Genomic DNA, 71644 nt, shown 5'->3' on the forward strand with positions numbered 1-71644 from the left:
TGAACCCCTTGAGGGGTGGGATCATGTTTACAATTTCATTATTGTCCTCTTCCAAGTTCTTAGTATAGGGCCGTGCTTTCAGTAAGCACTGAATAAATACCATGCATTGATTGGCTGTTTGATTTAAAAGACAATTCCCACACCCATTGTCAGACTCCATTTCTCAGTCTGTCTTTTGGGATCACCCTTAAATTTGGTAAGAAATAGGGAGCCGTGGAGGTGGTGCTGAATGGAATGTGAATGTCTGGAGTCACTGAGGCAGCATGTGTCCGTCCAGAAAGGCATCTCGAGGAGTGTTCTCCTCAAGAAAATTCAGTTGATCAGTCAGTCAGCCAGTGAGTCAGTCAGTCAGTCAGTCACTCTGTCGGTCAGGCTGTGTCTGTCAGGCTGACATTCAGTTAGGTAGGCAATCAGTCAGTCTCTCTGTCAGTTCGTCACTGTTTCAGTCAATAGGTCTCTCTGTCAGTCACTCTGACAGGCTGGCATTCAGTTAGTCAGCCAGCCAGTCTCTCCGTCAGTCAGTCAGTCTCTGTGTCAGTCAGTCACTCAGGCTGTCTGTCAGCCTCTCTGTCAGTCCATCACTCTGTCAGCGAATCATCCAGCCACCCCCAACTCTTGAGTGCCCGGGGAATTCCCCTCATAAAGCTGATTTTTCGGTTGTTCTGTGACAGAATGCAGAAGCTCAGGAGCTCGTGGAAGGCAGAGATCGGCTCGAGGACACCCTTCCAAACTGTGGACACACTGTTCGCCCCAAAGAAGATCCCGGAAACTGGGGACAGTCAGTGCTCCGCCCAGGCTGACGCCTCGAGTGGGAAAAAAACCAAGAAATGCCGCCGGGCGGCCAGTGATGGGGCCAAGTACCTGGACTCCAAAGTGACATCTGAGGGCAACCTCGGGGACCCGCAAAGAGCTAAAGCTCAAAAGGACACTGCGCTGCCTGACAGACAGGGAAGTCGCAACAAGGACAAAGCCACCAAGAAGACCCAGCGCGGATGGCTGAAGTTCCTAGCGAACCTCTTCGGGAAGAGAAATGCCGAAGAGTCTAAAGAAAAGCCGAACAAGAAGACACAGGAGAAAAGATCCCCTTCTCAACCGGCACCCTCCTGTCCATCCCAGGAGACGGCAGCGGAGCCTTCGGGGACTGCTGCAGTGGGGAAAACTCACAGCAAAAAATCCAGCTTCAGGAAAGCGTTTTCCCTTAGGAAGCACGGCCTTGAGGGAAGTCGGGGGGTGGCAGGCCCGGATTCCGGCAGCCCCGACTCCAGCCCGTCCCGGCAGCCCCAACTCAGGCCTAGTTTTCTCCCGCTGTGTATCAGTCACGAAGCAGTGGCTTCTCAAGGGCCTGGTGAGCAGACCGCCCCCTCCCCCGGCCCCCAAGCCCTCTTCTCTCCAGCTAAGCATCTTCCCAGGGCCACAGTTGCTGCCAGAGTTATTCCAGGGGTATGAGCCAGGGGAGCACCCAGATGCAGCATGAGGAAGCAGCATGGTTTAGTGGAAAAAGCCCGGGCTTGGGAGTCCGAGGTCATGGGTTCTAATCCCGGCTCTGCCACTTGTCAGCTGTGTGACTTTGGGCAAGTTACTTGACTTCTCTGTGCCTCAGTTCCCTTATCTGTAAAATGGGGATTAAAACTGTGAGCTCCACGTGGGACAACCTCATTACCTTGTATCTATCCCAGTGCTTAGAACAGGGCTTGGCACATCATAAGCGCTTAACAAATACCGGCATTATTATGCATTTTGGTGTGAATTTTGCATCTCATTTGCACCTCGTTGGTCAATGCTTTCAGAGTTCAGGAAGTTTATTCCTAGGGAATTTTAAAGTTAAAATTTCTTTATGAGGTTCCTACAGGTGGCCGTTTATTGAATTCTTAGGCTTTTTTTCTTTATCCCACTCCCACCTATCCAGGATCATTGACCCAAATTCTCCAGGTTTGGAAAAGTCAAGGGAGAGGCCACCAGGAACAACAGGGAGGGATGAGGGAATACGTGAAAAAAGGCAGTTCCTATTTTGGGGCCACAATCCAAAGTACACAGGGGAAAGAGGAACTCTCTCTGGGGCCCCCCTGAATGTCAGCAGACCAACTCAGTACCCCAAAACTATCCGCTCCCTTCCAGTTGACATCTGACTGGGACTGTCGACAGAGACTAAACAGAGGCTTGCCTTCTTATACTGACTCTTTCCCCCTTTTATTTAACTAATTTATACATAAAGAAGACAAAAGTAAAACACTAAAATTTTCCTTTTTAGGAAACAGAGGAAACGGGCACAAAGCTCATAGCAAAAGTCACACCCATGAAGGGAATATACCACCTGGAAAAACAACAGAATCTGGTGAGGATAAGCCTGGGGAGCCACACTTCAGTAGATCAATCAATCAGTCAATCAATCCCATTTACTGAGTACTTACTCTATGTTGAGTACTGTACTAAGTACTTGATAGAGTACAGTATAATAGAGTTTGTCTGCTGCGTGACTTTGGGCAAGTCACTTCACTTCTCTGGGCCTCATTTCCTCAGCAGTAAAATGGGGTTTGAGACTGTGAGCCCCATGTGGGACAGGAACTGTCCAATCTGATTTACTTGTATCCACCCCAGCATTTAGTACAGTGCCTGGAACATAGTAAGCACTTAACAAATATCATCATAATAATAATGATAATTATATCATATAGCAGAGTTGGTATACATTCCCTGCCCACAGTGAGCTTACAATCTAGATGGGGAGACAGAAATTAATATAAGTAAATTAGTTACGATATGTGCTGTACCATGGAGGTGATCCGGGGTTGTGGGTTAGTGGTACGAGATGGATAAAAGAATAGGGAAGCGAGTGAGTTGAGTTCCGTAGAGAGGGTGGTGTTGAGGGTGTCAACAAAAACAACAATTTCTCCCATTTTATTATTTTAGTAGACATCATCATCCAGAGGATAGCTGCTCTTCTCCAAGAGGCAGGAGACAAATGTGATGAAAAGGTAAGAGAAGACTTCAAGAGGGGTGGTCAGAGTTCACCTAAATCCAGGTGTCTGTGTCCAGATTTTTTTTTTTATGGAATGTATTGAGCACTTATTAATGGTACTTGTTAAGTGCTTACTATGTGCCAAGCACTGTTCTAAGCACTGGGGGAGATACAAGTTAACCATGTTGGACACAGTCCCTGTCCCACGTGGGGCTCACACTCTTAATCCCCATTTTACAGATGAGGTAACTGAGGCCCGGAGAAGTGAAGTGACTTGCCCGAGCAGCAGCAGATATGTGGCAGAGCCGGGATTATAACCCATGTCCTTCCGACTCCCAGGCCTGTGCTCTATAATAATAAGATAGTATTTGTTAAGCGCTTACTATGTGCCAAGCACTGTTCTAAGCGCTGGGGGAGACACAAGGTGATCAGGTTGTCCCACGTGGGGCTCACAGTCTTCATCCCCATTTGACAGATGAGGGAACTGAGACACAGAGAAGTTAAGTGACCTGTCCAAGGTCACACAGCTGACAAGCGGCAGAGCCGGGATTAGAACTCATGACCTCTGACTCCCAAGCCCGGGATCTTTCCACTGAGCCACGCTGCTACTCTCTATACACTAGGCCAGGTTGCTTCTCTAACTTACTGTGTGTGTGTGTGTGTGTGTGTGTGTGTGTGTGTGTGTGCGTGTGTAGAGTAGACAGTCAGTATTTACTGAGCACTTACTGGGTGCAGAGCCCTGTACTAAGCACGTGAGAGAGTACAATACAGCAATAAACAGACACATTCCCTGTACCCTAATAGCACTTGGGAGAGTCCAATAATACAGGGTTGGTAGTCACAGTCCCTGCCCACAACAAGCTTACAGTCTAGAGTTTATAGCCTAGAGATGAGTTAAAAGTCTGGCGACGAGCTTTACAATCTAGAGATGAGTTTATGTCTAGAGAGGAGTTTCCCGGCTGGAGATAAACTCACGGTCTGGATGAAGATTAAGACCTGCTGTGGAGATGAGTAAGGTGGACTGCTTGGTGGATCCGAGAGTCACACGCAGAGTCACCGGCCCTGGAGAGCAGGTTTACTCATTAGCCCCCTACCCGTCTCTCAGGGACTACCAACTATTCATTCAATCTTATTTATTGAGTGCTTACTATGTGCAGAGCACTGTACTAAGCCCTTGGAAAGTACAATTTGGCTACAATCCTCCCTACCACCCAGCATATCCTAGGAAGGGGACACCCCATGACCACTTTTTGAGAGCAGCGAGCTGCATTCTGGACATCTCTGTCCGATGACGTTAGGAGGTTGATTTCTTTTTTCTGGGTGAGATGGAACCCACAGAGATGTTCCATTAAAGCATAAGTTCCTGGTGGACAGGGAAGGTGTGTTTGGCTTCACTTGTCCTTTTCTCAAGTGCTCAGTACAGCGTGTTACACTCATTAGGTTCTCAGTAAATATAATTATTTCTACTAGTACTACTACAACTATTATCTCTTTCTTCGTATGCCGTCGAGTCATTTCCGATTCATAGCGACTCTACGAACGTAATAATAATAATAATGTTGGTATCTGTTAAGCGCTTACTATGTGCAGAGCACTGTTCTAAGCGCTGGGGTAGACACAGGGGAATCAGGTTGCCCCACGTGAGGCTCACAGTCTTAATCCCCATTTTCCAGATGAGGTACCTGAGGCACAGAGAAGTTAAGTGACTTGCCCACAGTCACACAGCTGACAAGTGGCAGAGCCGGGATTCGAACCCATGACCTCTGACTCCAAAGCCCCTGCTCTTTCCACTGAGCCACGCTGCTTCTCCGGAACGTCCTCTCTTCTGAGTCGTTCTAGTGCTTATTATTACTACTGATAATAATTGTGCTATTTGTTAAGAGCTTACTGTGCGCCAAGCAGTGAGTTAGATAACAAATAATTAGATGGGACAAAATTCCTGTCCCACCTAAGGCTCATAGTCTACGGGGAGGGAGACCATTTTAAAGATGTGGAAACTGAGGGAAGTTAAACGACTAGCCCAAGATCACATGGCAGGATATTAACTCTGCCGTGAGTCTCCTTATGCCCCTTATGTCTGTGAACCGGAAGTGGGACAGGGACAGTGTTTGATCTGATTATCTGTATCTATCCCGGTGCTCAGTACAGAGCTTGGCACTGTAGCAGACGCTTCACAAATACCACAGTTACCATTATTAAAGCAGGGCTCCCTCTGCAGTAGGAGATCTTGGGAGTGGAGAAAGGATGCAGGAGAAATCCAACTGGTTTGAAGTGTTCATCACTGCTCTTATTCCCCTTTCTAGATTAAAGAAGACGTTCACTTGGCAGCCTTCTTTAACGACCTCTCGTATTCCTCCTTCAAAAACCTGGCGGACGCTTTCGTCAACCAAGAATCCAAATCCCAGAAGGCCGAGACCAATCAGGAAAAGAAACGCTACCACTTTGCCGTTCAGTTGACGAACAAAGTTGCGGGCATCTGTAGCCATGCCGTCAACCGGATCATGGGCTTCGGGGACCGCTACCTCCAGGACACATTTGCCCACTTTTTTTCCAGCGAGGAAGAGCTGGTGAGGAAGGGAAAGGCTATGTCTGGTTTCATTCATTCATTCAATCCTTCAATCAATCTCATTTGGGTTCTGCATTACTCTCCACGCGGTGGCTCTTTAGCCCTTGCTGCCGGCCATTTTGCAGACTTGGTGATACAGACTGACTGACGGCCAAGCTCTTTCAGCTATGTTTCCAAATCCGCCTGCAATGACTAGTTCCTTTGGGATGTGGGTCAGGATTCCTCCTTAGAAGAGAAGTCTAACTTCCAGACTAGGCACTCCCTGGTTTTTGGAGCTAGGCCTGAGGCTGGGTCTCCAAGCCATCCAGGTGGATCCCTCCGATGAGGCTCAGCCTCTGCTATCTGATCCTAATTGTGATATTTGTTAAGCGCTTACTATGTGCCAGGCACTGTACTAAGTACTGGGATATATACAAGCAAATGGGGTTGGACGCAGTCCCCGTCCCACGTGGGGCTTTCAGTCTTAACCCCCATTTTTCAGATGAGGTAACTGAGGCACAGAGAAGTAAAGTGACTTGCCTAAGGTCACAAAACAGACTACTGGCAGAGCAAGCATTAGAACCCAGGTCCTTCTGACTCCCAGACCTGTGTTCTAACCACTAGGCCATGCTGCTTTCTCTCTGCTCTCTTTCTCTGGCTCGGTCCACACCGTGCCTTGGGGTCTTCACTGTTCTCCTGACTTCGTGCCACTCTCCTAATCTGCCCCGCTTCTGGTCAGGGACTCTACCCATGGCCCATTATTGGGGCTAATAATAATGATGGTATTTGTTAAGCACTTGCTAAGTACCAGGTGCTGGGGTGGATAAAAGCAAATCGAGTGGGACGCAGTCCCTGTCCCATACGGGGCTTACAGTCTCAATCCCCAATTTACAGATGAGGTAACTAAGACATAGCAAAGTGAAGTGACTTGCCCAAGGTCACTCAGCAGATGTGGCAGAGCCAGGATTAGAACTCAGGTCCTTTTAATAATAATAATTAAGGATTATGGTATTTGTTAAGCACTTAACTATGTGCCAGGCACTGTACTAAGCGCTGGGGTGAATACAAGCAGATCGGGTTGAATACAGTCCCTGTCCCATGTGGGGCTCACAGTCTCAATCCCCATTTCACAGATGAGGTAATTGAGGCCCAGAGAAGTGAAGTGACTTGCCCAAAGTCACACAGCTGACAAGTGGTGGAGCCGGGATTAGAACCCATGACCTCTGACTCCCAAGTCTGGGCTCTTTCCACTGAGCCACAATGCTTCTGCGTGGTTCTAGCTCTATCCTAGGCCTTGCAGTGATCTCTCTGTCCTCCTGAGCTGTTCACAGGGATCCTGGGAAACCCAAGGTCCAACAGATGTAATAATAATAATAATAATAATGGTGGTATTTGTTAAGCGCTTACTATGCGCAAAGCACTGTTCTAAGCGCTGGGAGGGTGTACAAGGTAATCAGGTTGTCCCACGTGGGGCTCACAGTTTTCATCCCCATTTTATTGATGAGGTAACTGAGGCACAGAGAAGTGAAATGACTTGCCCAAGGTCACATAGCTGGTAAGCGGCAGAGCCGGGATTAGAACCCCTGACCTCTGACTCCCAAGCCCCGGCTTTTTCCACTGAGCCACATTACTCCTCTGGCCGGCCCCTCTGTAGGGAATGCTAAGAAGCAGCGTGGCTTAGTGGGAAAAGCACGGGCTTGGGAATCAGAGGATGTGGGTTCTAATCCCGGCTCCTCCACTTGACACTGTGCGACCTTGGGCAAGCAGCTTAACTTCCCTGTGACTCAGTTAACTCATCTGTAAAATGGGGATTAAGACTGTGAGCTCCACGTGGGACAACCTGATTAACCTGTATCCACCCCAGCACTTAGAATGGTGCTTGGCACATAGTAAATGCTTAACAAATACCATAATAAAATACCATAATAAAAAACCTAATATTTCTGAATTTAAAGCAAGTGTTCATTTTTTCTTCCAGGATCAGGAATGTCCTAATTGCCAAAGTCCAGATTGAAGCCTGCTCTTCCAGCTACCGTTCTCACATCTGTAGTCACCGGGCACTTCAGCCCACCAGACGAGTCACGTCGAGCACCTGAACGTGACCACAATTAAGATCAGGTGGCAGAGGCCAAGCCCCATCGGAGGCCCCCCACCTGGATGGATTAGAGACCCAGCCTGGGGCCCAGACCCAAACACCAGAGAGTGTCTAGCCTGGATGTTAGACTTCTCTTCTGAGGATGAATCCCGACACACATCCCAAAGGAACTGGTCATTTCAGGCGGATTTGGACAAACAGCTGAAAGAGCTTGGCCGTCAGGTGGAACACGTCACCAAGTCTGCAAAATGACCCCCAGCAGCGGCTAAGGAGATGCCTTGCGGAGAGCAATCCAGAAGCCATGGTGCAGACTACTGCACCATGGATCTCTTAATCAATCAGTCAATGAGGGGATACTTAGAGAGAACTTATTAAGTGCACAACACTTGTACTAAGGGCTTGGGAGAGTGCAGTTGAGTTGATAGACCCAATTCCTGCTCTCAAAGAGCTTACAATCTAGTGGGGAAGACAGATGTTAAATTATAACATAGGACGAACAGAATATAAAGGTAAGATGTAAATGCTGTTGGGCTGGGGGTAGGGTAACTACCAAAGTGATTAAGAGGTACAGACGCAAGTGCCCAGGCGATGCCGAAGGGAGGAAGAATAGGGTAAGGAGCTGAAGATTAGTGAGGGAAGGTTTCCTGGAGGAGATATGATTTTAGCAGGGCTTTGAGAGGGGGAGAAAGGTGGTTGTCGGATATGAAAGGGGAGGAGTTCCAGGCCAGAGGGAGGATGTAAGGAAGGAGTTGACGATGAGAGAGATGAGATTGAGGTACAGTAAGTAGGTTGGTGTTAGAGGACCAAAGTATGTGGACTGGGTTGTAGAGGTAGAGGAGCCAGGTTAAGTAAGAGGGAGAGAGCTGAGTTCTCTAAAGCTGATGCTAAGCAGTTTGTATTTGATGTGGAGATGGATGGACCATCATTGGAGGATTTTGAGGAGTGGGGAGATGGGTGCAGAAAGATCTTTTTGCAAAAAATGATCTGGGCAGCAGAGTGAAGTTCAGACTGGAGAGGGAGGTCAGCGAAGAAGCTGATGCAACAGTTGAGTCAGAACAGGTCAAATGCTTGGACTAGTGTGATAGGGGAACCTCCTTGGAGCCACTGGGAGGACATTCAAACATATCTATCCAGTTTCTGTAAATATATTTACTTAAACAGATAATATAGTTATCTAGGACTTTTTGAGCGGGAGCGTTAGGTAGTTGGCTCCGTTGACCATGAATCACAGTTAGGTGCTTTGTGTCTCTGTTTACTTATCTACTCTCAGAAGGCCTCTCTGGAGTCTAGGGCATTAGTGATTAAAATCTTCAATGAAAATCAAGCATTTTCCATTTTGGGGAAGTGTTAGGAGAATATTCTTTTAGGAAGGTAGAAAGGACTGACAGAGTCAGCAGGAAGCTGCAGCAGAAGATAGTTTAATCCTGTGAATAAAGTTGTTTACCATTTTATAAAACGTGGAGTGACTGCCTAGTTTGCTTTCAGTGAAAACACTTAACAGCAAGGGTAGAACCAGAAAGCATTCATTCAATAGTATTTATTGAGCGCTTACTATGTGCAGAGCACTGTGCCAAGCGCTTGGAATGGACAATTCGGCAACAGAGACAATCCCTGCCCATTGATGGGCTTACAGTCTAATTGCAGTGTTGCCTAGTGGAAAGAGCACTGCCCTGGGAGTCAGAGGACCTGGGTTCTTATCCTAGCTCCACCATTTGCCTGTCCTGTGACACTGGGCAAGTCACTTTACTTCTCTGTGCCTCCATTACTTCGTCTCTAAAGTGGGGATTAAGACTGTGAGCCCCATGTGGGATAGGGACTGTAACCAACCTGATGAGCTAGTATCTACTCCAGAAATTTGAACATTGCTCGGCATATAGTAAACACTTAATAAATATCATTTTTAAAAATTCCAAAAGTTGCTTGGAGTGTGGAATATGGCTCCCCTAGGCTCAGATATGACCAGGATGTCAAGTCCAGAACTGACCAGAAGATGCAAATCTGTGGACTGGGAACCAGTTCTGGTTTTGAAAGGCTCAAAGGTTCATTCCACTCTGAGCTCAGGGAACAACCCCGGGGTCAAGAGAGCTTTTGTCTAATTTTCTGACGAAAGAGGTAGGCAGCCTGGGAGACTTCACTGGGAAATAGTAATAATTATGGTATTTGTTAAGTGCTTACTATGTGCCTTGCACTGTACTAAAGCAGTGGGGTGGATTCAAGCAAATCAATTGGACAGTCCCTGCTCCACATGAGGCTCACTGTCTTAATCCCCATTTTATTGATGAAGGAACTGAGTTCCAGAGAAGTAAAGTGACTTGCCCAAGGTCACACAACAGACAAGCGGCAAAATCAGGATTAGAACCCATGATCTTCTGACTCCCAGGCCGATGTTTTATCTGCTATGCCATCCTGTTTCCCCCAAGAAAACTTAGCAAGTAAATTCAGACATGTGCCAAGTTAGGAGATAACACACGTTTGAAACATTTATTGGTGATCAATAGCATCACTGATGCTCATGTTACATAGGTGCTGTATAAGTCCTTAGTGTTTGAACAATAACCACTAGCACTAGACAATTATTAGTAAGCACATTTTTAATAGTTTAATAGTTTAATAGTTTCTATACCAGCTATAGAAACAAAGGAATGCTGGTACCAATAGGAAAATCGGTGACCAGGAGATGCTGGAAGGATTTCTGAGAGAAGCTTGGTGGATCCATGCTTCCACTGTGGATACGGCCTTAGGATACTTCTCTGCTTATGACCTAAGGCTTGGTAGGGCCCAAGAAGGGTAGATTCTGTTCTCACTCAGTGCTCAGTGCTTAGAACAGTGCTTGGCACATAGTAAGCACTTAACAAATACCATTATTATTCTTATTATTCTTATTACTCAGTAACAGAGAAGCATTGCTGCAATAGTGCAGATCTCACTTCTAAGTGGTTCTTCCTGCCATCAGAAAGTGCTCCGGAAAGAGTCACTAGCAAATGTGTCAGGAGTTCCTGTCCTAGGCCCCCTCTAGACAGGTCGCTGAGCGAAGCAATGAAGCTCCCTATGGTGTATCGAGTCCCAAGTCCGGAGATCCTGTATCTGGGACCGTGAGCCGGCTCTGCTGCTTCATGCCTTTGACCACCCGCTACTGCTTCTCCTCAGGTCTCCAGAGCTGGTTTTAGGGACAGGCAAGCTGGGAGGGTTGCCCAGGAGGTCCAATTTTAAGGGGTCCTGCGCCTCTTCGTGTTGTCTACAATGGTGTATGAGGACCAGGGGGTTGAAGGTGGGGGTGGGAAATCCCTGATGTCAGTAGCTTCTGACCTCTGCTGGTGGGGAGGGAAGCCAGTCCTCAGGCCCCTCTTTCTCCCTTCCTTACCTCAAACTGAGGCCAGAAGCAGCCCCCTCACCCCCCTACCCAAATGGTTCCAGCTCCGACCTGGCCTAGGAGGCTTGCCCGAGTTCACCAAATGTCCCAAACTGGCTCCACCTCCCCAACCAAATCCTTTGTGTTCTGAGGTTCCAGAGGATCAAGCTGATGTCTTTCTCGAAAAGAGCTGTCATCTACCAGCAGTATGTCAAATTAACATCTTAGCTACTAGGCCTAGTGGAAGAGCATGGGCGTGGTAGTCAGAGGATCTAGGTTCTAATCCCAGCTCTGCCTACCTGCGGTGTGACCTTGGGCAAATCACTTCCTTTCTTTGAGCTTCGGTTTCCTCACCTGTAAAATGGGGATTCAGTACCTGTTCTCCCTCTCCCTCCTCTAATGCTAACCTTTTCACTTACCTTGATCTCATCTGCCTCGTCGCTGACCCCTCGCCCAAGTCCTCCCTCTGGTATGGAATGCCCTTCCTCTTCAAATCCAACAGACAATTACTCTCCTCCACTTCAAAGCCTTATTAAAGGCACATCTCCTCCAAGAGGCCTTCCCTGACTTCCCCTGACAGCCCCTCTTTCCTCTTCTCCCACTCCCTTTTGCATCATCCTGACTTGCTCCCTTTATTTATCTCTCTACCCAGCCCTTCAGCATGTATGTGCATATCTGTAATTTATTTATATTATGTCTTTTTGTCTCTCTAGACTGCATGCTCTTTGCGGGCAGGGAATATGTCTTTTTATTGTTGTATTGTACTTTCCCAAGAGCTTAGTACAGTTATCTGGACACAGTAAGCGCTCAATAAGTACGAATGAATGGTTACTTTGTCCCACCTGATTATCTTATATCTACCCCAGCACCCTTTTTTAATATTTGTTAAGCACTTACTATGTGCCAGGCACTGTACTAAGCACTGGGGTAGATACAAGAACCGGCATGGCTTAGTGGAAGGAACCCAGGTTTGGGAGTCAGAGGTCATGGGTTCTAATCCCAGTTCTGCCACTTGTCAGCTATGTGACTTTGGGCAAGTCACTTAACTTCTCTGCGCCTCAGTTTCCTCATCTGTAAAATGGGGATTAAGACTGTGAGCCTCACGCGGGACAACCTGATTACCTGGTATCTACTCCGGTGCTTAGAACAGTGCTTGGCGCATAGTGAGTGCTTAACAAATGCCATCATTATTATTATTATTATTACAAGCTAATCAAGTTGGACACAGTCCACATCCCACATGGGGTTCAAAGTCTTAATTCCCATTTTACAGATGAGGTAACTGTGGCACAGAGTAGTTAAAGGACTTACCCAATGTCACTCAGCAGATAAGTGGTGGAGACAGGATTAGAGAGTTTACTGCTATGCTTGGCACAAAGTAAGAGCCGAACTAATACCACAGTTATTAGGTGAGAGGAGCTGATGCCACTGACTGTTGGTTTAAGGAGTCAAGAAATTCTTAGGCCGAAAACACACAGAGTGAACAGTGATTAGGACCAAAGCAATCTAATGGGCGATTTCTTCCATTCAATCTTATTTATTAAAAATTATTGTGTTCAAAGCACTGTACTAAGTGCTTGGGAGAGTGCGATATAACAATAAGCAGACACATTCGCTGCCCACAATGAGCTAATCAGCGCTGCTCCCTAATTTGAAGGCTGACGGTCATCAACTTCAAGACTTTCAAGATGGAAGCTTTCTGTTTTCCCTTGCCTTACATTTCTTATTACCCCATATGATGTCATCAGTTTTTAGGATGATTGGTGATTTAAATTATAACTAGACAAGAGGACTATAAAATTCAGTATATTGCAGTTTCACTCAACTAACTCAATGAAGGTGAGCTGAAGATAACCAGTGCAAATATCATTCCCCTCAGAGATCTTTAAAGTGTACTTGAATACTGTAGGATGACTCATTTGAAATAGGCCTCATTTAAAGACTTCTTTACAGTGTGGCTTTAACCTTTGGACCCAAGGACTAACTTTCTCAGCCCCTCCGCATTTGGAAGACACCCAAAGCTCAACCAATCAATGATATTTATTGAATGCTTACTGTGTGCAGAGCACTGTACTAAGCACTTGGGAAAGTACCGTGCAACAGAATTGTTAGTCACGTTCCCTGCCCACAAGGAGCTTACAGTTTCTCCCCCAGCTGGATGGACCACATTGTCTGCTCCCCCAACCCCGCCCCTGCATCCCCTAAACCCTTGCCTACCGAGCACAGCCGCTACCAGTGACCAGGCTGAATATAGCCCTGTTAGTGCTGGGGAGAGACTGGAGTCCATGGAGGTAAGTGAGGAGGGAGAATTTTGCCCTGGGGAACCCCCAGGGGAGGTCTGCATGCTTTAAATTGTTTTTGCCCTCCAACTTTCTCTATCTTCCTCTTCTCTACCTTTCTCTTCTCTCCCTCCATACCCTGCGTTCATTCTAGAATTTGCACATGCAAATGAGGACCCCATGGGACTCTCTGTCCTCAACCCTTGCAGTCAGTAGTTTTCCTTCATCTGACTTGCTCTAACGTTACGTTAGGTGATTTGCTAAGCAAATGCTCCTGGCGTGCAGGGGCTGGTCTCTGGGGTTCTGGGGCTAGTGGATGTCTGCAGAGAGATTGCAGGAGAATTCAGAGAGATTCCCAAGGATCTCACAGAGACTCCTGAAGACTCTAGAGAGACTCCCAGAGACCCCAGAGGGACTCCCAGTGACTCCAGAGAGTCTTCCGGAGACCCCAGAGGGGCTCCCATAGACACCAGACTCAGAAAATCCCAGAGAGACTCAGAAAATCCTAGAGCGACTCCCAGACACCCCAGAGAGACTCCCAGAGCCTGCAGAGAGACTCCAGGAGATTCCAGAGATTGTCTCTTGAAATCCCCAGAGAGTCTTCTGGAGATCCCAGAGAGATTTTCAAGGGAGGGTGGGGCTTGATGGGTTGGCTGGGTGGGACCTTGCTTTGCCAGTGTAGCATCGGGGGCACTCAGCAAGGAGTGGAAGTGGGAGATAAGGGAAGGGATGGTTGAACCTGTAGGGCTTGGTTGAAGGGGTAATGTCTGCCCCAGTCTCTCTGGCCAGAGCAGGGATATGCTGGGTGTCTAGGAAGTTTTCCTTTCGCCCATCCCAGCCACCATGCTACAAGCTGGGATATGTGGGAGTGTGAGTCTGCTAGGGAAAAGACAACTTATTGGTTTGGTCCTTTTTCTTCCCAGCCTCCTCCTCCACCTCAATAGTGCAGAAAACAAGGAGGTATCACCACGAAGGGGAACAAGGCAGTGCAAGAACTGGGCTTACTCAGTCCTGAAGGGCCCCTGAGCGTTGAGAGTGTCTGGGAGTGGCCAAGCCTGGTGCGGTGGCAGAGGTGCCTGGTAGCGCCTGGCTGAAGGGGTCAGAGAACTCCTTCCGCTCCTGCCCCCCTTTTCCTTTTTCCCACCAATCTCGCCGGTGCTGCTCCCAGGGAATGGCCACGCTGGCCGGCCTTTCTAGTCCCTCTAAAAAGATTTCCTTAGGAAGTTAAAAAAAGCCAATCTCTTGGTTACAAAGCCAAGGAACTGGTGTCATCCGAGATCCCTGGCTTGCCTGGCAAACAGTTAACCATCCTGCAACTGAGATGCAGCCCCATCTGCCCCAGAGGTTTGCTTGAGGCCTCAGGGTAACTAAAGTGTCAACTCGCAGAAGTTGGGAGTCCACAGAATGGGGGTCCACACTGCGGGAGGAGCTGTCGGTCCCGGGACCCAAAGCCATGCCGAGGTTAGGAGCCAGGAAAGGACGCCTTGTCTTCTTCAGGATTCATTTTGGCCTTGGCTGTTACCTAGAGAAAAGGAAACAGGTTCTGTGGTTTGGGAGCAGGTCCAGGCTTTGATGGCTTTCTGGCTTTATTTCCAAGCTAAGAGGTTCTCGAAGAATGTCTAGAAAACCTGGGCGGCCCCTCAGCTCTAAGCGGAGCTGGCTGGAGGTAGGGGATCTGACTCCACAGCTGTGTGGTCCGACTCAACTCCTAGAATCCCAGGGGAAGACTGTCGGAGCACGGAGGGAAGAATGCTCACACTTTGGGTGGGGTGCTAGAAGATGATGGAAGAAAGACCCCTATATTCCAGAGAGGGGATTCCTGGCAGCCCTGAAGACAGAGGGGGCATGGCTAGTGGCAGCTAGAACCTCCGGGCCCACTGGGGAAGAGTCGGTTTTGGAACAGGAAAAGGAGATCTGGAGTTGGGGTGGGGAGTCGGGGAGAGTTGGAGAGAGGTGCGCTGCTGTATTCTTGGAGGGGGAGTCTGAGCCCGAGGCCTGTTCAGATAATCAAACCGTTTCACAAGGGGAGTGTAGTGGGGAACGAAGAGAGCAGACAGAAGGGGCGATTAAGGCAGTGTGTTGAAGAGTAGCACAGTAAAGGAAGAGGGTTTGATCAGGAGTTGGAGTTTATCTTGACCTTCTAGTGGAGGTTAGTCAAATCCCTCTTTCACGTCAGCACTTCTGAATCGCCTCAGCACCGGCCCTCCACTCCCACACACACTTTTTACTTAGGTACATATCTTTAAATTTAGATACATAAGTCTGGCGAAGAGAAGTTAATAGAACATCTTACATTCTGTATTGCTTCCTCCTATCTGCAATTTCCTTTATTGTTCGTTTCCTCCAGTAGAGCACGTCTATTAATGCTACTGAACCCTCCTAAGCGCTTAGTACAGTGCTCTGCAAACAGTGGGCACTGGATGAATACTACTGATTGAAATCAATCCTGTATCCTGGAAATGAGGATTAATAGATTTTTTTCATCCTTTATTTGGAGGAATCAATCAATCAATCAGTTATATTTCTTCAGTACTTACTATGAACAGAGCAGTTCCCTAAGTGCTTTGCAGTGTACAGTAGAGTTAGTATACACAATCCCTGCCCTCAGGGAGCTTCCAATATGGCAGAAAAAGAGTGCTTTGGGATTGGATGGAACCGAAGAGTCCAGAAAAGAGTAACTTAATCATGTTGGTATTTGTTAAGCACTTACTATGTGCAGAGCACTGTTCTAAGCGCTGGGGGAGAGACAGGGTAATCAGGTTGTCCCACGTGAGGCTCACAGCCTTCATCCCCATTTGACAGATGAGGTAACTGAGGCACAAAGAAGTTAAGTGACTTGCCCACAGTCACACAGCTAACAAGTGGCCGAGCCGGAATTCGAACCCATGTCCGCTGACTCCCAAGCCTGGGCTCTTTCCACTGAGCCACGCATGGAAAGGATGAAAGGCAGGTTTGTTGGGGCGGGCTAAAGGAATGGAAACTGTTGACCTGAAGAAGAGAAGGCTGAGGTGGGGTTGACGTGAATGATTCTCTTCAAGTCTACAAAGGGTTTTCTGAAAAAGAAGCCATCATCCTTTCTCTCCCCAGAGGATCAAGCAAGAGGAGAAAGACTTTAAAGCAGAAGAGAGTTTGGTTGGCCCTTCAGGAAGAGCTCCTGAAAGGTCAGGGGGGTGAAATCTGGAGATAGGCTACCAAGGGAGGTTGTTGAGGCTCCATCTTTGCAAATCTTTAAGAAAATGGATTTAGCCATTTGCTGACCTGGAGGCTGGGCGCTAGGCCAGATGACCTTTCTAGCTTGTCCTGAGATAAATGGTTCTAGTTTAGGGAATCAAGGATCCTTCTCTGCTGTAAGCTCACTGTGGACATGGAACATGTCTCCCAACTCCGCTGTACTGTGCTGTCCCAAGAACTTAGTACAGTGCTCTGCACACAGTAAGAGCTCAATAAATATCACTGATGATAATGATGATGACTGAGGAAAAGCGCAGGATTTTAATATGCTGGAGCTGTAAAAATCATCCTCCCACTATCAGAGGGTCAAACCTAGTTTGGGGATTCCTTATTAAGGGAGTACCAGAGTGAGTGGAGACTCTCTAGAGCCTACCACAGTAAAGGATGATAGGTGGTAGAAAAATGCCCTGGAAGGAAAGGTTAAAGGGATGGCAAATCTCTAGTCTGGAGAAGAGAAGGCTGAGAGATTGGGTCAAGCCTTAGGAAGGGATATCAGAAAGAGAAAACTGATGAGCTACCTTCCATTTCCACTGACAACAGGCCAGAGGACGTGAGATTTAACTGCAGCAGGAGGGATCTAGTTACGTGGAAGAACTCCCTGGTCATCAGAACTCTGAAGGAGACTGCAATTTCCTCCCTTTTGGAGATCATCGTATAGATACAAGAATGGGGCAGTTGGGATGGCTTGGAGACAGGAGACTGGTGTACGTGGCCTCTGGTCAACACACCCAAATCACTCCAAAGCAGAGCTTTCCCACCCACTTCCCTCCTCATTGAGCCAGAAATCTCCTCTCTCTCCTTCTGGTTATAGAAAACATTGGCGGTGCTCACTGTTGTCTTCTGTTTGTTCCCATAGATCTCTGATGTCCTGGCAAACTGCTCCCGCTGTCACTGGGATTTTGGCTGGGCCTTTGGAAGAACTTTATAGCCTGGTTTGGGTCCTCAGAGAAATGCCGGGAGTCCAGAAGTCTGTAAAAGGGAAAGAGTGAATGCTTAGCTGGGATGTAGTCTCCATGGGGCCACCAATAATACTATCTTGAATTTCGAGAGGGATTTAATTTTCTTCCAAGGTTTACCTTATTTTAGGTAAATACTAAGGAATAAGGAATAAGGAGTGTGGGAAGTACTCATGGTATTTCCCATTTATGTCACCCGTCGCCTGGGAACGGGATTGTTCAGGAATTGGCTTAGCGAGAGAGAGAGAGAGAAACCGGGGTTGGAAAGGCTGAGTTTTATACAAAATTTAGTCCGTGAGGTGAATTGAGTTATTTGATTATTTAGATGCAGCAAATTGAACTTCCCTTTTGGGAGGAATATGATATGAAAGGAATAAGGAATATGAAAATAATAAGGTTTATCTTATTTTATCCTCACAACAGCCCTGTGAGGTAGGGAGAGGTGGATTTTGAGAGGGATTTAATTTTCCCACGGGCTTTCAGGGGTTACCGCATTTTAACCTCAGAGCAGCTCTGAGAAGTAGGAAGAGGCAGATACAAATATCTCCATTTTGCAGATGAGAAAACTGGGGTCCAGAGAGGTTGTCAGTTTCCCCATCACCCAGCTGGTCAGTGAGAGAGCTGGAAATGGCCTCCCGTTGACTGGCCCCATGCCCACCAAGCCTCGTTGGAGTCCTTAGAGCTACTTCTTTATGAGGGCCCCATGGCATCTCCAGCAGGAATCAAACACAGTCCTTCTCGAGGATGAGTGGCACGTGGGCACAGCCCTGCAGCCCTATGCTGGGTAAGGAAGCCGGGGCATCAGCAGCAGCTGGAAATGTGGAGGTAGAACTGGATGCAACTGCCCTGCGGCTTTGCTGTCAATCAATAATAATAATAATAATAATAATAATGATAACAATGAGTGAGTACTTTGTTAAGTACTTACTATCTAACAAGCCCTGTTCTAAGCGCGGGGGTAAATACTAGGTAATCAGGTTGGACACAGTCCCTGTACCCGATGGGGCTCACAGCTTTAATCCCCACTTTATAGGCCCAGAGAAGTGATTTGCCTAAGTTCCCACAGCAGACAAGTGGTGGAGTTGGGATTCGAACCCAGCTCCTAACTCTCACACCCGTGCTCTATCCACTAAGCCACGCTGCAATGTGGGCGGGGAATCATGACTACCAACTTGTTATATTGTGCCTTCCCAACTGCTGAGTCAAGTGCTCTCTGCACACGGTAAACGCTCAATAAGTTCGATCGAACGACGGATCGATCACGAAGCCATGGTGTCGGCCAGATTTCTCTGGACCCCCTGGCTGACGGGTCGCCTGGGCGGGGAAAACTCACGTGACAAAGGGCTTGGAGATGGCCTTCTTCAGACCGACCAGGAACACGGAGATCCTCCGGGGCTGAGGGGCAGCTGAGGCTATGGCCAAGAAAGGGAAGAAGCAGAGACTAAAGTTCTTCCCAACCTGGAGCGAGGAGACCTTTTGCCCCCGGGGTGAGAGAACTCGGGCAAGTGTTCCTCCACCTCCCACTAGCCCAATCTGGGACTCTCTTTCTTTCCAAATGCCCTTCCCTGACTACTCCATCCAATGGGAGAGGCTGCCAGAGAGGCTGCTTAGCTCCTCCGTTCTCCTGGGAAGCAACGTGGCCTAATAGATAGTAGAGCATAGGTCTGGGTGTCAGAAGGATTTGGGTTCTAATTCTGACTCCACCACCGTGTGCTCTATGACCATGGGCAAATCACCTCCATTCTCTATGCTTGCCACCTCATCTGTAAAATGGGGATTAAGACTGTGAACCCCATGTGGACTTGGACTGTGTCCAACCTAACCAGCTTGTATCTACTCCAGTACAGTACCTGGCACCAGCTTAAAAAAAAACAAATGAACAGGACCTTGTCTCTTTTTGAAATTCCCTCAAGAGCCTAATGCAGGAGTTTCTTTTGTGGGCCCCTGGTATGGCCTCAGACTGACTAGTTAGTCTGACAGAGAAGCAGCGTGGCTCAGTGGAAAGAGCACGGGCTTTGGAGTCAGGGCTCATGAGTTAGAATCCCGGCTCTGCCACTTGTCAGCTGTGTGACTGTGGGCAAGTCACTTAGCTTCTCTGTGCCTCAGTTACCTCATCTGTAAAATGGAGATTAAGATTGTGAGCCTCACATGGGACAACCTGATTACTCTGTATCTACCCAGCGCTTAGAACAGTGCTCGGCACATAGTAAGCATTTAACAAATACCACCATTATTATTAGAGAAGCAGCGTGGCTCAGCGGAAAGAGCCCGGGCTTGGGAGTCAGAGGTCATGGGTTCGAATCCCGGCTCGGCCACCTGTCAGCTGTGTGACGGTGGGCAAGTCACTTCACTTCTCTGTGCCTCAGTTCCCTCATCTGTAAAATGGGGATTAACTGTGAGCCTCACGTGGGACAAGCTGATTACCCCGTATCTACCCTAGCGCTTAGAACAGTGCTCTGCACATAGTAAGCGCTTAACAAATACCAACATTATTATTATTATCAGAGTCCAACTAGAGGTGACCATCCTAGAGGCTGTGATGAGCGAAGCTGCACTTCTTCATTTTTCCCAAAGGGGGCGCTTAACTGTCAGTAATCCTACCCTCTTGGGATGCTTTCCAGGAGATCCCCATTCCCAGAATAATAATAATAATTGTGGTATTTTGTAAGCGCTTACTACGTGCCGGGCACTATACAAAGCACCAGAAGGTTTGTCCGGGAGGCTCCTCCCTGTGCCCTGGCTTCCTGGGAATTTGCCCCGCCAGACTCTTTCTTGTTCCGAGCTCTTGGCATCAGATTTGGAACAGTGGAGTCCAAGCAACGTCTGGTGCTGTCAGCTGTCCTAGAAGTTACCCAGAATCTGGGACTCCTCAGAGCTGAATCTGCAAATTCTCTCTTTCCTCGGGCTGGGCAAGAATTCTCATTTCCCTGGGGATGGGTTGAGGGCCCCGCTTTCTATCCATTAATGTCCAAAGCAGAAATTTTAATTTTTCAGAATTGACTTGGCTACAGAAAGTGAGATGCTTGTGATATCGGTTTCAGGAGGCTGAGTACAGTAGGGGTTCTTGGGCATCCAAGAGGTTCTTCTTCTTGGAGAAGCAGCGTGGCTCAGTGGAAAGAGCCCGGGCTTAGGAGTTAGGTCATAGGTTCGAATCCCCGCTCTGCCACTTGTCAGCTGTGTGACTGTGGGCAGGTCACTTAATTTCTCTGTGCCTCAGTTACCTCATCTGTAAAATGGGGATTAGCTGTGAGTCTCACGTGATTATGCTGTATCTACCCCAGTGCTTAGAACAGTGCTCTGCACATTGTAAGCACTTAACAAATACCAACATTATTATTATTATTATTATTATTATTGTTATTCCTAGGCCGTGAATTGGAGCCAGAGAAGTAGTGACTCTGTTAATGATAGTGACTCATAGTTTTAATTCCCATTTTACAGATGAAGTGACAAGCATAGAGAATGGAGGTGACTTGCCCAAGGTCATACAGCACACAGTGGCGGAGTCAGAATTAGAACTCAGATCCTTCTGACACCCAGACCTATGGTCTATCTACTAGGCCCCACTGCTTCCCAGGAGAACGGAGGAGCTAAGCAGCCTCTCTGGCATCCTCTTCCCTTGGATGGAGTAGTCAGGGGTGGGCATTTGGAAAGAAAGAGAGAGTCCCAGATTGGGCTGGTGGGAGGTGGAGTGCTTTCTCAGAATTGAAGCTGAACTTGAGTGTGAGCCAAGGTAGGAATGGGGAGGTATTTCAGAAGATCCAGCTGTGATGTACTGTACTCTCCCAAACACGAAGCACAGTGCTCCTCACACAGTAAGCCCTCAATAAATACTACTAATTGATTGCTTGTTCTGGCTACCTCCATCTGTGGGGATGAAAGTTCTCCCAAGTCCTCTCCCCTGGCTTAGCCTGAAGGAAGTCACCCAGGGTTGCACCCCGGAGAAGGTAGTTCCTGGAGGGTTTTATATTAGTATGTAATTGCATTATATAATAATAATGATAGCAATAATAATGATAATAATAGCATTTGTTAACTGCCAAACATTTACTACGTGCCAAGCCTGCACTATATGCTAGGGTAGATACAAGACCATCAGGTTGGCTACAGTCCCAGCTCCACATGGGGCTCTAGTCTACGAGGGAGGGAGGATAGGTATTTAATCCCCATTTTGCAGATGAAGAAACTGGAGCACAGAGAACTCAAGTAACTTGCCAAGGTCACACGGCAGGCAAGTTGCAGAGCTGGGATGAGAACCCAGGTATCCTGACTCCCAAGCCTGGGATCTTTCCAGTAGGCCAAACTGCCACCAAGTGTTTTCTCCTTCTGACTTCAACCTTTCCAAATGAGCCAGCACTATTGACTGACTGCTGAGTAAAAGCTTGGGAAATTCAGTTTCCAAGGAGGCTAGACAAAAACGCAAAGCCCAAGTCAAGTTAGAGGACAACGGTACCTTGGGGAGAGCACGTGACCGGAGGCTCCAGGGGAGGCTGTGGAGCAGACGATGCGACCGCTGACAAGATTGGAGGTGAGCCAGGGGAATGCATGGGTGCCGATCCAGGAAAATCAAGGGGTGGTGAGCCGGGCAGCTGGTCGGAGGTTGTAGGGGACTGTAGAGGTGGAGATCCGGGAGGCTGGGCCTGTGCCACCGGGTGCCACCGGGACGTGGATGTATGCAGCTGTGCAGGAGATGTTGGGGACTGCATAGGCTTCTGGGTAGGGGGCGAAGGGGACCGGAGAGGTGGCGATCCAGGGGGCTGCGTGGTTGACATAGGGAATTGGGTGGGTGGGGATCCAGGCGGTGATGGAGAGGACTCCCTGGATGGGGAACCGGGGGGTGATGGAGCCCGCTGCCTGGGTGGAGACCCGGGAGGCGATGGACAGAATTGGCCGGGTGGGGACCCGGGGGGTGATGGAGCCTTCTGCCTGGGTGGGGACCCAGGGGGTGATGGAGTGGACAAGCTGGGTGGGCACCCAGGTGGTGATGGAGAAAAGTGTCTGGATGGGGACCCAGGTGGCGATGGAGCGGACCAGCTGGGTGGGGAACCAGGAGGTGATGGAGCAGACAGCTTGGATGGGGACCCAGGCGAGAGGCTACCATCCTTCCTGGTCCCTTCCGCTGCCTCCTCCCGGGTTTGTTCACAGGAGTCCGATGCACGGCTGGGCATCCTGTCTGGTCCTGTTTTGCTACCCATTGCCCATTCCTTGGAGAGCAATGGATTCCCTGGGGAGAACACATCCACCAGGGGAAAAGCCAGCTTCCTGGAGGGAGATTGGAGACTGGCGGCATCTAACAAACACAACGGTGCAAGGTTCAGAGATGTCAACACAAAACAAACAGCACAAACTAAGCTCTTCCCCCACCCGCAACTCCTGAGGTTCAATGTTAGATGTGGAACCCTTATATGCCACTGAGAACCTCAGCACCAACTGGTGGTGATTCTTCCTACACAAAGGAGTGTTGGGACCAAGGCAAATCCAATCCGTCACCAAAGCCTACCGGTCTCACCTTTATAATATCGCCAAGATGCGTCCTTTCCTCTCCACCCAAACGGCTACCTTACTGCTACGGGCTCTGGTACTATCCCGGTTAGATTACTGTGTCAGCCTTCTCTCTGATCTCCCTTCCTCCTCTCTCGCCCGACTCCAGTCTATTCTTCATTCCGCTGCCTGGCTCATCTTCCTGCAGAAACACTCTGGGCATGTCACTCCCCTTCTTAAAAACCTCCAGTGGTTGCCTATCGACCTCTGCACAAAACAAAAACGTCTCACTCAAGGCTTCAAGGGTCTCCATCACCTTGCCCCTTCCTACCTCTCCTCCCTTCTCTCTTTCCACCGCCCGCCCTGCACGCTCCGCTCCTCTGCCGCCCACCTCCTCTCCTTCCCCTGTTCTCGCCTCTCCCGCCGTCGACCCCTGGGCCACGTCCTCCCGCGGTCCTGGAACACCCTCCCTCCTCACCTCCGCCAAACTCATTCTCTTCCCCTCTTCAAAACCCTACTTAAAGCTCACCTCCTCCAAGAGGCCTTCCCAGACTGAGCTCGCCTTTTCCCTCTGCTCCCTCTACCACCCCCTTCACCTCTCCGCAGCTAAAACCTCTTCTCCCCCCTTTCCCTCTGCTCCTCCCCCTCTCCTGTCCCATCTCCTCAGCACTGTACTCATCTGCTCAACTGTATATATCTTCATCACCCTATTTATTTTGTTAATGAGATGTACATCACCCTGATTCTATTTATTTGCTATTGTTTTAATGAGATGCTCTTCCCCTCGATTCTATTTATTGCCATTGTTCTTGTCCGTCCGTCTCCCCCGATTAGACCGTAAGCCCGTCAGAGGGCAGGGACTGTCTCTATCTGTTACTGATTTGTACATTCCAAGTGCTTAGTACAGTGCTCAGCACATAGTAAGCACTCAATAAATACTATTGAATGAATGAATGAATGAACTAAATGGCCAGGCCTAACTCTCTGGTGCCCTACTCCACCTGCATCATACTCTCACATCAGAAGAGCACCTGCCTCCAATTTCTGCTCTGGGAAATTCTTAGCACCTCACAGCTTTCACAGGTAAGAAGTTTTCAATAAACTCTCAGTCAAAAGAAAGGGTGAAATTAGATTTCGTTGGGCTAAGCTTCCCCCACACTCTTTGCTTTCACATTCATCGAAATGTGAAATTTGAAATTTATCAAAATTCATCGAACTTCCCCAGAAGTTCCTGGGAATTAGTCTCGTTAGTCTCAAAGATAAGCCTGGGGAAGGTTCAGGTAGGGAAGCCTGGCATTCTGGGAATGGTCTGGCAGGCCAGGTGGGCAAGGCAACCTTGGAGAAAATGCAGTTGCAGTTAGAGGGCATTTCTGGGCAAAACAGAAAGGGAAAGCAGAGAGGAGGGGGAGGATGGTAACATTAGATAATGGAGGGTGGGGTAGAATGGGTGAAATTAGTTGGCTTCTTTGGGATGCAGAACAAGAAAAAGTTTAAAAGTTAGGAGACAGTCCTCAGGGGAGTAGGAGAACATTAAGGGTGTTGGGTTTCAACGAAGGAAGATTCTTTAAACATGATATTATGGAGACACTGGACAGGGTCCAGAGAAGAAAATCAAAAGTATTTCAGAAAAAAAGGAAATAGACCTGACAAGAAAGGGTGAAAGGAGTTAAGTGTTTAGTCTAGAAAAGCACAGGTTGAGGGGTCAGTTATGAAGAACAATGAGGGATTGCTATGGGGAGATCAGCTATTTCTAATGGTTCTCAGGGAACTGAATGGGAGGAGCAAGGTTCAAACTGCAGCAAGAAAGAGTGCAGAGAAAAAGAACATCCTGGCTGTCACAGGGGTAAAACTCTGTAGGGACAGTGTTGAGTTTCCACTCAGGGAGAGGTCTTTAAGCAGGTTGAAAGATCCTCTTTCAGGGATGGTTCAGTTATTCCTCTGTCCAGAGGCAAGAGTCTGGATGGGCTTTCTGACCTACCTCTTCCAGAGTCTTTTTTTTCTAGCTGAACGTTTCAATACTTGGGGCTTTGGAAACCTACTGCTTCCCCTGATCCCCCCAACTCTAGGAATCCAGAGATGGAAGGAGCTTCCTGGCATCCTGGGATTACTCACTCAGTCGCTTCAGGTAATGGACTGTGTCTTGGTACCCTCGGTAATAGTATTCATGAAGAGCCTGGAGGGGAGAGTGGGATATAGTAACAATAATAATAGCAATAGTCATAATAATAACAGTCCCTTGGTTTTCTATAGCACTTTTATTCCCAAAGCACTCTCACATTAATTAGTTCATGTCAGCCCCCACAACGACCCTGTGAGGTAGGGAGAGATGGGGAAAGTGGGGAAACTGAGGTACAGAGAAGTTAAGTGACTTGCCCACAGTCACACGACAGGTTAGCAGCCCAGGGTGGACTCGAACCCGGCACCTCTGGCTTTTGGTATTTGTTAAGCGCTTACTACGTGTCAAGCATTGAACTAAGCACTACTGTAGATTTGAGATAATCAGGTGGGTCAGAGTTCCTGCTCCACCACCCGGCTGCCATTTAGGGGAAGTAGTGTTGCCTAACAGTAAGAGCAAGGGCCTTGGAGTCAGAGGACCTTGGTTCTAATCCCAGCTCTGCCACTTACCAGCTGTGTGACCTTGGGCAAGTCACTTCACTGTCCCTTCACTTCTCTGTGTCTCAGTTCCCTCAGCTGCAAAATGGGGATTCAATACCCTTTTCCCTCTTACTTAAGCTGTGAGCCCCGTGTGGGGCCTGATTATCTTGTATCTGCCCCAGCACTTAGTACTGTGCTTGGCACATAGTAAGCCCTTAGTAAATACCTCTATTATTTAATTTAAGCCCAGGGGTGTGAAGCAACAAGATGCTTGTTTCTTGAGTAGAAGAACTAGGAAAGGTACCTGGGAGATCTGATCCTTGCATACAGAGTTGTGATGCTGGGGTGGCCACTGTGGCTTTTTCTCCAGCTGCCCACTTGCCCAGGGAAGTATTATGAGATCTCCCTGCTCCCCCGCATCAAACTGGCATTGCTCCTGGGGGGCACATAGGACCGAGCAATGTCTCTGTCATCACTTTCCCCTTCCCCTCTGAATCCTCAGTTGTCCCGATAATTATATAATAATAAATAAATATTTATGAAGCAGTTACTGTGTGTTGAACACGGGGTTAGGTACAAGATAATTGGATAGGCCACAGTCCCCTGTCCCACATGGAGCTCACAATCTAGAGGGGAAGGAGAATAGATATGATGATGATGATAGTATTTGTTAAGCACTTACTATGTGCCAAGCACCATTCTAAGCAGCGGGGTAGATACAAGGTAATCGGGTTGTCCCACCTGGGGCTCACAGTCTTTATCCCCACTTTACAGATGAGGTATCTGAGTCACAGAGTAGTTAAGTGACTTGCCCAAAGTCTCACAGCTGCCAACTGGCAGAGCAAGGACTAGAACCCATGACCTCTGACTCCCAAGCCTGGGCTCTTTCCACTAAGTCATGCTGCTTCTCGTGGGATATTCATTCAATCATATTTATTGAGAGCTTACTATGTGCAGAGCACTGTATTAAGCACTTGGAATGTACAATTCGGTAACAGAGACAATCCCTGCCCATCAAGGGGCTCGCAGTCTAAATGGGAGAGAGAGACGACAAAACAAAACAAGTAGTCTGGAGATCTTATCCAAATTTTACAGATGAGAGAAGTTAAGTGACTTGCTAAAGGCCATGGAGGAGGCAAATGGTGGAACTGGGAGCAGAACTGGGGTCTCCGGACTCCCAGTCCTGTGCACTTTCCACTAGACCACACTACCTCCTCATCACTGGCCAGAGCCTAGGTGGGCGTGGCCCCTCCCTGTTGGTGTCCCTAACATTGCCCACCTCGAACCGAAGGAAAAACGATGAGGACAGGATGGGAGGGGAGAGTCCTCACCCCTTATCTTACTCCTCCCATCTTGTGTTCTCCAGGTCCACTGCTCCCTTCTCTCCCCTCCCGACCACCTCCCCCACTCACCATCATGTCAGGAGGAAAGAGAGCATAGGTCATTCTGGCCAGGTTCTCCAGTGAGAATTGAAAAGTGCAGTTAAACATCCGGAAATCGTGGAAGACGGCGGGGCAGTCCCGGGGGCAGATGTCATACTGCCCGGTGAAGACAGAGATGGTGATGGCGTCTGTCCAGTCAGCGCAGGGCTGCATGCTAGTGAAGCCACCATCGATGTATCTCTAGGGGACGGGGAGGGAGGTGGGGGTGCAAGCCAAATTAATGTTTAAGGATGACATTTGTTAAGCACTTACTATGTGCCAGGCACTGTACTAAGCGCTGCGGTAGATATAAGGTAATCAGGTTGGACATTGTCCCTGTCCCACATGGGCTCAATATCTTAATCCCCATTTTACAGATGAGGGAACCGAAGCACAGAGAAGTGAAGTGACTTCCCCAAGGTCACCCTGCAGACAAATGGCAGGGCTGGGATTAGAACCCAGGTCCTTTTGAATCCCAGGCCTGCGCTGTATCCACTAGACCACACTGCCTCCTCTTTGCGGGGCTCAGACACATTCCCTGGCCACAACCCAGCCCCAGTACTTTCCACTTCTCGGTAGGTTGCAAGCTAGTGAGGGCGAGGTTCATGGACCTGAAGGGTCTTTGGGGATTCTGTAAGTTTTCTGTGGGCAGGGAACGTGTATACTAACTCTGTTGTACTCCTCCATGCACTTAGTACCGTGCTCTGCACACAATAAGCACTCAAAGATGATGATAATTCTGACCAAGTGGAGGTAAGGGATGAAGACAAGGGTCTGAGCAGGAGGAAGGGTCCCCGGAGCATAGAAAGTCACTACAGGTGGGGTTTGAGCCTAGAGAAACTTGGCAAATCCCAGACTAACCAACCACTGAAATTCATGCCTCCCTTCCCCACCTAACTGGGCAATATCCCTTCTCCTTCTCATGGGGCTCTTCACCTTGAGCCTCAAGGTGGACAGAGAACAGGCCTGATTTTTGCCAATCAGTCCCCAGTCCTCCCTCTCCTGGCAGACAGTCAGTTAACTAATTATTGAGCGCTTACTGTGTGCAAAGCACTGTACTAAGCATTTGGGAGAGTACAATAGAACAATAGAACAGACACATTCCCCAGGCACGACCCAGCTCCAGCACTCACCACGCCTCGGTAGGTCGGAGGGATGAGCCCGCAGTAGACTGGGACAAAGCAGCTGCAATACAGCACCTGAGGCGAGACACAGAACTCCCTGCAGCTCTCCGGAGGAGGCGGGAAGCAGGGTGACCCCGAGATGCCCACCAATGACCCCTGAAAAGTTGTCACAAGAATACCAGCTGAGGAGTCCTGGGCACCTGCCTCAGGTCAGTCCCTCCCCACCGGGGCAGCTGACCCTGAGGATCTAGCTCCTGAGAGAAAGAAGGAACAGGAAGTGGGAAAAAGGAGGATTGGCTGGAGGGATAAAAAGAAGAAAGGAGAGGAGAGAGCAAGGAGGAAGGCAGGAAGAGGGAGTCCAGCCAGAGTGAGGAGGGAGAGAAGGAAGGAGTCAATGAAAGTAGATGAGAGAGAGAGGGATAATAATAATAATTATTATTATGGTATTTGTTAAGTGCTTACTAGGTACCAAACACTGTTCTAAGCGGGATGGAGAGAAAGGGTGTTCTAGTCTCAGATCTCAGCCCGAGTCTCCTTGTCCCTCAGTGAGTGACCGAGCTAGTCAGGGGAGGAGGTTGTCCGTGATCCTCATCCATCTTGTCCCCTCAGGCTCAATCAGTCAATCACCGGTATTTACTGAGCGCTTTTTGTGTGCAGAGCACTATAATAAGTGCTTGGCAGAGTGCAATATAACAGATACACTTTATCTACAATATAAGAGATTTGGTAGATTTGTTCCCTGCCCACAAGGAGTTTAGAGTCTATAGGCTCAGCCCGCCTCACCTCCACGAGCTCCTCCTTGGATGTGAATTCGGAAATCACGATGTTCTCGCCATCTGCCATTCGGGTCAGGGCCACGTGGAGCTTTCCAGAGGCTATCTTGTAGGAGTCCTCGGGCAAAACAGTGTAGAGAAACCGCCTCATCATCTTTACCATCTTGCAGGAGGGAGAAAATGGCCCTAGGAAATATTTCTTGACCTCAGCTACAGCGGTGTTTAATACCTTGAGGTATTCATCTAGAACGAAAACAGAAAGGGACCATCATTATCCCTCGGCCTCCCCTGAGCAAAGTTTGTTTGTTTTTTTATGGTATTTGTTAAGCGCTTACTATGTGCTAGGCACTGTACTAAGCTCTGGGCTCGATACAAGCTAATCAAGTTGGGCACAGTCCATGTTCTATATGGAACTCACAGTCTCAATCCCCATTTTACAGATGAGATAACTGAGGCCCAGTCAGTCAATCATATCTAGTGAGTGTTTACTGTGTGCAGAGCACTGTACAAAGCACTTGAGAGAGCATAATATAATATATATAATATAACATATATATGTCATAATATAACAGGCATTTTCTGCCAACAACTAGAAGCGAAGCAATTTGCCCGGGTCACTTGGCAGACGAGGCCCGGGCGGAATTAGAACCTAAGTCCTCTGACTCTCCGGCCCGTGATCTATCCATTAAGCCACGTTACTTCTCAGTGTCTCCCCAAGGACTCGCCAATGGGTGCGACAACCCAACTGTGGTATTTGTCAAGCGCTTACTGTGTACCAAGCACTGCGGTAGATGCAGGAGGATCAGGTTGGACATAATCTGTGTCCCACATGGAGCTCATAGTGTAAAGGGGAGGGAGAACAGGTATTGAATCCCTATTTCACAGATGAGGTAACTGCAGTCCAGAGAAGTGAAGCAACTTGACCAAGGTCACAAAGCAGGCACGTGGACCCAGTTCTCTGCCTCTCGGGCCTGTGATCTTCCCACTAAGCCATGCTTAGAGAAGACGTGTGGCTCAGAGAAGCAGCGTGGCTCAGTGGAAAGAGCCCGGGCTTGGGAGTCAGAGGTCATGGGCTCGAATCCCGGCTCTGCCGCTTGTCAGCTTTGTGACTGTGGACAAGTCGCTTCACTTCTCTGGGCCTCAGTTCCCTCATCTGTGAAATGGGGATGAAGACAGTGAGCCTCACGTGGGACAACCTGATTACCCTGTATCTACCCCAGCGCTTAGAACAGTGCTCTGCACATAGTAAGCGCTTAACAAATACCAACATTGTTATTCTTCCCTAATCCTACCATCTTCAGAGACTGAGGGGACAATTCTCTGCAGACCCTTGACAATTCCCCCTTCTGGGGTGTACTGAATAAGTGTGTCGAATAATCCCAGCTCCACCACTTGTCTGCTGTGTGACCTTGGACAAATCCCTTCACTTCTCTGTGCCTCATTTATTTCATCGGTAAAATGGGGATTAAGACTGTGAGCCCTGTGTGGGTCAGGGACTGTGTGCATTTTGATTATCTTGTATCTACCCCAGAGCTTAGTACAGTGCCTGGCCCATAGTAAGTGTTTAACAAATTCCATAAAAAAGGGCAGGGGCCCTGAGTCCCCCCAGCCCTACCTCCACAGGATTTGAAGATGCAGCGGGGGGTTTTGGGAGGCAGGTACCCCCGAGGGACCCGCCCCCAGGACAGCTGACAGCAATTTGCGAGACCCCTAAAATTCCTGACCTCGTGAGCTCAGAGCAGCTATCTGAATATAATAATAATAATGTTGGTATTTTTTAAGCGCTTACTATGTGCAGAGCACTGTTCTAAGCGCTGGGGGAGATACGGGATCATCAGGTTGTCCCACGTGAGGCTCACAGTTAATCCCCATTTTACAGATGAGGTAACTGAGGCCCAGAGAAGTGAAGCGACTTGCCCACAGTCACACAGCTGACAAGTGGCAGAGCCGGGAGTCGAACCCATGAGAGCTGACTCCGAAGCCCAGACTCTTTCCACTGAGCCACGAGCCCCTTCCCCACCCACTTGTCATCCCACGTCCCGCAGGGATACTGAGAGGCACCCCTCCCCACTCTCCCACCAGAGAGTGAAATAGTGAGCCTGAGGTTAGCACAGGAATCACAGGATCAACAGGAGCCACTGCAATTTGTATTTTTCAATCAAATCCCCATCAGTTCAGAGATGAATTTGGTTCTCACGGGGAAACCCATGGGAGGATTACATATGCGACTTCATCCGTGGCCATTTGCCAGACACAAAGGAGGGATTCATTATGGAGCAGAAGCCACCCGTTCTCCTGGAGCTGCCAGCCAGGCTTAGCCACAGTTTTTGGCCCCTGTTTCTATGGTTACGTCCTCTCTCTGACGGCTGGCCTGATCTTGGCAAGGCACTGCTCTGGCCCTTGCCTCAGTGTCTCCCCACCCACATCACAGGGAAAAGGGCAAATCATCCTTGGGACCACCACCTTCAGGTGGAATGGGACTTCTTATGGTATTTGTTAAGCGCTTACTACAAGCCAGGCACTGTTCTGAGTGCTGATGTAGATACAAGCTAATCGGATTAGATCCAATCCCTGTCCCACAAAGGCCTCACGGTCTTAAACTCCATTTAACAGATGATGGAAGTGAGGCCCAGTGAAGTGACTTGCCCAAGGTCATAAAACAAATGAGTGGCAGAGCTGGGATTAGAAACTAGGTCCTTCTGACTCCCAGACAAGTGCTCTATCCAGTTGGCCACACTGCTTCTCTAAGGCGGCTTGGATCGTGGCAGGATGCTTGATGTTCCTGGAAATGGGGGTGAAATGATCCATCTGTAGGGGAGGACAGTCCAGAACTGTGCCAGCCCCTGCCAAACTTTGCTCAACAGGCCCTTGGGGAAGGGTGGCCAGCTGACCCACAAGTAAGGGCCTTAAACAACCTGTGTGGTTGGATACCAACGCATGTGCTCACCGTAGCCCCACCCGAGCATTTTAAGAGGAAGTGGAGGTTGGCCATCAGATAGCCACCCCTTCCCCAGGGTGGAGTTGCTTGAGGAATCCTTAATTAGCACTTGGGCACACCAGTAGGTCTGCCCCAGACCTAGGCCAAAACCCGATCTGAGTCAGCGTGGCTGGGGACTTGGATGTAGGACAGGGGACGCCTAGTCCAGGGTGGTGCTGGCCCCTTCTCCCAGGTGACTAGGCCTGGCCCATTCAGGGGCTGGGGAGGGAGCATTCGATCGGTCTTGGGAGGATGCCAGGAGGTGAAGCACAGGGTAGGTGGATGGGATTGGCATCGATCCTCTCTTGCCTGGCAAGTGAGAATGATGCACGGAGATGGCCTGGCTTTCTCTCAGCTGGGTGAGTAGCAGGGCCAGGCTACAGAGATCGCTTCGCCTAATACGATCGATCGATTGATTGATGTTCCTGCGGCCAGGGAGACTCTGGGGAAAATCCCACAGATGGAGACATCGAACGGTCCAAAGGCCGATGTCTTAAAACTGGAAAAAAAACCTGAAAGTTTTAAGTAAGACCTATTAGAGGGCCGCCATCCAGGTGCGGCATGTTGAGGAATAAAATCTCCTCCGCTGAGGGGGACCTATTCCGCGAGAGGGATAAGGATAATCGTCCATGTCTCCATCTCAACTCTGGTTGCTAGGCAACACACTGCCATTCCAGCAGGTATATAAGGTGCCTTTTCTGACCCCTTAATTTCCCATACACATATCGACCGGCACCACCAGCTTCTAGGGAGACAGGAAAAATCCTTCGGCCAGTTAGCTCTGGAGAGTGAGGCAATATCCCTCAAGACCCTCTCTAGGCCGTAAGCTCATTGTGGGTATGGGCGGGGAATGTGTCTACCAACTCTGTTGTATTGTACTCTCTCATGCACTTAGTACAGTGCTCTGCACACAGTAAGTGCTCAATAAATACCATTTGTTGATTGATTGATGATTGACCTCTGTGGAGCTGGTCCTACGGAGAAATTCTGGGGTGGTGGTTGTCAGAGAAAAGAAAACCTGAGAAGAAATTAGGAGGCTGCTTCCCCCCAAATCTACTTGGGTCCTAATTTGGAGTCCTCTTTTCTCACGCGTCCACCATCTCCCCTGGGAACAAGGTAAGACAACAACCTTTCAGACCAATCTGAACTGCATCCCCTCTGGCTTGGGCGTAGATTTTCAGGCGGGATTGGGGCCTGCAGGGCTGGGAAATGAGTAATCAGAGTTTAGACCCAAAGAGGAGCAGCAGGGAAGGGGTGTGAGTGGCTGGAGGGTGTGGAAGAGTTTGTAATAAGGTGGGAGAAACTCTTCACTTTTATGTCTCATCTCTTAATAATAATAATAATAATGTTGGTATTTGTTAAGCGCTTACTATATGCAGAGCACTGTTCTAAGCGCTGGGGTAGACCCAGGGGAATCAGGTTGTCCCACGTGGGGCTCACAGTCTTAATCCCCATTTTACAGATGAGGTAACTGAGGCACAGAGAAGTTAAGTGACTTGCCCACAGTCACACAGCTGACAAGTGGCAGAGCTGGGATTCGAACTCATGACCCATGACTCCATAGCTTCTTCCTTCTCTCCTAACTTGGCTTTCTTCTTATTCCCCACTAGTTTGTAAGTGCCCTACTAGATTCAGGGCAGGGATCGTGTCTACCAACTCTGTTGTACTGTACTCTACCAAGCGTCTCATCCAGTGTGCTGCGATATAGTAAGCACCAGCACTTAGCACAGTGGTTGGTGCAGAGTAAGCACTTAACAAGTACCATACTTATTAATAAATTCTATTAATTGATTGATTGGTCTTCCGGTCTTATATCCATTATTCACTATCCACAGCGTAGTGGATAGAACACGGGCCTGAGAGTCAGAAGGTCATGGGTTCTAATTCCGGCTCGGCCACTTGTCTGCTGTGTGACCTTGGGCAAGTTACTTTACTTCTCTGTGCCTCAGTTCTCTGATCTGTAAAATGGGGATTGAGATCGGGAGTCCCATGTGGGACTGATTTGCTTGTATCCACCCTAGCGATTAGAACAGTGCCTGGCACATAGTAAGTGCTAAACAAATGTCACTGTTATTATTATTATTGTTATTATATTCCCCAGTGGTCACTTCAGCCCTTCCATGCCACCTAAACCTAAGCACTTAAGTACTCACAACGCTTCATACTACTTAGATACCTCTCTCCTTTACTTCCTCCAATCTGTAATTTATTTTAATGTTCGTCTCCTCTGGACGGTTCGGTCCCCCAGGGTGCAGTGCGGAACTGTGGCGTGTAGTAATTTTCCCAAAGACTTCCTGCAGTGCTCCACACACTGGAGGTGCTCAATAGAAGCTATTGATTTCCTTACCCACAAATCATTCCCAACTCCCTGCACTAGCTTCTACATTCCACCGTTAAAGTCAGTCCCAGCCCTGAGCCCAATCCCATGTTCGGAAAGTCACACAGAGTGAAACGAAAGAGAAGCATATTTTCCTAATGGATAGAGCACGCCCTGGGAGTCAGAAGGACCTGGGTCCTAATTCTGGCTCTGCCACTTATCTGCTGGGTGACTTAGGGCAAATCACATAACTTCTCTATGCCTCAGTTACCTCATCTGTAAATTTGGATTGGTACTGTGAGTAGGACTTGGGCTGTGTCCAACCTAATTACTATCTATCTACCCCAGCGCTTAGCACAGTTCCTGGCACATAGTAAGCCCTTAACAAATACCGTAAAAACAAACAAACCTGCTCTCTACATGCCCTGTGCTTGCCGGGCTGGGTGGGATTTAAGAAAGAGCACAGTGCATCGTCTATACATCTTAGAAGGCCCCTTCAGGTCCCTTTTTCCACTGAGCATTTATGAAGTTGTTCACGTTCTATAATATTAATACAATTTCATCTTTCCTTCTATGTCTGTGGCCAGACTCCTCCGCATCTTATTTTTATCGACCAATCGACCGATTTTAGACTGTGAACTTCAGGAGGAACAGGGACCACATCTAAACTATCACCTGTGTGTTTTTTCCCAGTGTTTAGTCCAGTGCTCTGCACACAGTAGGTGCTTAATAAATACTATTACTACAACTATGACCTAAGCTGGCTCCTTTCCTCTCCTCCTAGACTGCTTGGTCCTGCAGTTGGGCCCGGGAAAGAGGTAACGGGGAGATTGTTCGAATCCCGCTAATCCACACAGGAGACTGGGCTGTGGGTAGCTCTGCAAGACTCTTATTTTTCAGGTCCATAAGGCCTTCTGCAGGAATCCAGGCCTGTAACTGCAACTTGTGACTATTTCAGCTGTGTGACTCAAAGAGGGAAAACACTAATGTGGAATTGAGTGCCATCGCTACAATTATTTGCTTAAATTCTTAAATTCTAAGCCCATTTAAAAGGCTTGCAGTCCATATTATCAATAATGTTTATTGAGTGCTTAATGTGTGCAGAGCACTGTACTAAGCACTTGAGAGAGTACAAGAGTTGGATGCGCCCACATCATGTCTGTAAAGTCCTACAGACTAGAGATGAGCTATAAAAGACGGATTGACAGCTTTGAAGTCAATTTAGAGGGACCATGTTATGTGAGGGGATTAGAGGTGGGACATTGTGGTAACTATAATATCAAATATAAATGGAAGCTTGGGGGGGGTCATAAAATTTGGATAATAAGGGGAAAGTGAGAATTGATAATGCAAGAGCTCCCCCAATAATGTAAATGATGTGATTTACACTTTAAAGTAGCTGAGGAAAGAAAATATCCCTGAACGCACCAGGGTGCTAAAGAGCTTAATGCTTAATCGCTCAGCTGGGCCAATTCAACTGAGGTAACTACCTGTTTGAAATTGTGTTCAGGGCTCTGGAACCACCAAATGAGCACAGGAAAACTGATAAATAAACTTAGGATGAATTAAACTTCAGTCGTAATTGAAGTTACATCAAATCAATTTAATTATGAGTACCTGAAGGGAAGCAGCGTGGCTTAGTGGAAAAAGCACAGGGCTGGGTGTCAGAAGACCTGGGTTCTAATGCTGGCTCTCCCAAATACTTGCTGCGTGACCTTAATTAGGCAAGTCATGAAACGTGTCTGTTTCTCAGTTCTCCCTTCTATATAGACTGTGAGCCCAGTGTGGTACAGGGACTGTGTCCAACTTAATTACCTTGTATCTACTCCAGTGCTTAGAACAGTGTTTGGCACACAGTAAATGCTTAACAAACACATTAAAAAAAGGAAACAAAAAACCTCCCAGGTAACACGTCTGTTCTGAGAAAAATGAGGGAAAACTGAGATGATGCCATCTGGTTTACTTCATTACTTGAAGGACTTGGGGGTCACATGGCTTGCAAAAGCTAAATCAGGTAAGTAAACAGCTGAGGAACTGGAGGCAGTGTGGCCTAGTGGAAAAAGCACAGGCTTGAGAGTCAAGGAACCTGGGTTCTAATCCTAGCTCCGCCACTTGTCTGTGTGACCTTGGAAAAGCCACTTAAACTTCTTCGTGCCTCAGTTACCTCATCTGTAAAATCGGGATTAAGACTGTGAGCCCTCTATGGGACAGGGACGGTGTCCAACCAGATTTCCTTTTATCTACTCTAACACTTTATACGGTTCCTGGTACGTAGTAAGCACTGAACAGATCTCATTAAAAAAAAGAAGCAGGTCAGAGGTAACTTTGGTAATTGCCTGTCACTCAGGTTATATTGCAGATGTGAACATGGTATGCCAGATTGAGTCAGACAGGATCACCTAGAAGAGCATTCTCGGGACTGGAGAGGGACCATTTCATGTCCTTAACATTTCCCTCTAATATCCCAACTGAGACTTTATCAGTCATGGATGTAATTACCCCTTCTTGAGCCATCCAACATCCCTACCTTTTCCTTATAATAACCAATCATGGATTATCTTCCAATAATTTATCTAATCCAGATGGGAATTTACCGACACTTCCTTTCAGCACAATTTCCTGAGCTAGCAAATTCCACATGCACATCACTTGCTGGGTGAAAAAGTGTCTTTGTCTTTGCGTGGAAACCTACCCCCTTCAAACTTCATTTTCCATCCCCCTGTTCTGGAGAAATGGAATTGGGTGAACATCAATTCCAACTTTGCCCTGTCCACACCCTTTGTAACTTCAATCACATCATCTCAGTACCTTCATCATCCTAATCCCTTCAATCAGTCTGCTTTCAGTAGTTGTCTCTTGGCACATGTTAGGTTGATCTCTTGCCTTCATCCTTGGATGACTTTTCTCCTCAATCACTCAAGCAATCAGTGGTATTTATTGAAAGCTTCTTCTTCCTACTCAGAAGCCTCCAATGTGGCCTTGGGTTTCGCTGTCCAGCATCCCTTTCCTCTCTATGCTCTTTTCTTCTCTCACTCTCTCTCTTTTTAATGGTATTTGTTAAGAGCTTACTATGTGCCAGGCACTGTACTAAGCACTGGGGCCAGAGTGTGGAACCCAGTCCATCTCCCACAAAGAGCTCACAGTCTTAATCTCCATTTTACAGATGAGGTAACTGAGGCACAGAGAAGTTAAGTGAAGGTGGAGTGAATATGGAAGTTGAAAAGGAGGGAGGAGTCAAGGGTAATGCCAAGATAATGAGAGGACGGGAGGATGGTGATGCCAACTGGGATGGGAAAATTAAGTGGAGGAGAGGATGTGAGAAAAAAGTTGAATAGCTGTTGCAGAGTTTGTGTAAGTGTAAAGTATGTGTGACAGTCCAGGGATAAAGTGAAAATCCAGGGTCCATCCCTGGTTTTTCCTGCCAGGATCATGGAAAAGCAAAAGTCTTTGCCTGTGGAACATACAGGAAAAAGGAGCCTCCTCATATTGGGGAGCAATTGGATGATCCCTTAAAATCTATCCTCCAAACCCTGGACCTCATCAACCCAGACAGAATATGCCACTGCCTGTGAACTCCATGGAGTTGTCATTCATTCATTCATTCATTCATTCATTCATTCATTCATTCATTCATTCATTCGTATTTATTGAGTGCTTACTTTGTGCAAAACACTGTACTAAGCCCCTGGGCGAGTACAAAACAACAAACACGTTCCCTGCCCACAACGAGCTCACAGTCTACAGGAGGAGACAGCTATTAATGTATATAAATAAATAAATTACAGCTATGTACAGAAATCTCCCCTGTGCTGGGCAGCAGGGGCACGGGAGAGAGTCGAGGGCGGAGACTCAAGTTGACTGTGCGGAAGGAGGCAATGGTAAACCACTCTGGTATTTTGACCAAGAAAACTCTATGGATCCACTACCAGAACGATTGTTGATGGAGGTGGGGTGTTCTGGGAGAGATGTGTCCATGAAGTCGCTGTGGATCGGAAATGACTTGACAGCATAAGAAAAGACAAGCTGTGGGGATGGGAGTGAGGATGAATGAAGGGAGCAAGTGTTGGAAGGGAGAAGGAAGAAGTGCAGAAGGGAGTGGGAGAAGAGGAGGGGGGATTTAGTCAGGAAAGGCTTCTTGGAGAAGACGGGCCTTCAGTTAGGCTTTGAAGTAGGGGAGAACAATTATCTTCCGCTATGAGGAGGGAGGGCATTCCAGGCCAGAGGTAGGATGTGGGTAAGATTGGTGGAGAGGTTGGGAAACTCTGGGGGGGGGTACCTGGGAAACCAGTATAGATCACACTCTTCACTGCTCCAAAGATAACCTCGATCTCAACTCTCCCATCTTCACTAATCCACTCATCTAGTACCGGCTCTGCCAATTGTCTGCTGTGTGTCCTTGGGCAAGTCACTTAACTTCTCTGTGCTTCAGTTTCCACATCTGAAAAATGGAGTTTCAATACCCGTTCTCTCTCCTCCTTAGACTGGAATCACCATGTGGGGCCTGATATCTTGTATCTATCTCAGCATTTAGTACGGTGCCAGGCATGGAATAAGCACCAAACAAATTTTATTATCATTGTTATTATTATTATTAGTAGTAGAAGTGGTATCTCCAAGTCTTATCCATTACACACAAGTTTCAAAGAGGGACACAGAGGTTTGGTCTACTCTGCCCAGCTTTTCAGCTCTTCACTCAGTCAATCAATCATTTTTATTAGGGAAAGCAGCATGGCAGAGCTGATGTGGAGAAAAGCTGTGTATTTTAAAAATACCAGTCATAAAGGAAGCAGCATGGTCTTGAGAAAGAGCATGGGCCTGGGATTCAGAAAACCTGGCTTCTAATCCCTTCTCCACTGCTTCTCTGCCCTGTGAACTTGGACAAGTCACTTCACTTCTCTGTGCCTCAGTTACCTCATCCTTAAAATGGGGATGAAGACTGTGAGCCCCAGCAGGGTGTAGTGGATAGAGCACGGGCCTGGAAGTCAGAGAACCTGGGTTCTTATCCTGGCTCCACCCCATGACTGCTGTGTGACCTTGGGGAAGTCACTTCATTTCTCTGGGCCTCATTTACCTCATCTATAAAATGGGAATTGAGATTGTGAGCCCCATATGGGAGAGGGACTGTGTCCAACCCCATTTGCTTGTATTCGTCCCAGCACTTAGTATGTACTTGGCACATACTAAGCCCTATCTCCCTACTACCCTTCCTTTCCAAAATCCTAGAATGAGTCGTCTACAATTGATGCTTAGAATTCCTTAACTCCCATTCTCTCCTAGACCCCCTCCGATCTGGCTTCCGTCCCCTCCACTCTACCGAGACTGCTCTCTCTAAGGTCACCCATGACCTCCTTCTTGCCAAATCCAATGGCTCCTACTCCATTCTGATGCTCCTTGACCTCTCTGCTGCCTTTGACACTGTCGACCATCCCCTCCTCCTCCATACCTTATCTCACCTTGGCTTCACGGACTCTGTCCTCTCCCGGTTCTCCTCTTACCTCTCTGGCCGATCATTCTCGGTCTCCTTCGCTGGAGCCTCCTCCCCCTCCCATCCTTTAACTGTTGGAGTTCCTCAAGGGTCAGTTCTTGGCCCTCTTCTGTTCTCCATTTACACTCACTCCCTCGGTGAACTCATTTGCTCTCACGGCTCTGACTACCATCTCTACGCAAATGACACGCAGATCTACTTCTCCGCCCCGTCCTCTCCCCCTCCCTTCAGGCTCGCATCTCCTCCTGCCTCCGGGACGTCTCCACCTGGATGTCGGTCCGCCACCTAAAACTCAACATGAGCGAGACTGAGCTCCTCATCTTCCCTCCCAAACCCTGTCCTCTCCCAGACTTCTTTATCATCATGGATGGCACGACCATCCTTCCCGTCTCTCGGGCCCTCAATCTCGGTGTCATCCTTGACTCGTCTCTCTCGTTCACCCCACACATCCTATCCGTTACCAAGACCTGCCGGTTTCACCTCTACAATATCGCCAAGATACGCCCTTTCCTCTCCACCCAAACGTCTACCTTACTATTACGGGCTCTCGTTATATCCCGGCTAGACTACTGTGTCGGCCTTCTCTCTGACCTCCCTTCCTCCTCTCTCGCCCCGCTCGGTCTATTCTTCACTCCGCTGCCCGGCTCATCTTCCCGCAGAAACGATCTGGGCCTGTCACTCCCCTTCTTAAACAACTCCAGTGGTTGCCTATCGACCTCCGCTCCAAACAAAAACTCCTCACTCTAGGCTTCGAGACTCTCCGTCACCTTGCCCCTTCCTACCTCTCCTCCCTTCTCTCTTTCTACCGCCCACCCCGCACGCTCCGCTCCTCCGCCGCCCACCTCTTCACCGTCCCTCGGTCTCGCCTATCCCGCCGTCGACCCCCGGGCCGCGTCCTCCCGCGGTCCCGGAACGCCCTCCCTCCTCACCTCCGCCAAACTGATTCTCTTCCCCTCTTCGAAACCCTACTTAAAACTCACCTCCTCCAAGAGGCCTTCCCAGACTGAGCTCCTCTTCTCTCTCTACTCCCTCTACCACCCCCCCTTCACCTCTCCGCAGCTAAACCCTCTTTTCCCCCTTTCCCTCTGCTCCTCCACCTCTCCCTTCCCATCCCCACAGCACTGTACTCGTCCGCTCAACTGTATATATTTCCATTACCCTATTTATTTTGTTAATGAATTGTACATCGCCTCAATTCCATTTAGTTGCCATTGTTTTTACGAGATGTTCTTCCCCTCGACTCTATTTATTGCCATCGTTCTTGTCTGTCCGTCTCCCCCGATTAGACCGTAAGCCCGTCAAACGACAGGGACTGTCTCTATCTGTTGCCGACTTGTTCATTCCAAGCTCTTAGTACAGTGTTCTGCACATAGTAAGCGCTCAATAAATACTATTGAATGAATGAATGAATGAATGAAAGCACTTAACAAATACCATCATTTTTATTATGTGGGACAGGGACTGTGTCCAACCTGTTGATCTTGTAACTACCCCAGCACTTAGCATAGTGCCTGGAATATAGAAAGCATTTAACAAATTCCATTAAAAATAAAAAAAATATAAATAAAGGTACCCTGGGCTTATTGTGGGCAGGGAATGTCACTGTTTATTGTTGCATTGTACTTTCCCAAGAGCTTAGTATACTGCTCTGCACACAATAAGCACTTAATAAATGTGATTGAATGAAGGAATGAATGATTATCTGTCTCAGAAAGGAGATAGACCAGCTGAAAACTAGCCTGGCTGGTATATAGCCGGGTGAATGTCAAACGAGAGAGGGACTCGACAGGGGATTGTTGCTCCTAGCTTCTGAGCTCCCAACCTTCAGCTCAGCTCCCCCAGCTTGTGCCAGGAAAAATGACAAGGAGTGGGTGAGATACTGAGCTGGCGTTTATGCCCACGGGGCCATGGTTGGCCTTCAGACAGACTCCTACACTTAACCAGAGGCTCCAGGCAAGACGCGGTTCCAAGGCCCTGATGTCAAAACAACAGGCCATTTCATCTTCTTGGTAACCCTTAGGCCTGAGTGGCTCAGTCTCTTGGTTAATTGTCTAAATGGTCAGTGAGATGCCTTTTGAGAGACAGTTGTTTCTGGCTCTTATGATCTGTTTCAGATGACCAGAACGGTCTCTCTGGTTCATGGAACTCTTTCTGGAATGTCTCTCCAGATATTATTTGGACACACTGTAGTCACTCAAGTTAGTTCAACAGATCGTTGTCTAAACAAAAGTTGGAAACACAAGTTTCCAACAGTGGAAATTGACCCGGGTTTCTAAGGGAGAACCTAAAAGAAAGAGCGTGAGTCTGTAGGGATAAAATCAGGCAGTGCCCTCCCATGGAGTATCCCCTTGACAATCAATCTCTTCTTTGTGCTCTCAGTCTCACTGGGGTGCATAAAGGGCCTCCATCTCATCCTCCATTCCACTAGCCTCTGCTGGCCAAATAGAAACTGGCTTTCTCCACATCTAGGACATCAAGTACCCAAGAGTTTTATCTGAGTTAGGTTCTATGACATGGTGTTGAAAACTGAGTTTGGGGAAGCTTTGGCATCTCTCTGATTGTACATCAATTAGTCAATCAATTATATTCATTGAGGTTTTACTGTATGCAGACCACTGAACTAAGCACTTGGGAGAGTACAGTATAACAGAGTTAGTAGACATGCTCCCTGCCCACAAGGAATTCACAAAATAGTACAATTAATGGAAGAGACAGTCCTATACTCCGAGTCTTCATGATTGACATGGCTGCAGCGGGTGAACAAAAAGGCACTAGGAAGAAACTGCTGCCTCACTCCCAAGGTTTCATTCATCAGCAGCCCTGAGGCACCTATTACAGTTCTATATAATAACTGTGGTGTTTATTAAATACTTACTATGTGCCAAGCATGAAATGTACGCTAGGGTAGATACACGATAATCGGGTCAAACACAATCACTGCCTGGCTTGGGGTTGATGGTCTATGAGGGAGGTATATAAACACCATTTTTATAAATAAGGAAACTGAGGCACAGAGAAGTTAAGCAGCTTGCTCAACGACACAAAGCAGACAAGTGGCGGAGTCGGGATTAGAACCTGGGTCTCCTGACTACTAGGCCTGTCTCTAACCACTCGGCCATGGTGCTTTGAATGCCCTGAAGACCAGCCACAGAGGAAAGGCACCTTAATGACTGACTTTGTCTCTCTAATGGGATATCATTCAGAAGATGGCATCCCTTCTGCTCCTCCAAGAACAGAATGAGAGGGAGAAAGAGGGCTGATTTGTCACCTAGAGGATTAGGTGAGGTGTAAGAAATATTTTCTGAAGACTGGGATTACACCCCCATTGGAATGGATGGTGACTGTGGAATCTCCTTCCCTGAAGATCTTTATTCTAGAAAGAATATCGTTCACCTGAGAAGATGGGGAATGGACTTGTTGACCTTTCCCGGGCTAATATTAGCTTGTGGGCAGAGAACATGTCTGCCAACTCTATTGCACTGTACTCTCCCAAAACGCTTGGTAAAGCGCTCTGCACATAGTAAGCACTCAATAAATATCGTTGATTATGATGATGATGATGATAGTGACCTTTCCCGGTGTCTTCGGGCTGTGGTATACTCTAATTGAAAGAAGGAAGCAGGAGTTCTGCCCTGAGAGACTCTAAATCATACAAGGAAATGCGAGATCCTAAGGGTGAATGAAGTCACATGTAATGAGGTGGATGAAGAGGGAAGTTAATGTGGTTTCTTGAGATTTCTTGGATTCATGACTCCTGACTCTATTTTTGTCTCCCAAGTACCTAGTACAATACTCAGCAAAGTGCTGAAGTGACCAGAGATTGGAAATTAATTGAGGAAGGCCTTCTGTAGGAGATATTATTTAAGAAGGACTTTGAAGATGGAGAGAGCAGTGTGATCTGTCAAATGTGAAGGAGGAGGGAGTCCTAGAGAGGAGGTCGAGTGTGACTAAGAGGCACATATTGGGAGAGAAGAGAGATGGGAAGGAACATGGCCTAGTGGATAGAGCACTGACCTGGGGGTCAGAAAGACTTGGATTCTAATCCAGGCTGCACCACTTGCTGTAATAATAATAATGATGATGGTATTTGTTAAGCGCTTACTATGTGCAGAGCACTGTTCTAAGTGCTGGGGTAGACACAGAGGAATCAGGTTGTCCCACGTGGGGCTCACAGTCTTAATCCCCATTTTTTACAGATGAGGTAACTGAGGCACAGAGAAGTTAAGTGACTTCTGTATGACCTTGAGCAAGTCACTTCACTTCTCTGTGCCTCAGTTACTTCACCTGTGAAATGGGGCTTAAGACTGTGAGCCCCATGTGGGACAAGGATTGTGTCCAACCTGATTAGCTTGTATTTTGAATCTTTTAATCATCTTTATTGAGCGCTTACGGTGGGCAAAGCATGGTATTAAGCACTTGGGACAGTACAATGCAAGAATAAATGGACACATTTGCTGCCCACAACGAGTTTACAGTCTAGAGGGGGTATTTGGAAAGTCCTCAATATTTGCCAGGTACTGTTCTAAGCGCTGAGTGGACACAAGCCAATAGGGTTAGACACAGTCCATGTCCTACATGGGGCTCAATTCCCTTTTTACGCTTAGAACAGTGCTGGACACATAGTAAGCCCTAAACAAATATTGTCATTATTATAAAGGCATAGTAAAATGAATGAGTTTGGAAGGAATGAAGTGTGTTCCAGCTGGGGTGTAGTGGGAGAAGAGAATGGATAAGTAGGAAGAAGAGAGCTGATTGAATGTCTTAAAGCTAATGATCAGAAGTTTTCGCTTGATGCAGAGAAGAATGGACAACTGTGGCAGAACAACAATCGAAGAAAAATGGTCTGGGCTACCGAGCACATGATGGACTGGAGAAGAGAGAGCCTGAATGCAAGGAGGTGAGGGAGAAGGCTGTTGCAGCAGACAAGTCAGGATATAATAATTGCCTGCATCAGTATTGTGACCGACTGGATGGAGAGGAAGGGGGAGGAAATGTTGTAGTGGGGGTAGGGTGAGAAAGGAAGTTGAATTGGTGCAAGCCAAAGAAGATGGAGCTTTTGGCTACTTACTGGAAACCCACTGAAGTCCCAGATGATCAAATATGCAGAGAAAGTGTAAAGGTGTGTTTGACCAAACCCCTTATCAAAGGACCCACCCCGCACGCTCCGCTCCTCTGCCGCCCACCTCCTCACCGTCCCTGGGTCTCGCCCATCCCGCCGTCGACCCCTGGGCCACATCCTCCCGCGGTCCTGGAACGCCCTCCCTCCTCACCTCCGACAATCTAATTCTCTTTCCCTCTTCAAATCCCTTCTTAAAGCTCACCTCCTCCAATAGGCCTTCCCAGACTGAGCTCCCCCCTTTTTCCCTCTGCCCCCTCTAGCCCCCCTTCACCTCTCCGCAGCTAAAACCCTCTCCTCCCCCCTTTCCCTCTTCTCCTCCCCCTCTCCTGTCCCACCCCCTCAGCACTGTACTCGTCCGCTCAACTGTATATATCTTCATCACCCTATTTATTTTGTTTAATGAGATGTACATCACCCTGATTCTATTTAGTTGCCATTGTTTTTATGAGATGTTCTTCCCCTTAACTCTATTTATTGCCATTGTTCTTGTCTGCCTGTCTCCCCCAATTAGACTGTAAGCCTGTCAAAGGGCAGGGACTGTCTCTATCTGTTGCCGACTTGTACATTCCAAGCGCTTAGTACAGTGCTCTGCACGTAGTAAGCACTCAATAAATATTATTGAATGAATGAATGAATGACCTGTCCACCAAAGCCACGTGAACTGAAACTGTGCCTTGGAAGTGTTGCTAACATAATGACCTTGCAGTCCTGACTGGTCCAGTAAAGAAAGGATAAGGTCGGAGCCACAAGAATGAGTGGACTTGGTTCTGATGAGAAAGCAGCATTAGTACTGATTGTTTATATTTTTCTGCTACCTTTCTTCTATATTATGGAAATTAAATTATTTCCTGTCCCCTTCCCCTTCTTTCCTCCTCCATGCTCCCTCGAATTCCCGGTAAAGTAGTGGGAATGAGACTATTTTCCCCATTGTATGGATGGGCAAACTGGGAGCTTCACCCCAGATGAGCAGGGGAGAGGACAGGATTAGAATTAGGATTAGGATTCATTCAATCCTCCAAGAGTATTTATTGGGCACTTCTACTGTGCAGATCACTGTACTAAGAACTTGGGAGAGTTTGATAGAGTTAATAGGCATGATCTCTGCCCTCAAGGAGCTTACGATCCAGTTGAGGAGACAGCTGAATTGTATTTTCCAAGCACTTAGTACAGTACTCTGCACCAAGTAAGCACTCAATAAATATGATTGAATGAATGAATAGTATAATAAATTACAAGTAGAAGGGAAGCAACAATGTTTTAGTTACCTATGTAAGTTCTATCCCATTGTGGGGAGGATAGGGAGAGTGAGTACCCATGTGCTTAGATTATGCAGAAGGGCTGAAATGGCAGTTGGAGGGAGAAATTAGGTGGGGAGATGAAAGATTAATCAGGGAAGGCTTTCTGGAAGAGATGTGATTTCATCAGGGTTTTCCCAATGTCCACAAGCCTGAAGATGACCTGGGATTGGTCTGGATACCCTGTCTCCTCCCAGGGAGCTCCTAGGAGGGTGAATTCCAGATCATGTTCTGTATTAACTGGGCTGGGCTGCCGGACCAGGCTGTCCTTCGGTCTCTAATCCCCCTTCAAGCACCCATCAAATGAGGAAAGCGAAGGCAGGGCCTGACCTTTGGGAGGCGGTGAGAGAGGCCGAGGTCGAGGCCTGCCGCCGGAATTTCCCTGGCCCACAGCCGAGAGAAGGCATCGCTTACCCATGCTGATCCCGCACACGGTTAGGGCCGCCACCACGGAGCCGGCCGACGTCCCGCACACTCTGGAGGCTGAATCCAGCATCTGGGGGGCCAGATCACGGAGGGCATCCACGGCCCCCGCCTGGTAGAAGGACAGGAAGCCACTACCGGAGAAGCTGATGGAATGAGGGGTGCAGGGGTCCCCCAAGAAGACAGGCTCCATCGTCAGACCGATCTCCGCTTCTCCCTGCCGGACAGGGAGGAATTCCCGGTTCTGCCAGGTCGGGCTTCCCAGTGCCAGGCCGTCGCCTTCTCCTGTCGGGACGTGTTCCGGCCGCTGACGTTCCTCTGGGGGATGGGGGTCCCGGTGAACTGCCTCCCCTCCTCTGGGGGGAACTTGCAGGTGGCCGGCCGGCTCAGCTCCGGGTTGGGTGGGTCACATCCGTCTGGAATGCGGGAGCTGGGCTCGGCTGGACGAGGACAGAATGATCCCTTTGGAGACCTTGGGCGGGGAGCCCCGGTTCCCTGGCTCGGAGACTGAGCGGGTGAGTTCCAGGGCAGCTGGCTTTACGCTCCCGGAGTTTGGCTTCGATTCATGCCTGGCCTTGTGCCGGCAAGTTCTCTCCCAGGCTCATTCCCGAGGCTCCGAGCTTCCCGCTGGGCCCAGCGTTAGCCCCATGGCTCTAGGAGCAGAGCTTCTCCCCGTCGCCCGGGAGCCAGCCGGGGACTCCCGATGGACTAAACCATGCTGGCTAGACTTGAGACTCATTAAAACATTGCAAAATGAACTGCAGATTAGTAACGGAGGGTGGGTCCCATTCAAGGCCGCTGTGGTGGTGAATGAGTTTAATGCTTTGGCACCCCCAGTTGGAGCTGGCCCAGCCCCACAGGGCAGGGGGTGGGTGGATGGGTGGGTGTGTTTGGGGCGGGGGGTGGGAGTGTTTGGGGTGGAGCCTCTTGTTCAAGAATCCGAGAGCATTCTCTAGGGCACTGAAACCCCACTTCTCTCCCTATAGAGCCGGCACCCTTTCCCTGTCCTATTCTTTGTCACGCAGAATGGCTCAGGGGATTTCACCATCATCACTGTGAGTTATCCCTCATACAGGCTATATTCCAGAGTTTAGCCATTTAAGCATCAATTTAGCACTTAGGGCAGTGCTTTGCACACAGTAAGTGCTCAATAAATACGATCGATTGATAGAAATACTATTGAATTTAACGCTGAAGAAGAGCAAGAGCTATCGTTGTTTACTGAGTGCTTGGGAGAGTACGATGTAACAGAGTTGATAGACAGGATCCCTGCACGCAAGGAACTTACAGTCTAGAGGGAACAGACAGGTGGAGGGATTTATCTGAAGTTACACAACAACAGAGTCCAAATTAGTATTTACAACCCTGAAATCACAGGTCTACAGTTTAGCCCCCTTGGGTCACGTTTGTTCTTCATTTAACTCCTTGAACTCTGGGATGGAGGTCAATGGGTCAGTCAGTCCTTGGGAATCCTGGTACTGGTGCAGTTGAGAGGGCAGGGGAGGGGAGGGAAGGGGAAGGCCAGAGCCAGGAGGAATGGGTTGGGATGGGAGAGGGAGAGGTGTCACCCTGGGCCCCTTAAAGGAATATTTGTCTTCCAGACAAAAAGAGCATTCAGATTTGGTGGGACATGTTTCTGATTTTCTTTCGTATATTTACGTGAGGATTTTCATCGACTATATTCTGCTAAAAATAGAGCTTCAAGAATTAAAAAATGTTTTAAATGATGACTTAATCCCAAATAAGCGTTGCATTCGGCAGTTTAATCGTTCATGCTTCTCGAGATGCTTGGTACGGACCCTAATAATTCTGTGTTTAACAATGATAATAATAACTGTGGTATTTGGCAAGAACTTCACTAAGCTCTTGGGCAGATATAGGTCAGTTCCAGTCCTAGTCCCACAAGGGACTCTCGATCTAAGAGTGAGGGAGAATGGATACTGAATTCCCATTTTACAGAAGAGCTAAATGACCTGCTTAAGGTCACACAGCAGGCAGGTTGATTCTATTTTTCTTAAAGGCTTTTAGGGATTTTAAGAAAAGTAATCCCATCCAAACCTCTGCAAAAGTGTGGTGGCCACGGGCTGCCCACCCAAGAGGAATGGACCAGGATGTGGAGGCTTCCAAAGCAAATAGGAAGTCAGGAGCTGGGGAGAGAACGGGGAGAAACGAGAGGGATCTAGGAAAGAGCCGGTAAATTCCGTCAAGCCCACAGCTCAGAGAGTACATTTCTGATCCTGTTATTCACAGGAAAGGAATTTTCTGGAACTTGGGAAATTGTTGAGACAGGTTGTAAATTAATTGCATTTAGGGTGTAACTGCCTTCAGAGGCGGGGAGAGGGATACACTCAAATTGAGATGGAGAGGTTTTGGGGGGCCAGCTCTGAGCCCCGAGAACTCTATTACAGGATTAGGACTAGATTAGCAGGTCCAGGTTATTCTCAGGAGAGCAGGGGGTGCTCTCCAGGCCCTGTTGGGATCAGCTACCCAGAAGTGGAATCCTTCCTTGGGTGCCTGGGTCGGGTTACTGTCCCTGGCTGCCTTCGGGCAGGGGGGTGGGGGAGGAGGGGGTGGGTGGGAGGGGAGAGAGAGAGAGAGAGCATTTTAAGGAGTGGGACAGTCAGGTTGGTTTAGTTGAATGGAAGCGTGCTACCGCGCCTTTGCTCTGTAGCCAGACCCAGTGAAATGGGTGGCACATGCCAGCAGGCTCTGTGCCCTGATGGCACCATTTGGCCACAATCCCGGTCAGTCCTGAAGTGGAGAGGGGGGACCTGTTTCCTGGAACAACAGAAGTCAGAAAATGCACTGAGGAAGCTTGGGGCTGCTGAGAAGAGGGGAGAGGGAGGGAGAGAGGGAGGGTGGAAACAGAGATGGGGAAGACCCAGCCCTGTAATAATAATGATAGTAATAACTGTGGTATTTGGTAAGTGCTTACTATGTGCCAGGCACTGTATTAAGCAAATGGGGTTGGACACAGTCCCTGCTTCACCTGGGGCTCACGGTCTCAATCTCCATTTTACAGATGAGGTACAGAGCTACAGAGAAGTGAAATGACTTGCCCAAGGTCACACAGCAGTCAAGTGGTGGAGCCGGAAATAGAACCCATGACCTTCTGACTCCCAGGCCTGAGCTCTACGCCGTGCTGCATCTGTATTCTCCAAACTAACAACCCCTGCTTCTCTGGCCTTCCCTGGAGATAGTTGGGGGATGCTGTGCTCCTTCTGGTCTCCACCATGATGGCCAGCCTGTTCTGTTTTTTTGTTTTTCTTAATTGTATTTGTTAAACATTTTCTTTTTGTCAGGCACTATACTAAAGCACTAGAGTAGATACAAGATAGTCAGTTTGGACACAGTCCACATTCTACATGGGCCTCCCATGTAGGAGGGAGAACTGTCATTGAATCCTCATTTTAAGGATGAGGAACCTGGGGCACAGAGAAGCTAAGTGACTTGCCCAAGGTCACACAGCAGACAAGAGGTAGAGCTGGGATTTAAGCCCAGGTTCTCCGATGGCCGGGCGTTTTCCACTAGACCATGTTGCTTCCCTATTTTAAGCTTTGTCCTTTCCCACGTGCTTCTTATAGTGTTCTGCAAATAGTAAGCACTCAGTAAATACCACTGATTGATTACCCCTACCAGTGCATTATTTTAATATCAGCCTTCCCTGCTGGACTGAAAACTCCTTGAAGGTATGATTTCTATCTACCAACTCTAATATATGCTCTCAAACAGTACAGTGCGCTCCATGAAGTAAGTGCTCAGTAAATACCAGTGATTGATTGAGAGTTGATTGGCAGCTTAACTCAAGATTCTGGACATCTCGAGAACAGAGCTAGAGTGTTGAGTTCAGCATCCTTGATATTTCTGCTGCGGTCTCACGCTGTGGAAGATCCCTTCATCCTATCCCCCCTCAGAAATCTCCCTCATTCAAGGAAGTTGGACTGTTTTAACCTAGGTCAGGGGTTGCCCCCACCCACCCAACCCCACCCCAGTAGTCCCACAATTCTGAGGTGACCCAGAGACTTGAGTCCCTGTAAGGTGGAGATGTTCCTTCGTGGCGGGGATTGGGTTTACTAGCTCTCCTGGACTCTCCCAGATGCTTAGTAAAGTCTTTCTTTCTTTCTTTCTTTCTTTCTTTCTTTCTTTCTTTCTTTCTTTCTTTCTTTCTTTCTTTCTTTCTTTCTTTCTTTCTTTCTTTCTTTCTTTCTTCCTTTCCTTCCTTTCCTTCCTTTCCTTCCTTTCCTTCCTTTCCTTCCTTCCTTTCTTCCTTCCTTTCTTTCTTCCTTTCTTTCTTTCTTTCTTTCTTTCTTTCTTTCTTTCTTTCTTTTCTTTCTTTCTTTCTTTCTTTCTTTCTTTCTTTCTTTCTTTCTTTCTTTCTTTCTTTCTTTCTTTCTTTCTTTCTTTCTTTCTTTCTTTCTTTCTTTCTTTCTTTCTTTCTTTCTTCCTTTTCATATTTATTGAGCGTTTACTGTGTGCAAAGCACTAAACTAAAGGCTTGGGAGAGTACAAGAGAGTATAAACAGACACATTCTCTGCCCACAGTGTGAGCTTACAGTCTAGAGTGGGAGACAGACATTAATATAAAACAAACTACAGATATATCTGTGCACTGTACATGCTCAGTAAATAGTACTGATTAATTTAGTGGGCAATGTTAATTCTTGTCTACCACCCCACTACCATTCTTGGCTTTCATTCATTGTCACCTGGTCTAGTGAATAGAGAACGGGCCTGGGAATCAGAAGGATCTGGGTTCTAATCCCGGCTCCAGCAATTGTCTGCTGTGTGTCCTTGGGCAAGTCACTTTGTTTCTCTGTGCCTCAATTATCTCATCTATTAAATGGAGATTAAGACTGTGAGCCCCATGTGGGACAGAGACTGTGTCCTGGGCCAATTCCTCCCTTTCCTACCCTACCTCAGTTATTTCATCTGTAAAATGGGGATTAACACTATGAGCCCCATGTGGGACAGGGAATATGTCCGACCTGATTTGCTTGTATCCACCCCAGCACTTAGTACCTTGGCTGGCACCTAGTAAGTGCTTAACAAATACCACAATTATTATTATGAGTATTATTTTTTTTACCCCAGGTCCCTCTACCATCCATCAATTTTCTGGGTCGCCCAGGGACAAAGACAGCCTGAGGGGCCTTCCCGCCTTTCCTGAAGTGAACTTCCTGGAGCGGCCTTGTGCCACTGCTTCCGGGCTTCCCCTTCTTCCTCTCCCTGATCCTCCTGGGACTATTTTTATATGATATTTGCAAAGGGCTTACTATATGTCAAACGCTGTTCTAAGCGCTAGGCTAGGTACAGGTCAATTAGGTTGGACATAGTCTCTGTCCAGTATGGGGCTCACAGTCTAAGTAGGAGGGAGAACAGGTATCCCCATTTTAGAGTTGAGGAAACTGAGGCACCCAGTCACTGACTCTCAGAGAAGTTAAGCGACTTGCTCAAGGTCACACAGTAGACAAACGACAGAGCTAGGATTAGAACCCTCTGACTCCCCAGCCTGGGCTCTATCTACTAGACCATGCCGCTTCTCAACAGTGACCTCCGTGAACTGAGGGTGAAACAAAAAATAGATTTCCAGAAGGTTCTTTTCAAGTGGGGACAAATAGCTACTGATAATATTCAACCTGCCCTTCAGGCCGCTAGTAATAATAATTCTAGGCACTTGAAAATAGTATCTGTTAAATGCTTATTATGTTCTCGGCACGATTCTAAACCCCGAGGAAGATACAAGTTGATCAGGTTGGACGCAGTCCCTATCCCATATGGTGCTCACACTCTAAGTAAGAGTGAGAACAGACATTGAATCCCCATTTTACAGTTGAGGAAACTGAGACACAGAGATTTGCCCAAGGTCTCACAGCAGGCCAGTCATAGAGCCGGGATTGGAACCCTCTAGACTGTAAGCTCGTTTTGGGCAGAGAATGTGTCTGATGATTGCTGTACTCTCCCAAGCGCTTTATCTAGTGCTCTGCACACAGTTAGTATTCAATAAATATGATTGAATGACAGAATGAACCCAGGCCCATGCTTTTATCCACTAGGCCACTTTGCTTCCCTTATCACACTATCTTTGAGGGCACTGGATAAATAACAAGAATGGGCTCCAGACTGAAAACCTGGAGGGGTCATGATCTTTAGGAGAAACAGAGAGACTGTAAAAATGTACTAAGCTCTTGGGAAAGACCATTACAAAGGAGTTAATAGGAGCGTTCCTGGCCCACAGAGAGCTTACAATTTACAGGGGAAGATAGACACTAACATAAATAAATAATTCCTTGAGGTCACCTTTTCAAATGCCTTCTTTCTTGCCACTCTAAAATAAGTGACCAGACCTTCCAAAAGGATAGACCTTTACCCTGAGATCTTGGCAGCTAGCTATTATTTCTAGAGCAGTTATTACACCTAGAATGTTTCCCTTTACAAATTAACCGATCAGTCATACTTAGTAAGCATTTTCTAGGTGCAGAGCCCTGTACTAAGTGTTCAGGAGAGCACAACAGAAGTAAAATCCACAACCCTCACCCCCAAGAAGTTTCTAATCTAACTGGTGGGATAGAGACATAGAATCATATACAGCGGCCTTTGGCAAGTCACTTCACTTCACTTTGCCTCAGTTACCTCATCTGTAAAATGGGGATTAAGACTGTGAGTTCTATGTGGGACAGGGACTGTGTTCACCTGAATAACTTGTATATACTCCAGCACTTAGAACAGTGCCTGGCACACAGTAAGCACTTAACAAATACCAAAAAAAAAGGTAGGAGGAAAAATGAAACAGTGGAGAGTGGTAGGTGAATTAATTATTGTGTAAAGGGTAGAGTGTGTAAAATGGGTGACTGTGGGGACATAGGGGCAGAAATGATTTTTGTACATTGTACAGTGCTCTGCACACAAGTAATTGCTCAGTAAGTTCTGTTGATTGGTAAGTCATGGTTGGGCAGAGGGAAGACAGCGCAGAGTGGAGGAAAAGTGCAGTCTGGAAGTCGGAGGATCCAAATTTGAGGATGAGCCCCACCACCAGCCTGCTATGTGACCTTGGGCAAGTCACTTAATCTCTCTGAACTTCAGCTTCCTCATCTGCAAAACAGGGTTAGCAGTCCTTGCCTTTTTATCTGTCTCGCTGGATTATTGTGAGGGCAAAACTAGATAAGTAAAGGTAAAGGTATAAGTAAAGGTAGCTTCAGGTATAAAAGTACTGTACAGTAACTAAGGAATTTCTACTTTTATTATGATCTGGGGAGAAGAACATTAATCAGGGAAGGCCTCCTGCAGGAGATGGGTTTTCAGAGGTCTTGAAGAGAGGGAGAGCAGTGGTCTGGAAGAGTCGAATACTGTAATTTGAAAAATAGCTTCTTCATTCCTGAAACTCCAAGTCTCTGAAGTGATTGTAAGGATGGGAAGAGAATCCATGTAGCTACAAAGCCGAGACCTAGCTTATGGTTGGTCTCCAACTCTTTCTTTCTCTTTCTCTCTCTCCCTCTCACCCTCTCTGGGGTGGACCAGAACCTCAGTTGTGGGCAGGCCCCTTCAATATTGCTCTGAACATGTCCAGAACGGAACTCCTAATCTTCCCACCTAAACCCAGTCCTCCCTCTGACTTTTCCATCACTGTAGTCAGCACCAACATCCTTCCTGCCTCACAAGTCCATAACTTTGGTGTTATTCTTGACTCCTCTCTCTCATTCAATCCACTTATTCAGTCTACCTCTAAATCCTGCTGGTTCAACCTTCACATCGCTAAAATCCACCCTTTCCTCTCCATCCAAACTGCTAATATTTTAATCCAAGCACTCATCCTATCCCATCTTGATTACTGTAACAGCCTCCTTACTGACCTCCCTGCCTCCTGTCTCTCCCAACTCCATCCATACTTCACTCTCCTGCCCAGAGTTCAGGCCATGTTTCCCCATTCCCCAAGAACTTCCAGTGGTTCATTCATTCATTCATTTAATCATATTTATTGGGCACTTACTGTATGCAGAACACTGTACTAAGCACTTGGGAAAGTACAATGTAACAATAAACAGTGACATTCCTTGCTCTCAACAAGCTTACGGTCTGGACATGGTTGGGGGTGGGAGGACAGAAATCATTTCAAATAAATAAAATTACAGGACTGGATGAGGGGAAGAGCGAAGGGAGTAAGTCAGGGCTACTCAGAAGGACGTGGGAGATGAGGAAAAGTGGGGCTTAGTCTAGGAAGGTCTTTTGGAGGAGATGTGCTTTGAAGTGGGGGAGTGTTTTTGTCTATCACATTTGAGAAGGAAGGGCATTCCAGGCCAGAGGCAGGACGTGGGCGTGGGGTCAGCGGCGAGACAGTTGAGATTGAGGCACAGTGAAAAGGTTAGCACTAGAGGATTGAAGTGTGTGGGCTGGGATGTAGAAGGAGAGAAGCGAGGTGAGGTAGGAGGGAGCAAGGTGATGGAAAGATTTAAAGCAAATGGAGAGGAGTTTTTGTTTGATATGGAGGTGGATGGGCAATCATTAGAGATTTTTGAGGAGCTGGGTGACGTGTCCTGAACGTTTTTGTAGAAAAATGATCTGAGCAGCAGAGTGAAGTATGGACTGGAGTGGGGAGAGACAGGAGGCTGAGAGGTCAGCAAGGAGGCTGATGCAGTAATCCAGATGGGATAGGATGAGTGATTGTATTAATGTGGTTGCCCAGCTATCACCACATCAAACAGAAATTCCTTGCCATCGGCTTTAAAGCACTCGGAGTCACTTTGCCCCCTCCTACCTCACTTCACTACTCTCCTACTATATCCCAGCCTGCACACTTCACTCTTCTAATGCCAACCTTCTCACTGTACATCAATCTCACCTATCTCACTGACGACCTCTCTCGCCCATGCCCTGCCCTTGGCCTGGAACGCCCTCCCTTTTCATATCCGACAGACAATTACCTTCCCCATCTTCAAAGCCTTATTGAAGGTACATCTCTTCCAAGAGGCCTTCCCTGACTAAGATCTCATTTTTTCTTTTCCCACGCCCTTCTGCATCGCCCTGACTTGCTCCCTTTATTCATCCCCCACCCCCGCTCCCAGCCCCACAGCACTTATGCCTCTATCTGTAATTTATTTATTTATATGAATGTCTGTCTTCCTCTCTAGACTGAAAGCTCATTGTGGGCAGTGAATGTGACCATTACATCATTGTGTTGTACTCTCCCAACTTCTTAGTTCAGTGTCTTGCACATATTAAGCGCTCATTAAATAAGATTGATCGATTGAAGACTGTTACTTAACTCTGTTGTTCTCTTCTGCCGACAAGGCTGGGTGAAACTAAGGTGTTCTGGGAAGAATTGAGTGTATACACACACACAAACACACACAGATGCTCACATAACCAGAGGCACATTCACTCACAGACTTTCTCTCACACACATGTATAGACGTTGCTTATACACACAGAGACAAGCTCTCATACAGAACACCCACAGACACAGATACCTCCTTTTCATGACCTGTTTCATTCAGTCGATCAGTAGTATTTCTTGAGCATAGATTGTGTTCAGATTACCGTACTAGATGCTTGGGAGCATACAGCAGAATTAACAGACATGATCTCTGACTTCAAGAAGCTTACAGTCTAGCAGAGGGGAGGGACACGAATATATAATAATGATGGTATTTGTTAAGCGCTTTCTATGTGCCAGGCACTGTTCTAAGCGCTGGGGTAGGTACAAGGTAAGCAGCTTGTTCCACGTGGGCTCACGGTCTTAATCCTCATTTTACAGATGAGGTTCCTGAGGCACAGAGAAATTAAGTGACTTGTCCAGAGTCACAGAGCAGAGAAGTGGTGGAGCCAGGATTAGAACCCATGACCTCTGACTCCCAAGCCCTATTCCAGATTTATCTCTGCATCTCCTGACATTGGGCTGAAGGCAGATAAAAATTACCTTCCACTTCCATTCTGAGGCCTTGGGCATGCCTTCAGTCTTGAGAGATAGGACCCTTGTGGAGAACAGGGGAAACCTGAGAATTGTGCTGCACTAAATCCCCCACGGGGTCATTGACTGAGACTTAAAGGTGGTAGGTTCCAACAATTAAAAGGAAATACTTTTTCACCCAATAAGATTAATAATAATAATAATGATAATAATGTTGGTATTTGTTAAGCGCTTACTATGTGCAGAGCACTGTTCTAAGCACTGGGGCAGATACAGGGTAATCAATTTGTCCCACGTGAGGCTTACAGATAATCCCCATTTTACAGATGAGGTAACTGAGGCACAGAGAAGTGAAGTGACTTGCCCACAGTCACACAGCTGACAAGTGGCAGAGTCGGGAGTCGAACCCATGACCTCTGATTCCGAAGCCCACGCTCTTTTCACTGAGCCACACTGCTTCTCGTGAGGAGGTGTGATTTGTATAAGAGATGGAGGTGTTTGATTGGATTACCAGGATTTCTGGACACCCTATCAGGTCTAGGAATCCCTAATAAAGGGGGTTGAATTATATCCCACTAAGGAGCTGCATCCCCTTTGATTGACATCTGCCAGTCATGTGCCCTTCACATAGTAAGCGCTCAATAAATACTATTGAATGAATATGATGCAATCTGGCACTGGCCTTGTGTGTTTCCCCCGATCTGTTTCCTGCCTCCAGAGCCAGTGATAATAATAATAATAATAATGATGATAATGATGGCATTTGTTAAGCACTTACTATGTGCCAAGCACTATTCTAAGCGCTGGGGGGTTACAAGGTAATCAGGTTATCCCACATGGGGCTCACAGTCTTAATCCCCATTTTACAGATGAGGCAACTGAGGCCCAGAGAAATTGAGTAACTTGCCCAAAGTCACACAGCTGACAAGTGGCGGAACCGGGATTAGAACCTATGATTTCTGACTCCCAAGCCCGCCTCTTTCCACTGAGTCACGCTGCTTCATCTTGATATGATGCAAAATGCCCCAATCTGTCATGGAACCATTAGAGGTTCCTAATGAATTGCTAGCAGGAAAATTACGGATGGGAAGAGAATAGTTATGGATATTGGGATGCTCAAGAAGGATCTAAGCCTCGTGAAGTGATATTAGAAGAAAAAACTCTGAATCTTTAAATGTTAGGTTGAAGCTCCAGGAAGACAATCATCAGTCAATCAGTCAGTTTTATTTATTGAGTGCTTACTGTGTGCAGAGCCCTGTTTTAAGTGCTTGGGAGAGTACAGTATAACAGAGTTATCAGAGACATTCCCTGCTCAGCGTGACTTAGTGAATAGAGCGTGGACCTGGGAGTCAGAAGGACCTGGGTTCTAATCCTTGCTCTGCCACATCAACTGAATGACCTGGGGTAGTCTCCTAACTTCTCTGTGCCTGTAAAATGGGAATTCAATAGCCATCCTCCCTCTTTCTTAGACCGTGAACCCCATGTGAACTGTGTCCGACCTGATGAACTTGCATCTACTCCAGTGCTTAGAACAATGCTTGACGCGTAGTAAGCACAGTGAATAAAATAATAATAATAATAATGATCCAGGGTTTCTCTGTCCAAATCCAGGGCCCAAGTTAACCTCATCCTCCAAATTTTATCTCACTTCTCTCTGCCCCATCTAGGACGTGAAGGCTGAAGACCGAAGACCTGATACCTCCGGAGCCTGAATGTGGCTACTGAGGTGCAGCCTGTCCCTTGGATACTGGGCTCTCCTCAATGATAACCCAGAGATGCGACCATCAGCCATCCTGTGAACCAAAATAGGAAGTCCAATCCTTCTTCATTGTGAAGTGACATGACCCCAGTTACAACTAGGACACCACTTCTCTGAGAGAAGCAGCATGGCCTAGTGGATAGAACACGGCCCTGGGAATCAGAAGGACCTGGGTTCTAATCTTGGCTCTGCCACTTGTTTTCTGTGTGACCTCAGGCAAGTCACTTCACTTCTCTGTGCCTCACTTCCCTCATCTATAAAATGGAGATTGAGACTGTGAGCCCAACGGGAAACAGGGACTGTATCCAACCTGATTTGCTTGTCTCCATCCCAGTGCTTAATACAGTGCCTGGCACATAGTAAGGGCTTAACAAATGTCTCAATTATTATTATTCTATCAGAAAGTCATCAGACTTAGAGGACACTGCTTCTCGGTATGATTCTTCATCCAGAGACAGCATGGCCCAGGGGAAAGAGCATCGAACAAGGAGTCAGGACACCTGGGTTGTAGCCCAGGCTCTCCCCCTTGCCTGCTGCTTGGCCTTGGGCAAGTTGCTTAAGAGTTCTGGGCCTCAGTTTCCTCACCAATAAATGAGGATTAAATACCCATTCTTCTGTCCTCGGGCTGTGAGCCCCATATGGGACAGAGACTTTGTTTGACTGTATTATACTGTGCTTGGCACATAGTAAACATTTAACAAATACCATAATTATATCTAGAAACAATGACCTAAATTCGAAGACCTTCCATCCAAAGACCTCTGGCCTGTAAAACAGGAGGCGTGCCCTTAAAGCCAGTTTCCCTATACTGGGTATCTTGCGAAAACCCCCCGAGGATTATGTTTGGAATTAAATTCTGATCTGAGGTATCTCTCCTGGCAGCTTGAAAAGCCGGTCTAGCCCCATCCCACGGGCTGAGATAAGTATCTTTATACACAAACTGTGGAAGTCGAGCCACTCGAAACAGGTGCACAGTTCTAAGATGGGCCAAGAAATGCAACTGTTCTCCGTATGCCCCTTGAAAGCCTCTCTGACACCTGCCACTGTCCCTAGCTCCTTCTGGCCAGCAGTCTCACATGAGAAGGAATAGTTTCCTCATGCTCTCTGAGATTCTTTGGCTGAGAGTTCCAGTTTTTGTTCGTCTGTTGGTTTGGGTGTGATTCGTGTTGGATACGCTTCACAGATGCACAGAATCAGCTTGGCTTAGTGCTTAGGAGCTTAGTGTGTAGGAGCTTGTCTTAGTGGCTTAAGAGCAAGGGTCTGGAGTCAGAAGGACCTGGGTTCTAATCCTGGCTCTGACACTTTGTCTGCTGTGTGACATTGCCAAGTCACTTCCCTTCTCTGTGCCTCAGTTACCTCATCTGTAAAATGGGGATGACTTGGGAGCTTTCTGTGGGACAGCCACTGTGTACAACCCTATTATCTTGTATTTACCCCAGTGTTTAGTACAGTGCCTGGCACTGTTGTCCCCAAGAATCGACCGACTGACAGCCAGGCCTATGGAGCAGAACTGAGAGGACGAGAGTGACTCCGTTTTAGTAAGTCCAGGACTTCTTTCCATTTTATGATCCCCTCCAGTTTGTTTTATGATCCCCTCCATTTGTTTTATGATCCCCTCCAGATTGTGAAATTGTCGACCCTCAGACAAGAAAGATAACCACAACATTCTTTTGACTCCCTTGTCAGGAATCTGTGATCATGTCGTTAACCCCTGACTGCAGCTGCTAATTGTCGACTGCACATCTGCTTATCTCCCGAAAATAGGAACTGAACCCAGGAACTGATGGCAAACTCCCCCATTCCTCCCTTCCTCACTAATTGGCAGTATGCTTCAATAAGAGCAATGTTCTGAGGGAGGTTCGGGGCTACACGCCACTCGTATCCCACTGGGATGAACGGACGTGTAGCCACTTTCCTCCTTTCTGTGCTATCCCAACTTCTGTCTCCGCGTATTTCTATCTATACCACCACCTGGGGTAATCGAACCTTATGATCGGAATTGCTGACCTTCACTCTGACACTCTCAGGTTATTTTTCGAGGACAGGCACATAATAAGTGCTTAACAAATACCATAAAAAATGCCAATTTCAGCCACCAAGCTCACAAGACAATAAGCCTCGCAAGGAATATTCCTGTTCCTGCGATGCATCCGTTGTCCAAAGTGTTTAGTACAGTGCTTAGCACTGAGTAGGGACTTTACATTTAGTATGGTGCTTTTCACGTGGTGCATTTCTACAAAATATCATGATCTGTATTCTTCAGTTTGCCTCTCACTCAGTGACTGGATCAGGATTGGAGAAACAATCCTGATTTAGACCAGAATCAGTTGAGGGCACTTTTCATGGGCAAAACCCCTATTTTGGTCTTCTCTCACTAGGCAGCGAGGCCTAATGGAAAAACACATGGCCCTGGGAGTCAGCGATCTGGATTCTAATCCTGGCTCTGCCACTTGTCTGCTGTGTGACCTTGGGCAAGTCATTTAGCTTCTCCGTGCTTCAGTTTCCTCATCTGGAAAATGGGGATTCAAACCTGATCTCTCTCCTACTTAAACTGTGAGCCCCATATGGGACCTGATTACCTAGTATCTACCCCAGCGAGAAGTACAGTGTTTGACGCGTAGTAAGCACTTGACAAATGCTATTATTATTGTTATCATTATTTACCTTTACAAAGAAAGGATAACTTTGTGTTTAGGATGATTACACTCTTCAGAGGGGGTAGATTATCGGGGCATTTCACAGAACTCCAAAGGCTGTGTTGTCCTCTCCAAATTAAGGGCCTGATGCATCTTAAGAACCAGGAGATTCAATGTTAAGGACTGTGAAACCTCACCTTGGAGTTTCCACATTTTTATTGGCACCTATCACTACACTCTTGGCCCTTATTGTTTATCTGGAATGGGGTTGCATAAGCAGTTGTGAAAGGCCTGCTCTAATCAACAGGACAACGTACATTGGGTCGATTAAGGCATGGTTACCCCATGGCACATACCATTCTGTTTCCTGTGGCGAGGGTGTCTGGGCAGGGAACAGGACAGCTGATGGAGACCCTGGGTATTCTTGCAGTTCTTATCTCACCTCCAGTCTCCCAAATTCTTGTTAAAAAGTGGAAATGGACAATCATGGAACTGACCCAGGGGAGGAAAGTTGCCAGCAGACTTGAGGTCCCTTATGTCCAGTCTAGAGCTGATTAAGCTTTTCTGTTGTTGTGGATGGCAGATGAATGAAGTGGGGATTCATTCATTCATTCAGTTGTATTTATTGAGAGCTTACTGTGTGCAGAGCACTGTGCTAAGCACTTGGAAGAGTACAGTACAACAATGAACAGACTTATGGGGGTCTCTGATCCACCCTGAAGCAGGCAAAGAAGGGGCTTAAGGGAAGGTGGAGTAAGCAGTATCCTTCAGGAGACCACTAAAGATTTTCATCCATCCTCCTCCAAGAGGCCTTCCCTGACTAAGCCCTCATTTCCTTTTCTCCCACTCCCTTTAGCATGATCTTGATTTGTACCCTTTCATTCATTCAAATTTATTGAATGCTTATTGTGTACAGAGCACTGTACTAAGCGGTTGGGAAGGTACAATATAGTAATAAACAGACACATTCCCTGCCCACAATGAACTTTCATTATGCCTCAGCCCCTCAAGCACTTAGGTACATATTGGTAATTTATTTATTTATTTATTTATTTATTTATTTATTTATTTATTTATTTATTTATATTAAAGCCTGTCTCCCCCTCTAAACTGTGTTTGTTGTGAGCAGGGAATGTGTCTGTCAGCTCTGTTATATTGTTTTTGTTGTTGTTTTTTATGGTATTTGTTAAGCAGCATGGGAAGCAGCATGGCGTAGTGGAAAGAGAATGGGCTTGGGAGTCAGAAGGTCATGGGGTTCTAATGCTGGCCCCGCCACTTGTCTGCTGTGTGGCCTTAACTTCTCTGTGCCTCAGTTACCTCATCTGTAAAATGGGGATTAAGACTTTGAGCCCCTTGTGGGAAGGGGACTGTGTCCAAACCGATTTGCTTGTATTCCTTCCAGTGCTTAGTATAGTGCCTGGCACATAGTAAGGGCTTAATAACTACCATAATTATTATTATTATCATGTGATACTGAGATCCCATTTGCTTACCCTACTGAAGGGAAGAGGACCACATCTGGGAATTGATGGAGCTTGTAGGGAAAGAAAGCTAGGGAAGGAGGAGGAAAATAAGGAAGATAAATGAAAGAGGAAGTGTAGTCATGGCGGGCAGTGATCGAAGGATCCATGAATTTTTCGATGGCTGGGGTAGATTAAAGTTATAATTAATCTTTTTGAGCTTGAAGGAAGCTTGAATGTAAGTTACTGAAATGTAGCTTTTGTAGAAATTTTAACAAAAATTAATTAAAATGCTTTATTTGTAAAGAATGATGTAATAAAACAATCCAAAACAGAACTCTTTAACTTCCCACCCAAGCCCTGTTTTCCCCCTGTCTTTCCCCTCACTGTAGACAGCACCACCATCCTCTCTGTCTCACGAGCCCATAACCTTGGCATTGTCCTTGACTCCTATTTCTCATTTAACCCACATATTCAATCTGTCACAATCCTGTTGGTTCACCCTTCACAACAGTACTAAAATCTACCCTTTCCTTTCCATCCAAACAGCTACCATGTTAATCCAATCACTTACTCTATCTCACCTTGATTACCTTATCAACCTCCTTACTAACCTCCCTACCTCCCGTCTTTCCCCACTCCAGTCCCTGCTTCACTCTGCTGCCCAGATCATTTTTTCGACAAAAAAGTTCAATGCACGTTTACCAACTTCCCAAGAACCTCCAGTGGTTGCCCATCCGCCTCCGCATCAAACAGAAACTCCTCACTCAATCACCTTGCCCCCTACTACCTCACCTTCCTACTCTCCTACTACAACCCAACCCGTCCACTTCTCTCCTCTAATGCCAACCTACTCACTGTACGTCGATCTCGTCTGTCTAGCCGCCGGCCTCTCTCCTACATCCTGCCTCTGGCAAGGAACGCCCTCCTTTTTTATATCTCATAGGCAATTACTCTCCCCATCTTCAATAAGGCACACCTCCTCCAAGAGGTCTTCCCTGACTAAGCCCTCATTTCCTCTTTTCCCACTCCCTTCTGCATCACCCTGGCTAGCTCCCTTTATTCATCACCCCTCCTCCCCACCCCCCGCCACCCAGCCCCACACCACTTATGTACATATCTATAATTTATTTTATATTAATGTCTATCTCCCCATCTGGAATGTGAGCTTGTAGTGGGCAGGGATGCCAGGCTGTACTTTGCCAAGCAGTACAGTGCTCAATAAATACCATTGACTGATTGATTGGTTTTAAAGCACTCGATCACCTTGTCCCCTCCTAGCTTAACTCCCTGAATTCTTACTACAACCCAGCCCCCACACACTTCGTTCCTCTAATGCCAACTTACTCACTGTAACTCATTCTTGCCTATCTTCCCACCAACTTCTCACCCATATCCTGCCTCTGGCCTGGACTACCCTCTCCCTTCATATCCACCAAGCTATCACTCTTTCCATCGTCAAAACCTTATTTAAAGCACATCTTCTCCAAGAGGGCTTACCAACTAAGGCCTCATTTCCTTTTTTCCCTCTCCCTTCTGGGTCACTTGGATTTAATCCAGTCACTCGCCCTTCCCTCAGCCCCATAGTACTCATTTACGCATCCACAATTTATTTATTTATATTAATTTCTCTCTCTCCCCTTCTCTCCCCCAGTGATGGTAAGCTCATTGCGGGCAGGGATGTATCTACCAATTCTGTTGCATTGTACTCTCCCAACTGCTCTGCACACAGTAAGCGCTCAATAAATACCACTGATTGACTGATGATCAGATGGAGTCTGGAGTTGATTTGTGCTGCTGAGTGAGGGAAGACTGAAGTGAAGAGGGGCCACAGACAGGGAGAGACCAGCTACTAGGCTATTATAATCCCGTATGTAGTGTCTAATTACATGATTCTCATCTCTCCCCCATGCGTAACCATGAAAATGTAATTACTCTGATAGAGCCTCCAGATGTCTGAGCAGAATCAGATATGGCCTAGTGGATAGAGCATGGGTCTAGGAGTCAGAAAGACCCGGGTCCTAATCCTGGTTCCGCCACTTGTCCGTGTGTGACTTTGGGCAAGTCACTTCACTTCTTTGAGCCTCAATAACCTCATCTGAGAAATGAGGATTGAGACTGTGAGCCCCAGGTGGGTTAGGACTGCATCCAACCCTATTTGCTTGTATACACCCCCGTGCTTAGTACAGTGCCTGGCACATAGTAAGAGATTAACAAAAACCATTAATATTATTAGTTTACTGAAAAGCCCTCTGGCGGGAGCGATGCCAAGGTTACCGAGCCTTGGATCCAGGAGCTAAAGGGACAAAACTCGTAGGTCAGGTTTTGTTTTCTCAGATTTTTAATTGTCCTTTCTAGGACACTGTCAGTCAAATGCCCTCATCCCTCTTCTCCTCACACTGTGCTTGCCAGGCTGGGGTTAAAGCTGCTCCTGCCTGCTTTCAGATCTCTGCACAGCCGTTGAGAAGAGAACTGTGGTAAACCGCCGCCTTCCCTTCTGCCACCAAATGTTCCTGATCTTGGCATTCTCTGTGCCCTCCAGGCTGGGAATAAAGCTGGTCGCACCTGCTCTTGGACCCCCTCCATTGCTCCTGAGAAGAGCACTGTGGTAACTGCTGCTTTCCTTCCTGTCAGTGAGGGTCCCTCCTCTCAGCATGCTCTGTGCTTGCCAGGTCAGGGATAACACTGCTTCCAGGCAGTTTTGGATCCCTCCTTTGCATTTGAGAAAAGCACTGTGATAACAGCTTCTTTCCCTCCTGCCACCAAAGGTCCCCACTCCCAGCACGCTCTGTGCCCGCCGGGCTGGGGATAAAGCCGTTCCCACGTGCTCCAGGATCCCTCCATCGCTGCGGAGAAAGGCAGTGTGCTTTTCGACCCTCCCACCACCGAGCAGTCCTGATCCCAGCCTTCTCCCGCATGCTCTCGGACTCCTCCATCCTCGCCGAGACTTTGAGCCTACTTTGTGGTATGGTTTTAATGTTTTATCACTCTTCATGGGTCTGTCTTCAATCCCTTCTCCCCACTTACGATCTTAGATTGTGAGCCCCATCACAAGACAGGAATTGGGTCTAATTTCTGTCTCAGTATTCTCTCCCAGCACTCAGTATAGTGTCTATGCACAATGAGTGCTTTCTCCTTCTACTCTTCCTCCTCCTCCTCCTCCTACTGTTCATGCAGTCGTATTTGTTGAGTGCTTACTGTAGGTGAAGCACTGTACTAATTGCTTGGGAGAGTACAATAAAACAATAAGCGGACACATTCAAAGCCCACAACGAACTTACAGTCTATTACTACTGCTATTACCCTCTTACAAAAGTCGATCATTCCTTCAGTAACCTTGCTGTTAGTCCAGTGGATAGAATACGGTTCTGGAAATTAGGAGTCTTGGGTTCTAGAGGTTAAAGTGGGTGGAGACAGTACATGGATTTTGCAATATGCTGCCCTCCTGCCTCCCAAGAGAATCATCAAGGCCTAGTAGAAAGAACCCAGGCCAGGGAGTCAGAAGGCCTGGGTTTTATTCCTCCTCTGCCACTTGCCAGCTGTGTGACTTTGGGCAAGTCAAATGACAGTTAAATAACTGCTCTGTGCCTTGGTTTTCTCATCTGGAAAAAGGGGATTTAATGTCTCTTTTCCCTCCTAATTAGTCTGTGAATCCAATGAGAAGTAGGGCCTATCCGGACATTTAGTGCATTATTTGGTACATGGTAAACTCTTGTCAAATACCATAATTACTATTATTATCACTTGCTCATTGCATTTCATGCCCCAGAGGGAAGATGATTATCATGGGCGAGAGAGCAAGGGGGTGGGCGGATAAATCACTAGCACTAGAATCAATAATTCAGCACAGGTTCTCAGTGCCGAAGTTATCAAGTTGCTTAATTTTTCTGTGCCTCAGTTTCCTCATCTGAAAAATTCCATACCTGTTTTTCCTCCCAGTTGTATTGTGAGCCTTATGTGGGGCAAGGACTGTCTGTCTTAATTAGTCTGTATCTACCCCTCTAGACTGTAAGCTCGTTGTGGACAGGGAATGTGTCTGTTTATTGTTGTATTGTACCCTCCCAAGCACTTAGTACATGTTCTGCACACAGTAAGTGTTCAATAAATTTGATTGAATGAATGAATGAAATCTCAGGGTTCAGTCCCACCTATTATTCCCGATAGGAGACATCTCAGTTTCTTCAGTGTCTTTGTCTTCTTATTTAAGGAGACACGAGAGAGAATGGATTAGACCCCAAGCCCAGGATTTCCGGGGCTCCAGATTTAAATTATCTGGTATGTGGAGCCTAATGGGGATCGGCTCAGATCAGAGCCTCATAATCCAGTCTCTGGATTATCCAAATCCTTCCTATCTCCTCTACTAATTCTGCTTTTGTCACTGTTCACTAGCAACTCTACCAGAGAGTGAGCAGGAGAAATGGGTGAAATCGGTTTTGCTTCTTGATACTAGTCAATGGGCTGGGGAGTGTCCGTGTGTGTGTGTGTGTGTGTGTGCGTGCATTGGCGTGCGAGAGACTTCTGCCTAAATTTGTTTTAGGATTATCTGGGGTTTTTTGCTTAGCTACCTCTGCCCTCAAACTGGATTGTAAACCCCATTAATTTGTAAACTCCTTAAATGCAGGGACCGTACCTTCCATTTCTGCAGTATATGCTCTCAAACGCCTTGTAGAGTGCTCTGCATAGAATAGGTGCTCAATAAATATTGATGGCGATGTTGTTTTGACAGAAATAATGCAATCTTGGCAATATCACAATCCGTATCTACTTTTTGCAGAACGCTACACTAAGCTTTCATGAAAGAACAGAAGCAGAAGACAGTGGTTACTGCCCTCAAGGAGCCTTCAGTCTAATGGGGGAGAATGTGCCAGTAAATAATAGTTATGATATCTGTAAAGTGCTTCCTGTGTACCAAGCACCGTTCTAAGCGCTGGGGTAGATATAAGGTAATCAGTTTGTCCCGCATGGGGGTCACAGTCTTATTTCCCATTTTAAACAGATTAGGTAACGGAGGCACAGAGAAGTTAAGTGACTTGCCCAAGGTCACACAGCAGACTCGTGGCAGAGGCGGGATTAGAACCCACATCCTCTGACTCCCAAGCCTGTGCTCTTTCCACTAAGCCATGCTGCTTCCCTAATTTTACTTCTGGCTTATAGACCCTGGAGCTCCTCTTTGAAGAGCAGCGTGGCCTAGTGGATAGCGCACATGGCTGGGAGTCAGGAGACCCTGGTTTTAATCCCGACTTCACCACTTGCCTGCTGGGTGACCTTGGGCAAGTCACTTAATTTCTCTGGCCCTTAGTTTACTCATCTGTAAAAAAGGGATTCAATACCTTTTTACCCTCGCCACAACTGAGCAGTGGTGGAGCCAAGATTAGAACCCAGGTGCTCTGATTCCCAAACCTGTGTGTTTTCCACTTGGCTACACTGCTTCCCCAACAGTATCTTTCCCTACTGCAGATCCCACTGTAGAACGCACTGTATCTACCCCAGTACTTCACACAGTGCTTGGCACATAGTAAGTGCTTAACAAATAGCATAATGACATTCAGAGTAATGATATAGTAAAGTATACTACAATAAGAAATATTATAACTAGTAATATTAATAACAGCAATAATGATATTGCACCACTGGCATAGAAAATAATTGAACATTATAAAAGGGAAGGAGTTGGAATTGCAGAAACCAGGAAATCTGAAGCAGTTGGTGCAGACAGTACAAGAACAGAGCATGAGGAAGCTCCTTTTTGCAGGGCTAAATACTATAAATAAACAAGTTGTGCGCTGTTTTGTAAATCTCGCAATGACTGGTTTGATTATTAATGAACACACACACAATAGATGACCAAACACCTTGAGAATGAGAGGTTCCCTAACTTTGAATATCCTGTGCTGCCAAAACAAATGCTGTGAAAGCCAGTCAATATAACAAAAACCGGGTCACCCCACCCACCCGTTGGCAGTCAGGTAATGCACTCTGGCCTGATGGAGAGAGCATGGTGCTGAGAGTCACGGGACCTGGGTTCTAAACTCTGCCCTGCTAACTGCTTACTGGGTAACCCTGAGCAAGTTGCTTGCCTTCTCCGTGCTTCCATTTCTTCAACTGTAAATGGGGCCTCATTCCCTGTTCATTCATTCATTCATTCGTTCATTCATTCATTCGTATTTATTGAGCGCTTACTATGTGCAGAGCACTGTACTAAGTGCTTGGAAGGTACAAATGGGTAACAGAGACAATCCCTGCCCTTTGACGGGTTTACAGTCTAATCGGGGGAGACGGACAGACAAGAACCATAGCAATAAATAGAATCAAGGGGATGAACATTTCATTAAAACAATAGCAAATATGTTCTGTTCTCCCTGTTCTCCCTCCTACTTAGACTATAAACCCCATGTGGGACAGAGACTGATCCAACTGTATCTATCCAAGCGTTTAGAACAGGGCTTAACACATAGTAAGCACTTAACATATTCCATAAAACAAACAGACACCTTGGACTCCTTGGCTTCCTCTCAAATGGTCCTGTGGCCATCCTGTGCCCAGGCACCACAAAGTATCCTGGTTGAGGGGGAAATTGGGATTATCTCTTTCAAGAGCCCACAATTGGTTCCCACAGCATATAGTCTTTGGGTGAGCGTCAACTTGCTTGCCAATGTCTGGGGGCCAGGAGGTGAGGCAGTAGGAAGAACTCTTGCAGGAGCAGCGTGGTCTAGTAGATAGAGCACGGCCTGGGAGTCAGAAGGACCTGGGTTCTAATCCCGGCTCCTTCACCCACCTGCTGTGTGACCTTGGGCAAATCACTTCACTTTTCTGTGTCTCTGTTCCCTAGTCTGTAAAATGGGGATTGAGAGTAGGAGCCCCATGTGGGACAGGGACTGGGCCCAACTTGACTGTCTAATGAACAATTGATCTACCCATCTTCAAAGCCTTAATGAAGACACATCTCCTCCTAGAAGCCTTCCCTACTATGCCCTGACTTCATCCCCCCACAGCCCCACAGCGGTTATGTACGTCTCTAATTTATTTATTTATATTAATGTCTGTCTTCCCCCCAGACTGTAAACTAGCTGTGGGTACGGAATGCGTCTGTTATATTGTTATATCGTACTCTCCCAAGTGCTTAGTTAAGTGCCCTGCACACAGTAAGTATTCAGTAAACGTGATTGATTGACCGGCTAACTGATTAGCTTGAATCTACCCCAGTGTTTAGTGTAGTGCCTGGCACATAGTAAGCGCTTAACGAATACCACAATTATCATTATTTTTAACATTATTAGTAAGCACTCAGTGAATACCATAGATTGCTATCTTACTATTAAGGGCTAAGAACTGCCCTGAGCCAGGGAGATCTGGGCTGACAGTCCAGAGAATACTATATAATAATAATAAATAGCAATAATAATCATCTTTGTTAAGTGCTTACTATGTGCCAAGCACTGGGGTAGATAGGTTGGACACCGTCCCTGTCCCACATGGGACTCATCGTCTCAATCCCCATTTTATAGATGAGGTAAAAACAGGCACAGAGGAAGTGAAATGACTTGGCCAAGGTCACACAGCAGACAAGTGGCAGAGCTGGGATTAAGACCCTGGTCCTTCTGACTCCCAGGCCCGTGCTCTATCCACAAAGCCATGCTACTTCTTATTACAATCAGTCCCGGGGTTCAGGGAAACAGAGAACAGGTGGCTCTGGGTCCTGAGCTGACCCCTGAGCTGACCAGTGAGAAGCGGTCAGGAGCTGCACCCAGGAACCTCCGCACATCAACTCCAAGGCTTGTGTGGGAGGAGGGTCGATGCCATTCAAGCAGGGGCCGGAGTGAGTCAGGCAGGAGTTTAGGTGCAGACTCGGCCAGACACAGCTATGGGTTTGAACTCCCTTCTCTGCCTAGATCAGTAGGGAACAGTGACAGAGTAGAAGCAGCGGGGCCTAACGGAAAGATCCCAGGCCTGGGAGTCAGAGGACCTGGGTTCTAGTCTTGGTACTGCCAATTACTTGCTGTGTGACACTGGGTAGGTCGGATGAAGAACGAGGATTGAGTCCAACCTGATTTTTTTCATGGTATTTGTTAAGCGCTTACTATGTGCTCGGCACTGTACAAAATGCCGGGGGAGAGGTAAGACGATCAGTTTAGATGCAGTCCACATCCCTCACGGGGCTCACAGTCGTAATCTCCGTTTTACAGATGAGGTAACAGAGGCAGGGAGAAGTGAAATGATTTGCCCAAAGTCACAACGGCAGAAACGTGGTAGAGCTGGGATTAGAATCAGGTTCTCTGACTCCCAGGTGTGTGTTCTTTCCAGTAGGCCTTGCTGCTTCTCTAATTCGACGACTCCTTGGACTTGCAGTCAGCCTGAGGCCTGAGTTAAGGTAGGAGGGAGGTGAGGTGGGGTGGGGGTGAGGGCTGTTCTTTAGGACAGGAAGCTGCCATAGCTCTCTAGGCAACCCTCTAGACTGTAAGCTCACTGAGGGCAGGGAATGTGTCTGTTTACTGTAGTATTGCACCCTCCCAAGCGCTTAGTATAATGCTCTGCACACAGTAAGCACTCAGTAAATACGACTGACCGACTGACTGAATGAACCCAGCCACGAGGACACCCAAGGGAGACAGACAGCAAGTAGAAGCAAGTGATGAGTGATTGTTTTGCTTAGTGCCTCAGGCTAATTGCTGCTGCTCTCTGCTCTCCCCTGGACAGGGAGCTCTGGGGAGGATTTACCATTCAATTTATTCTACACGGTTGGACCCGAAAAGGGACCAAGAGATCTGGAAGTAGGCGTTTGAATATGTTTATGATCCTCCAGGAGTCTTCCGGGGCATCAGGCGATGAGCGTCATCATACAACTTCCAGAGTCGTCCAAGGGACTGCTGGGAAGCAGCGTGGCCTAGTGCATAGAGCAGGGGCCTGGAAGCCAGAGGCTATAGGTTCTAATCCCGACTCCACCACTTATCTGCTGAGTGATCTTGGTCAAATCACTTAACGTCTCTGGGCCTCACTTTCTTCAACTGCAAAATGGGGATTCAATCCCTGTTCTCCCTCCTATTTAGACTGTGAGCTCCATGTGGAACAGGGAATGTGTCTGACCTGATACCCTAGCACTTTGAACAGTACTTGACACATAGTAAGTACTTAACAAATACAATTAAAAAAAAAAAGCTGTGGTTTTCAGTTGATTGGGATTTAGAGGTACACACCCAACAGTGAAGCAGCGTGGCTCAGTGGAAAGAGTCCGGGCTTGGGAATCAGAGGTCATGGGTTCTAATCCCAGATCTGCCGCTTGCCAGCTGTGTGACTTTGGGCAGGTCACTTAACTTCTCTATGCCTCAGTTACCTCTTCTGTAAAATGAAATGAATTAAAACTGAGCCCCGCAAGGGACAACCTGATCACCTTGTACCCCCCAGCGCTTAGAACAGTGCTTTGCACATAGTAAACGCTTAAGAAATACCACCATTATTATTATGATTGTCAC

General features: G+C 47.4%; 1 protein-coding gene and 1 long non-coding RNA gene across 2 annotated transcripts; both read right to left on the reverse strand.

Annotated features, from left to right (window-relative positions):
* Nucleotides 1–14166: 14166 nt before the first annotated feature.
* LOC120638507 lies at nt 14167–18825 on the reverse strand. Its single transcript, XR_005660207.1, has 3 exons — nt 18745–18825; nt 17287–17424; nt 14167–14746 (listed from the first exon to the last, which is right to left on the reverse strand). It is a non-coding gene; the product is annotated as an uncharacterized LOC120638507 (long non-coding RNA).
* A 3022-nt stretch (nt 18826–21847) lies between these two features.
* PNPLA1 (patatin like phospholipase domain containing 1) lies at nt 21848–29048 on the reverse strand. The gene is made up of 5 exons (XM_039912745.1): nt 28816–29048; nt 28042–28107; nt 26900–27109; nt 25005–25065; nt 21848–22701 (listed from the first exon to the last, which is right to left on the reverse strand). The coding sequence occupies exons 1-5, from the start codon at nt 28966–28968 to the stop codon at nt 21848–21850; spliced, it is 1344 nt and encodes a 447-aa protein (XP_039768679.1). The 5' UTR covers nt 28969–29048.
* Between the last annotated feature and the right edge of the window lie 42596 nt (nt 29049–71644).

Source organism: Ornithorhynchus anatinus, chromosome 7, assembly GCF_004115215.2.
Source record: "Ornithorhynchus anatinus isolate Pmale09 chromosome 7, mOrnAna1.pri.v4, whole genome shotgun sequence".
Taxonomy (NCBI): domain Eukaryota; kingdom Metazoa; phylum Chordata; class Mammalia; order Monotremata; family Ornithorhynchidae; genus Ornithorhynchus; species Ornithorhynchus anatinus.

Coding starts and splice junctions, on each gene's coding strand:
- PNPLA1 (XM_039912745.1), bottom strand. CDS start 28,968: ATGGTAAAGATGATGAGGCGGTTTCTCTACACTGTTTTGCCCGAGGAC. Junction 27,110..28,041: donor CTCCGACCTACCGAGGCGTG/GTGAGTGCTGGA, acceptor CCCGTCCCCTAG/AGATACATCGATGGTGGCTT. Junction 22,702..25,004: donor CCATTACCTGAAGCGACTGA/GTGAGTAATCCC, acceptor TGTGTTTGTTAG/ATGCCGCCAGTCTCCAATCT.